The sequence below is a fragment of the Aythya marila genome, assembly GCF_965140915.1.
Source record: "Aythya marila genome assembly, chromosome: 12".
NCBI classification, from domain to species: domain Eukaryota; kingdom Metazoa; phylum Chordata; class Aves; order Anseriformes; family Anatidae; genus Aythya; species Aythya marila.
In genome coordinates this window covers 14,248,826-14,320,914 of record NC_139053.1, presented here as the reverse complement: position 1 = coordinate 14,320,914, position 72,089 = coordinate 14,248,826, and the positions used below count along the sequence as shown (strand labels likewise).

The 72,089-nt window shown below is 36.7% G+C and overlaps 1 long non-coding RNA gene across 1 annotated transcript; it reads right to left on the bottom strand.

Moving 5' to 3' along the window:
• Positions 1-38,737: 38,737 nt before the first annotated feature.
• LOC309882535 lies at positions 38,738-68,399 on the bottom strand. Its single transcript, XR_014318311.1, has 3 exons — positions 68,203-68,399; positions 43,661-43,732; positions 38,738-38,949 (listed from the first exon to the last, which is right to left on the bottom strand). It is a non-coding gene; the product is annotated as an uncharacterized lncRNA (long non-coding RNA).
• Positions 68,400-72,089: the final 3,690 nt, after the last annotated feature.

Below are 72,089 nucleotides of genomic sequence, written 5' to 3'. Positions count from 1 at the left end.
CTCATTTTTTTTGTATTTCTTTCTCTGTTTCTAGTCCTAATAAAGTGAATCCTCAGTTTATGCCTCCCGATGACTTTATTAACATGGGCAAAAAGAAGGTTGACGAAAGTTCTAACATATAGCTTTTTACTATTGTGTAGCAGATATATTTAGTTGGATACCACTAAAAAAATAAAAATCAATGCTGGGTTTCTAAACATTATACCTCTTCTAAAAGGCTCCAAGTGAGAAATTCTTTATCTGAAGTTTTCCTATTCTAAAGTGCAGTATTTTTTACAGCTCTTTTAGAACATAAACATGGTGCTCAATTTAACTACGTTTCAGGCAGTGAGTTTTAAGTAAAGCATTTCATTTTCTCAAGGTCATTCTTTATGCTTCAGGTGTTAATTTGTGTTGTTCTTGAAGTATTCTTATTATTGATAGTAGAGTCCTTGGTATATGTTATATTGAAGTATTGCTAATGTATGAACTGTAATGTTAAATTTTTAATCTAATCAATCAAATGGCATGCATATGCAGTAGATGCTTGGCTTTTACTAAGATTAATTACCATGTGCTGTGAAAACCAACTCTGTAAGGTGAAATATCACATGCACACAGACACACACAATAAGACAAAAAGAAAAGAAAGCAAATTGTGCAAAGGGATGAACACTGTAATAAGTTAATGACTACTTCTGTCATTCAAAACATATGCATAGCCTTTAAGACAACACAAAACAAAGATTAAACGCATGTTAAATCAACTATCTATTAAAGCATTTAGAGCTCTTCTCCAGATTCTACATGAAAATTATGCAATCTGTTGCAAAACTAAACACTTGTCTCCCAGATGGTGCTCAGAGTCTGTCTGAGCAAACACTCCTTCCATGCTCTGCGTAACAAATTGTGCATATTTTTGTTCAGTGTGCTTCATTTTATGCATTTGAGGACTTTTACACTGCACACGCTACATAGAGATTACTAAATTTGCATTGTAAAATCCAGTAATGTTGTATTTATATAACTGATTGCATTCATGAAGTGGAAGATAAGATACTTCATCATGGAAAATGGCAGCATCTCCCTTTTTCCTGGGTTGAAGTTTCAAACTTACTCTGTTTACTGCACATACTGATCTGGGTTATAATTCTCAGAGGTCATTGACAGCTAATTGCTAATAATAAGTAGCTAATTGCTTTTTTTGACCCGTCTTGCAAAGTTAAGTTTCTACAATAGTGTTTGAGAGGTTGTTTTACCATGCCAAAAATGGTTATGATTGAAGTGGGAATAGCATTAAAGCTGCACTAATGCTTATATAACTTTATTAGAAGGTACATTTAGTAGTGGACTTGGTGGTGTTAGGTTGATGGTTGGACCTGATGATCTCAAGGGTCTTTTCCAACCTAAATGATTCTATAATTATTCATGCACTAGCAACATAGCATGTACCCTTCTGGCTGGGACTCTGGTTCATCTAGAAACCTAAGAAAACACACTGAAGTCTGAGAAAGACAACTGCAATTGATTAGGCTTCAATTTTTTTATTTATTTTTTAATCTTGCTGCATTTCTTAAGTATTTCCTCTGCTTTGATTTCTGCCTGTAAAATGTGAGTTCCCTGTTTCACATGAGTTAAGATAAATATGCTGCTGTTAGTGAATTACTTCAATATGTGTTATGGGACTAAAGATGCACCTGAAATTAACGGATGTACCTTTTGTGGAGAAGTCCATCCTGATAACCATTTTGTAATAGTTTTTCCAACCTTACCCTGAAGGCAAAGCAAATCCTTTTGAGATTTAGTCAGCTCTCTGGTTTAAAAGGAAACAAAAATGCAGGGGTATCCAGTATCATTAGTTGTGACATGCAAGTCTTCATGTTTGAAAAGGCAAAGGTGCTCACATGCATAAACTGAATATAAAACTTAAACAATGAGGGAACTTGAAACATATTACACTGATGCTCTGCAGTATGTCTTTATTTTGCCTTGTTCATTGTTTTAGTTCCTGTCACAGAAGAAGCATGTGTATTAAATGAAAGCAGAACTAATAAATAAATAAATAATCTCTTTGTAGACTATTTCTGTACATTTTTGAAGTAATTGTTTTGACTCATCAGCATAATTTTTGTTAAATCCAGAAGGCTTTAGAGGTATTTTTATATAACTTCAAATATTTTACTTATATGAAACATGAAATTTTTGAAGGATGAAAATAGTGAAGTTCAAAGTTTGGGTGCATGGAAATTATATATAATGCAGCAACACTGCAGGAGAAGATTTAACTGGCAAGTCCTCCAAAGCATACTTCTTCCTTGCCTTCAAAATGTCAAGGAAGACAACTGGCGTACCAGACAGTTATACTTGTATTATGCAAGAGAACAGGGTCAGCTTGATAATTTAGATCTGGGCTCAGTCCAGTCAGATCTGAGTATTGTCAAATACACTATTTCACAACAACTCTTGATGATCTGGTCTAATGTTTTAACCACCTGCACTGTAGATAAATTTTCCTTAGAAATTTAGGATTTCTTTTACTACAACAGGTAGCTGTTGCTTTGTGCTTTTTTGCTGTAAAATATGACAAGAATCTGGACTAATTGTCTAGTTCCCCTTTAGCTTGTTGGACTGATACCAATCACCCTCTTGTTCTTTATGTACCTGGAAATGCTTTCCAGGAGTCTGTGCTAGGGACTGAATTGAAGCTTTACAGCCAACACATCCTCAGACCCTCCTCATGGGTCTCATGGGCATAACATTTCCCTTTTCTAGTCCCTGACTGTCATGACACCAACCTTCCAATGTCATCAGGTAACTCTTTCAGCATCTTTGGATGGTCCTCATTCAGCAACATGGACTTTGAGACATTTAAAACCAGACTGGACAAGGCCCTGAGCAAGCTGCTCTTGTTGACCTGGCTTTGAGCAGGGAGAGGTCAGACTCGATCTCCAGAGGCTCCCTTCAATCTCAGCTAGTCTCTGATTCTGTGTATTTGTCCACCTTATTTAAGTAGTCCCTAACTTTCTACTAAATCCACACTGTGCTTGTATAAGTACATTTTGCATTGCAAAGCAGATTGTCCAGCTTCCTGAATAGAGCAGTCTAACACTCCATAATCTGTGCAATATGATATGCCTGTTTTAAATTTATGAAGCTGTAAACCAATTTCCTGTACTAATAAACACCTCTTTTTTCATTCCCAGTTATCCTCCTCTTAAAATTACTGTACTGCCTTGCTCTGTTTCTCTCTCTCTTTTCCTTGTCTTGTAAGAAAGAAATGGGGTGAGGAGGGAGAAAGGGGGGAGAAAGGGGGGAGGGAGAGGGGGGGGAGAGAAAGAAAAGAAACAGCAACACACAGAAATAAATGATATTTGGGGAGAATCCAAGATCAACAGACCAGCAAGCCCACTCATTGTTCTTTATCGTTTTGGCTTTCTTCCAGCCCCTCTAGGTTTCTCTCTCTTTCCAAACTGCTTTCTGCATTCTCACATATGTTATAGAAAGTATTATGATTTCAGAGAAGTGCTTTAATTTTAATTTTATAACAGCTTGATCTGTAAAGGAACTTGTCCAGTTTTTAACGGAGTAGAGGAGGAGAGCTTGTTGCTCTGTCACTCCTTAATGTAAGCGCAAACTTGATTATTCTTAACAGAAGATCCATATGTGTATAGTATCACTGGAGGAGAAATGGATGCTTTTTGCATATAGTTAGTGGGCATAATTATCTGTGAAATTGTTTGGGTTTGGTTTACTCTGGCACTACAATAAATATTTCAAATCCAGCATGCATCAGGCCTGCTGCCATTTTTACAGTGAGAAGCACAATAATGTAGCTTTACATTTTGTCACAAAAATGATCCGTTTTTCTAATGCAGCAAAGAGCAGGTAGGGAACTGGTATAAAAAGACATGGATGTGGATGAATGTATCTGTATTTTTAATAGATACCTTCTAAATGTAATAAATTTTGAAAATTACTGATAGAATCTGCATAGTTACTAGAATACTTCAGCCCTTCTGATCTGTCAGGCAATAGGTTGGAAGGAAGTTCATAACTTAAAAGACTACGACATAGGAGCTCAATTAATGTAATAATTATTGGAATAATTCTCCAAGTTTAACACAAAAAAAGCCCAGCTCTTTCTTTCACACTACAGCTATCCAAGCATCTACCTAACATACACCTTTGCACAGCAGCGCTTGCTGTGTGTCCAGTAGAAACAAGATGCTATCTGGTTTGGCACAGGCAGTGCTCTGCCAGGGCCTCCCTTCATGCCACTGTGGCCTGAATGTTCAAGGACATTTTCGAGGGGAAGCTCCAGTCATCTCCATCTCCTCAGGTCCACTAGCCAAGCTAGAGTGATAGGGACATCACAGGAATCATTAGGACAGCATGAGACCATCTTCATCCGATTTAGAGGGAGCCTGAAAAGGACCTGCTCTTGCTGCTGCTGCTTTACCTGCTCCTGACCGATTCCTACAGAATTTCCACAATTCAAGTAAGAGTTTGCAGAAATCAGAGTTGGAAAAGAGCCTGGGCAGCACAGACTTACACCCGCACGTCTCTCATTATCATAGAACTGTAAGCAGCCGATGCATGCAGGCCCAGGTCTCTGAGTGAACTGGGTGTTTGTTCATCCATGGCTTTGTAGGCTGTTACAGTCTTGCCAAAAGAGAGAAAGCCAGTAAATTCCATGGTGCCATGGGGAGCAGCCTTACAGCAGTGTTGCCTGGGAAAGCCTGTGCATTTTTGGGTTATTCGGGGACATTCATTTAGCTTCAAGTCTGGGATCAGGCTCTGGAAGAATGCAGACATACTACAGTGTGACTACATGAAAGTATAGATTTTTCAAGACTAACTGTTCTTTTCCTTTTGGCTTTCATAGTTAAAACTGAAGCAAGCTGATCATTCAAATGAAAATGACATAGTCCAAGAGATCACCTGTGTGCTTAAAGATGGATGGAAATGGGTACATTCATAAACATTTGAAAAATTTAAGTCTTTAAACTTTTCTGCATTTTGTACTTCGAATTATTAAACATATTTTTTCTCACTGATAACATTGTTTAAACATGTAAATGTGAGAGGCAAGCCGTAGTTACTGTTAAATTTGTTGCAAGACATGCATCTTCAAGCAAAGAAGGAAAGTTGTCAGCAAATGCTGATTCTGGGCTGTGAATGCAGCTCTGAATGCCAGGGACTATGAATGGGGAAGAAAAAAAAAATCAGTCTGAGACTCTGAGCCAGGCTGACTCAGACCAGCTCCAAGCTGAGACAAACCAGCTCAGCTGAGCATATCACTACAACAGGTACCTAAATAAATTATGTTTAAAGCTCCTGTATATCCCAGCTATCCCCATGCTTGCTCTTTTAGGACTTTTCCATCTGTAGATGCAAGAAGCTTTCAGAGACGTATATTTAAATTCTCACTTTGACTCCTACTTTTCATTGCTTTCACTGCATCCCTAATAACAACAACAATCAGATAAAGCTGCTCATTTGACTTTCAGAGGCAGTGCTCAGTAGGGCTGGAAATGTACAGTTTTGGGATGCAGTCTGCCTTTCAATGCTAGGAAGTGCTTGTCACCATTATTAATTAAGTATGACATTTACTCTCTTCATTGGTTCTAACCATGCACACCATGATCTCTGTAGCATATAAATATTGTAATTTACAGATGGGTGAAGAAAAGATTTGCAGTTTTAGGATTTATGTGGGTTGGGGTTGCTCAGTGAAAATTCTGGCTTTTGGGGGATTTATTTTGGGGTTGCTTAACTGTTCTGTGGAAAAGAAAATCTGCCTGCTGACCAGTTCTGATATACAGTTACAGAGCTGTGCAAATGCATCTAGCAAAACTGAGATGCAGTCAAGCTGGCAAATTCTACAAGCTGTGGTCAGGGACTTGTGTAGCATGGCTAAAGAAAGTGTCCTCTGTTGTGAGTCTTTGTTTCTGACTAATTCTAAATAAAGAAGTGGTTACAGAAATCTGTGGAGTTATATAGATACACATATAAAATATGGTGGAAGGAAAAGATATTTGTACGAGTAAGCCATCAATATGCTGTCTTGCTAGTTAGCCAAGTGAATCATAATTTGCCATGCTTTTCAATATGTGTGAATTGCAAACAGGCCACAGTGTGCTTGGAATTTTGCTGGCAGTTTGGTAGCTAAAGTCATAGAAAATAAAAAGTGTAGCAAACAGCTTGAGGGACATTCAAAGGGGAGAGATTTGTAAGAACTGATTTCTGGTACAGATAGCCACATGCCATAAACCTAGTTTTATGTCTCTATTTACATATTAATTGTAATTCATCTATGGCATAATTAAAGAGGCTTAATACAGGGTTTTATACAAAAATACATGTTTGCCAGACATCAGTGGCATCAGCAACAAGCTGACATCTTTTGAGGACTGGCACTGTGTTCACTTAAGATGCTGTGATGGTCCCAATTGCTTGATTTTCATGATGTGTAATTGTCTTTTTAAAGGACTCTCTCACTACAGCTTTTCAGAATCATTTACAGGCATTTATTAAATAGAAATGAGCATAAAATGAACAACCTAGAATACCGCATTGTTAGTACTATTCTTACTACTTCTGCAATTACTATCAAGTGTATGCAATGCCACAAATACATCTGAAGAGCTAGCTGTGTAAAAGGAGACGAGCGTATAATAAAACGGGAGGGTGGCAAAGAGAGACAGACCGTCACTCATAAAAGCTATTAAGTATGTGTTGTATTTCAGGCATGCAGCTAATTTCATTGGCTTCAGTCAGATTTTTGGAGTAGATCCACAGAGGACAACCACATAAATACTATTTCTTACCTCCTCGTTAATAATTGCAAGGAAAACAGGTAATACTTGAAGAAGAACAAAACAAAACTATGCAAATAGGACAACACAGAAGACAAAAAAAGCATTTAAGGGAGAGATGAATGGTGAGATCCATGGGGCAGACAATAGACATGGGACATGAGTCAGTTGGTGAGGGCACACTGAGACATCAAAAAGGACAAAAAAAAAAAAAAAAAAAAAAAAAATTGACCTTACCATAACAACTGGATGCAAATGACAAATAATAGCAACCTTCTCCATGATGTGAGGAACACAGTACACCCTAAGTCTACTAGATCCTACACGTATTTGTGCATGCTCAAGCCTTTTTACATTTCATATGGAATTTATTTTGGCTATTTCTAAATTAACTCTTAAAAAAAAAAAGTCACTTAGACAAATGTCTACCCTCCTTCTGTGGAGGTTTTGTCTATTTTATGTCTATTTTAGTAACAGATGAGGGTATCTTTTCTTTCTATCAATTTGAGAGGCTGATACAGCTTATAATAGTCAACATGAACTCCCTTGATTAACGTTCCAAAAATATACTTAGAAACAATTCAACATGTAAAATCAAACCTGAACACACTGTGGAGGGAGAAGGTACGCAGAACTAAAGTATCCCTGAACTATCCAGTACCCTTTAAACCCCTAAGTTCCAGACAGTAGACATAGTATATAATCTGGGCCACTACATGTTGGGCTTTTTTTTCTTCTCACTCTCATATCATTATGTTTCTATAGATGTGCACATTCTGAACTCTTTCTTGGTTCTTTAGTCAATGAAACATTAAGTGTTTCTGCATATTAATCTCTCTCACACACACTCACCAAGTTTTGTTCTCAGTTCTTGGTTCAGCTATAATGAATATAAATTACAAATTCTGTACAAAAAATATGTACAAAATCAGAAATATGTATAGAAGATTCTCTGTGTGAACAGATGGATGCATGTTACATCCAGAGGTAGTATAATTCAGTTTCCTTACCTGTTTGTTTTTTTTTCTTAGCAAATAAAATTGAACCAGATATAATAAAATTAAGAAAGGTTCAATAATTTATATAAAAATCTATTCACATGAATATAATGACTTACATCAAAACCTGAATATTTAAAATTTAATATAAAATATTAGCATATGAATAATTGGAATCAGAGGAATGTATAATGAGGTTACAGTTACTACAGTATATTGACCATTTTCTGCAGCTTGATAGGAAAATGTTTAACCTCAAGATAAATAGGATGTGCATTCTGTAAGCCCCTAAAGCTGTGTTACTATTAAGCCAATGTGCTCCTTGAGCACACATACATGTGCACATCTTGTGGAATCAGAAGTACAACATAAATTCCCACAGCAAGTTTCTTTGCCAGAAAATAGTCCTTTTATCAGTAAAACTGGGAGGGAAAAAAAGAAAGCAATGAGGAGTGACTTTACTACAAAAGAATAAAATTAGCACTACATATATGCCACTTTTTTTCTGATTTTTTCACGTACTGTTTCGTTTACCTCTGAAGAATATTTGGTGCATCAGTTCAGCCAGCTGGCAACAGAAACATAATTAATTTTTTTGGTCAGATGGTTTCCGTCTTCACACCTATACTGAAAGTTTTAACTTCCATCCATATTTATATTTGTCATCTATTTCTTCAATTCAAATGTTCTTTCAGAGAAGATTGGTTTCATGCAGAGAGAAGATAAAAATCAGAATGCTTACCTCACATGCAATAAATTCATCATATTTATTTATCCCCAATACACAGAGAAAAAAAAGTTAGAGAAAAAGAAATCTCAGATGCTAGTATCTAACATTTAATTTTTATTCTTTCTTTGTCTGAAACTATAAAAAGGAGCTGGGGGGCTGGGGAGAAAGGGGAAAATGAGCTTTTTTATTTTGTTTTGTTTTGTTATTCCAGTGTGTGTTATTCAGAGCTACAAACATTGAAATATTCATAATAGAAAGGTTACTAAATTGCTGTGTCCCAGAATCATGAGAAAATGTCTGACAGCATAATTATAAAGGGCCTGTTACAACGGCACAGGTTGCACCAATTGGTGCTACTGTTGTTTAAACAGGGAATGTAGGAAAAAAAAAGAAAAAAAAAAAAAAGAAGGAGGAAGAAAAAGGGGAAAAAAAAAGAAAAAGGAAAGAAAGAAAAGAAAGAAAGTAACCCACATTCTTAGGTATAGGCACTCCTCAGTTAGAAGCAAGACAGGTTTGGAGCTTTTGTTTATTGCTGCATACTGAAATGCGGCAAGGTGGACTGCAGCGAAACCTTCTGAACAATTGGTAAAGATGCATAAATTACTGTGAAATGCAAGTCAAAAGAAATTGGCATTCAGGAAGGCCAGACAGCACAGGCAGTCCATTATCCCTTTAACCACATAACTGACTCAGACACAACTGCCTGATCAATCTGAAGGCAGATGCTATAGCTAGAAAACTATTTTAACAGCTTGGCATCTGGGTGCCATGATTGCTCAAAGAAAGAGGACGGGTACAATCCGATGAGGTGAACTGCAGCCTGCTGTGGACTCCAGTTTATAATTGCATATGCTTTCTTCATAGGAAACAAAGCAGGTAAAGGAACAAAGTGATTAGAAAAACGCAACTTATGCTTTTGATTTAAAAATCAGCTGTACAGCTTGAGTTTCACCTGTTAACCCCTAGCAGAAGTTTTAATAGAAAACTGTGCTAACACCAGTTTACAAATGAGTTTAGCACTAGGCCCTGATTCAGCCAAGAACTTCTCAAGCACATGAGCTCTCAGAAGGCTGACAGCTGAAGATAGCCCCATATGCCTCTCTGCGTCACTGACTACAGCTCTATCTCCCATTATGAACATTAAGCAATGATAACGTTGTCTGGTTTATTTTAGTAATTTGTTACATCTTTCCCATGGATATCAATGTCTCTACACATTTTCTGAGTTCTGAGCAAGTTATATACGTGCAAACATGGGACAAAATCAGTCCACAGACCAGTGGTTCACAGTGGGACCACAAGTTCAGTAAGGATTTACTCTAGTTGAAGATCTGATCCTGTTAGGAAATATTTCCATGGAGAAGTCACTTATTTGGAATTATATAGAATGTGTAAAATACCTGTTTACTGCTTTGATTATGCTTATGTGAGAGAAATAAGAGATTTTTTTTCTTGAAATATAAACATGGAACAATATAAAGGGGCCAAAATAGCTCTGTTCCATGTGGTTGTCTGTTAAAACTAAATGCTGCACAAAATGCCAGTGTCCAGTATTTTTGTCAGTGCCAGAAATGAAATACTGCTGCCCTTTCTTCGCCTCCCAATCTCAACAAGACTGTGGATTTTGGTGTAATAATACAAGGTCATCATTACATGAAGTTCAGTATTCTGGCTCCTGAAAGGACTGAGGAATTCTTGGTGTTGTAGAGTATCTTAAACCTCCTGTATGTGAATCCCTCTTAAGTTCTGATAAATGCTGCTGGAATTAACACACTTCTAAACTGTGTTGACTGCTATATTTCTCTGTTGTGCTAAATTCATTTTTCCTACTTTTAGATGAAAGCAGACCAGATTTTGCTGTCATTAGACATCAATGGCATTACACAAGACTTAGAGACTTGTCTTCTATCCTGTTACACCTAATATGCTTCAGTGCGGATGTGACCAGAGGAAAAAAAAACACAAGTTGAAGTTGTTTAAAGAACTTGCTTGTGTAAGAAAAAGAGTAACTGATGGTCTTCAGTTGCTGCACTTCAATAAAAGTGACATGCTGTCAAATCATAAAATGGCCAAGCTCTGCCATTTAGTTCACCAAAGGTGCATATTCTTTTTTTCTTTCCCTCTGTCAAATGACTAAAGCTACCTACTAGTTGTAAGTATTTTCTCTGTTACTAACCCCTGACTTTGTCTTTTCACTGTCTTTTATTTACTGAGATGTTTTTCTTGAAAAACAAACAAACAAACAGACAAAAAAACAAAACAAAACAAAACATTAGCCTAAAAGGGTTTAAAATAAACCCATAAAGAGGGTAAAATCTGACCAGTTTCAGGTTAAAATATTAGGCAAAAAAGAAACTAATATACAGCAAACATGCAATATCCTCTGCACCTATGTGATACAAGGTGGCTGGGAAACCCCTAGAAAGATATCAGGGACCTGGGAGAGAGATATGAATAGTTAAGGCTATTTGAATCTGGAAACAAAATGCTATATGGGTAACTGAGGACAGGTACTAAAGATCTATACTTAGCTGTATGCTAACTAGAATAACTGAAGATAATTGGATATGTATGACTTGTTTAATCTGATACAATCATATCAGAGATGTATTTTCAAGTGACACAGCACAAGCACAGGAACATTTGATTCTTAAATACCATACATTCAAGAATTGAAAAGAAAATTAACTGGAATCAGCTGTTAGCCAGAATAACTATTGTGGAGAAGTAAATGATAAAGGGCACGTGCTAAAGAATCACTTGAGATCTTAATGCTAGTAGTAAACCTGAAACTAGTGTGATTATTAATCGTCAGAAAAGTAAAAACAGATATATAAACTGTAAAGATAGATTGCTGGTTATGTGATTTTTATAAGTTTAATCATGTGGACAAAATTATTAGGGAGAATAGCATCAGAAAGTCAAGCAGTTTCAGATATCCATAGCAAGAGCTGAGAGAATTGTGTAAAATATTTGTACACAGTAGGACAATATGATGGGGATAAAGGTGAAGGAAAATTAGTCATGACCGTATAATGCAAAGGACCTGTCCAGGTCCCTCTGCAGGGCCTTCCTACCCTCTGGAAGATTGACATTTCCCCCCAGGTTGGTGTTGTCTGCAAACTTCCTTCTTCCACCAGTCATAAACTCTTTTTCTCTTGAATACACAGCAAAAGTTCCCTGTTCAGCCACGCCTCTGCACTGAAAATTAACTTTTATTCGATTGCCTGCATCAAACTTACAGAAACTGTTAGGTACTTCTGAAAATGGCAGCCTTCCTCTTGTGCCTGAAATGCTGTATTTCTATTGATAATCACATTCACCAGCCAGCACATATGCCAGCAATAACAGTTCAGTATTAATGAAGTGTCTTTTTTTTTTCTGCAAGTAATGAAATTCATTCTTGGCATTAGAACTCTCCCTTACATTGTGAAAGTAAATAGAAAGATGAACAGAAATGGCATATATTCATTAAAATTGCAAAATAGCAATTAAACCTCCTCTTTCTGAATAAATTGTTCCAAAGTATCCAAATAAGAGGTAGTGTGAAACAGTTGTGGGATAAGGTTGATCAGAGGATAATAATTCCATTTTGTGGCAACCTCTGAGATTTTGAAACTTTTTTGTATTCAAGCATGTTCATTTGCACTCACAGAACACCCTTCAAATATATCCGTAGGAAGGAATAATCTGGAGAATGCTAGGAGTGAGAACCCTGTCACACAACAGGAAGATGAAGGCTCTGTTTCTCAGCAGTGAAATCGGGACCCCCACAGCACCCAACACAAGTATAAACAGCTATTCTGTCAGAGAGGAAGATGCTTTTCATCTGTCATTAGAAACCAAGACAGATACTGAGTTAGTGCTTTATCTGCCTTGGCAATGGATCTGTTGCCAACCCAAACTATTTCTTAATAGAAATTTTAAGGAAACCAGAAGGTCTCCAGGAAACATTTCGACCACTCAGTAATCAACATGTTCTCTGACCATCTGTGGGCTGATAAAGTTGAATACTTTGCTAACAGTCATCATCCATCCACTATTCAATGTTACAGTAACACTTCAGCTAAAAGTGCTTGTCAATGGGAGTTAAGTGTCATCATCCCCCTAACACAATATGTAACACAAGTGTGAAAAAGGAAAGGCAGTTTTTGAGATGACTCAGCTCCTGCATAGCTCAGCCACCAAAGACTCATTGCAGTGTATGTTTCATTAGCAACATCTGCTCTTTTTGACATGCTATTTTCTATACTTTCACTTTTCTCGTAGTGAAACAGATCTGGCAGAGCCACTGGTCTGCAATTTAAATTTTCCCTGGACTAATGTCCTTTTATATTTCCTAATGGATGCTCAGATGCTAAGAGGGGCATATGGAGGGACAACAATGACGTGGTTCTCATAAGCAACCACTGGTACCCTACAGTGATTCTGACTGAGCTGGATGAATTAAAAAGCCCAAGGTGATATTCCTCTCTCTCTTCCCCCACCATCGCTTGCCATCATTCCATATGTTCCATCCTCTTCAGAAAAAGGTAAATGTCACCCTAGAGTAAGTAAGAATTTATCTCCTTTCTGGGAAAGACAAACACACCTGAAGATGGGGAGCTCAAGATGTGACAAGCGTTATTTATCTCATTACTCATGTATCAATAATACAACAGGTTAAAGCAAAAGCATGAAGGACAGATCACACAGACGAGTAAGCAGGATACCAATAAAATTAAATATATTACCTATTAATACAAAGCCAGCTTCTACTGAAGTTGCATGGGCAACAATAATTAAAAGAAACAAAACAAAAACCAAACAGCATTACTGAATCATTTCTGCCTAGTGAACCATTATAAACTAGACTAGTCATACGGTGGGACTTGATCCTCACAGTCTTGCTGTCATTTGGTATTTTACCTAAATATTGACTCCAAAACTGGTTTAAAAGTTTATTTCTGAAAGAGAAATTTAATTAAATATTCTAGGAACTGTAGTGTAGTAATACTGTGTGGATTTATATCTAAATTCTGCCTGGGGTCTCTGTGAAATTGCATCAGACTTACCATGTGTGTGTGGCAATCTAAATCTAGTAAATTTAAATGATGGATAAGAAATGCTGAAGCTACTTGCTTCAATAATTTTCATCAGATCAATCAAAATAACGCATGATAGCATCAGCCTTCTGAAATGGGAGATCTGAACATTTCAATTTTGCTTTTAAAACAGGAAATCTGTCAAGATACACTGATCCTTAGACCACGCTTTGATTTTGATGCCTTCTTCCTTTTGTTTCTTTCTTTTTCTAGTTAAATAAATTTTACAGACAAATTGCCAATCAGGCATAGACCAATGTCTGCTGACTAATGTCCATTCTCTTAGTGTTGAAACGTATGGAAACACACTGCAGTTGTGTACTGAAGGTATACGACAGCAGGGAATTAGCAGTTTCAATGAAGAGCACTACAACATCAGACACCCATGAGAAAGCCATTACAGTGCTTAAATGGGGGCCAGGGGGACTGTTTTTCTAAAGACACAGATGGATGCTGAACGTAGACTTCAGAAGACGAGTCTATGAGGAGCTACCTGAAAATCCTGCCTCTGTGCCATTAATACTAGTGGGTGTTAAGTGGTGGTACGGCAAGGAGGAGCTATCTTTGCCTCTCCTGGCACCAGTAAAGTCTCAGCAGCAGCTCTCATCTGTCTTAGTGACCAACACAAAACCTGTGAATTGGACCCTGGAATTAAAAGTGCTTTATATTTTTGAAATCGCTAGTTAATAAATAAGGGGCCAGCAGATTCTACAAAAAACAAAGCAGTATAGTTCTGGGATTTATTGACCAATAAAACTTGTTATTGTGAACTGCAAATGGCTTCCTCTGTGCAGCTTTTTACATCAGTTTGGTGGTTTGTTTATTTATTTATTTATTTATTTATTTTTTTTTTTTTTTTTTTTTTTTTTAACAACTCCTATAGGGAAGAAATCCTTTTTCATTACATTATTAGTGTACCTGGGCCCAGATAAATGGACAGAGAAATGTGGTACAATCAGGGAACATTTAAAACAATAAGCCCCAGACAGCAAAAGAAAGAGTGCATGAGGAAGTGCAAACAAACAAAAGACAGTCAACAGTGTGATCAGAATAGGAAATTTGGCACTTGTTACAGAAACAAATCTCAAAAGCTTTTTCAGCCTTATATTTGGCTGCTAGTGAATAAGATAAACAGGCTGGTAGGAGGTGAGCTGAGGGAATACAATGTGAATCAAAGCAGGCGGTGTTATTGCTTTGCAAGGCAATGGTTAGGCTTCATGTGGAGTAGTATATCTAGCATTTGTCATTCGTTTTTAGATAAGATATAATTTCTCTTGAAGGAATGTAGAACTGAGTAACTTAAGTGATGCCAAACTTCAAAGATTTAAAATGTGAAGTAGGAGTGAGAAAAGTTATGCATACCCAGCCTGATAAAAATAAAGATGACAAATTTCTCTGCAGATTGAAAGAGATTTAGGAATTAGAATTAAGGCACTCAGTCATTTTTCCTACTTTGCTTTTATCATTCCTCTTATTATCACAGTAAATGCTGCCACTCTGGGCAAATGGCACAGGGGCAGAAGTTCTGGAAAGGTGATCTCCTTTAGTAGAACTACAGAAAACAGTCATCATACATTCATGGGTTATTTTGGTCTGTGAAATATTCTTACCCAAAATTGGGATTAAGAGGGGAAGTTGGGTTTCTTGAACATCTAAAAAATGTCAGATGAAGAAAAGTGAAACATTATTTCAGTTGGATTGTTTTGTCTTTTAAATATTTCACCAATATATCATTTATATTTTGAAACAAAGTGTATTTTGTTTTCATTTAGAAAACACTGACACATCAGCAGTTTGAAACCTTTCAGCATTTTTCCTGAAGCAAGAAGTTCACCAAAAGCTGTTTGTTTCCTAAGCGTTAACATTTTCCAAGGAAGAAAAAAATTCTCAATAGATCTATTTCAGAACCACCCTATGCAGCCTGACACAGCTTGATCCAAAGGCCACTGAAGTTAATGAAATGACTTTTGTTGTTTTCAGGAGGCTCTGGGTCAAGCCATTTAATGACCAGAAAGGGACCAGAAGTCCTAATGCAGTACCCAGCACCAAAACCTGACTACTGGCAAAAAAGGAGTGGAGCTGCTCCGTAACTCAGAACATAACAGTTAGCAAAGTGAAAAAAACAGGTTTGCAAAATTAAAGTGTGGATGTTAGGAGTTCAGCAATTGCTTCTGAGCTGCATGTTCCAGTCTAACAAAACCCACATAAGAAGAGAGTCATTGCAATTCTGCTGATGTGCAGGGGCAGCGGTCACAGCCTCTAGGCAGATTACCAGTGGGCTGCTGAGCAGCACCTAGGCACGGAAAGGCGTGGGGGGGGGGGGGGACGACAAAAGATGAGGGTTACGATTAGAGTATATGTAAGTGGGAAGACAGAAATCTTGACTAATTAAGCACTTCGCATCTCTCAAGTGCCACTTTTAAATTAAGGCATGAAAATGTTTTGAACTAGTAACTTTTTAACCCATTCTTGCTGTGACCAGCCCTTCTAAAGAAGCTCCCTTTGCACAGGCTATTGCTACTTGTCATCTCAGCCCTGCTAACAACATTTTTTCTGATGAAAAGCCCAAAATCATTTGCAAAATGAGGAATTAAACTTATTCTCCCTCCCTTCCTGACATGGCAAAGCAGCCCCTGCAGCCTGCAGACCACTACAAAACAAGGGGCTCTGTCCCGCTGGGTCTGCCTTTGTGCAAGGTTCATTCTACCAAGGAGACAAATCGACTCCTCATACTTAAAAACACAGGGAACACACAAATCAATTAGCAGCTAAACATGTTTTCATATCCCTGCATGTTCTGAGATAAAAATCCCACTGAATAAACTCAACAAGTACACAACTCCTAGGGAATTAGACTAAAACTATGACCTAGTAAAAAAACAGTATCTGGTGAAAACTGACCAGTTTCTAGTTCTGCTACAACTCTTACACTTAGGCCAGACTCACCTCTCTGTGAAGCTTACATCAGTTTTTGGCTTTGCATGGAAACCAAACAAAATCAAGAAAATACAGTGTGGTGATTTTCGGGGCTTTGTTGTTTGTAAATCCATGTATTAGATTGTCAGCTTGTACAAGACTGGATAGCTTCAATAAGCCTGGTGAAGTGATCCTGATTTACACCAGATGAAAGCCCAGCACAGAAAGTATAAGCCTACATGAGCAAAAACAAAAGGGTTTTATAATCTGGAGTTTGCAAAACAAACAGAAGACCTCCTGCCCTGCACAAAGAACTTTAGACTTGAATTATCACATGCAAAGTAAATATCGCTGGCTGCACAGCAACTGAAGCTTGTAATTTTGGCTTGCCAAACTGCAAAGGCTTAAAGACCTGTGAAAGGAATCAATCCTAATAATTCTTAGAACAGGTCCAACTCATTTTATATTTAGAGTAAAACTAGCACTGGGAGAAAGGCAAGAACACAACGTCTGCAGCTCATTCATTACTGGTATTCATAGAATTATTAAAGCATAAAAAGGGGGAAAAAACTCTCAGCCATCAACAGGCCAATGGGGAATTATCATCATCTTACTAGAGGCCGATACCTCGAGAATAGCAGGATTTAGGGAATAATGAGGGCTTTTTAAAATTGAAAATCACATTTCTGGTAAGCAGACGGTTTTCAAGACAATGAATAAAGGCAACTGGAGGATGTTACGAGACTGTACTATCTCTGCTACAAAGCAAAAATAATAAAATGAAAGGCGATAGCCAGAGAAGTATATGTGAGGGCCAGCTACATGTAGCTGGTTCCTCTACACAGGGTCAGAAAAAGGCACAGACATTTCCTCCTTTCTGTTGCCTTCACCTTCCAGATCCAATTGATTTCAGAATGCTTTACTGTCAATCTCACTCAATGTGCCATTTTCCAAGAGAGAGAGAAAAGGATCTGTCCAGCTACAGGAAGCAAGAACCCAGCTATGCTGCTGGCCGTGGGGGAAGTTTGAAGCACACCTCCCCACAAGGCCAGGAAGAGGAGAGCTCCTGACTCGCTCAGAATACCCCTCCGGTGCTGCTGCTGCTCCGCATTGTCTCTGATACAAACTTCACTTCTGATGGCACTGTATGACTTAAACTGAGGATTTCAGAATATGTGATAGAAATTGACTCTGCTCACTTTTTAGTTTTCGTGTTAGCAAAATTCATGCACAAAACTGTTTTGTGTTAGACCCTCAGTCACAGACTACACGAGATGATTTTCATGCATGCACTCGCATGGGGAATTGCTTGTATTATGAAAATCAAAGCCCCAGGTGGCAGATTCTCAACAGCCTGTGCAATGAGTGGAATGCATAAAAAATACATGTAATAGGAACTATCTATATTGGAGTGATATGCCATATATGTAGGTCTCTTGAAAATCTGGTTTCATGTGTCAAAATTCAATCTCTTTTAATCTACCTTTAAAAAATGGTTGAATTCCTAAAATTAGACTTAGAAGCTCGTGATTTCTAGCTGGAGAGGCAGCAGTATTGCACCAGCAATTGAGTCAATTCTCATTAAGAGTCATGACTGTTTGCATAAACAGAAATGACAGTTTATAGGTAAATCCTACCCAGTGTGGAGTCCATTCATTTTAAATGTTATGCTCAAAAGGCCACAGCAGCATAATAATGTGAAGGCAGGCATGAAGACTCCAATAAAACTGCACCCACTGGGTCAGTGCCACTGCATAGCATGCTCTGGATATTTACAGAATGATTATACACTAGGTGGTCAATCAAAGCTCAGTCTGTCTGTCATAAATATTAGACCTAAAGGCCACAGGTGTGGATTTTACAGAACTGTTTCTTGTCTCCACTCTCATAGGGTATAATACCTATGTACCTTTATAAAGAATTTGCTTTCATTCATTCAAGCCTTTCTTAAAGTGACTCTTCTGTACACTGCATCTATTATGTTAGTTTAATAAGGATACTCCCCTGATGCTCATACCTCCTGGCAGAACTGTGCTGTCATTTTTTTCATCTCTCCTGTGGTCATGCAGACAATGAAACTAGGAACTCTGCTGCTTACATTTTTCAACTTACACTGTCTTATCAGTTGATGGCAGATGGTTTGGGGGAATCTTAGTGGGAAAAGAGCCACTGCTAATGTCACCTCCATATCTTGAACTTTAGTCTTTCCCACTGCATGGTATTTGTTAGCAAAACATGGACACCAGAGCAACAGAGCAGCCTGTATGAATTGTGAGAGGAAATCCTCTCACCAAGAGAGACAAAGCACAAATATCTCTGTTCTGTATATCAGATGGGGGAAAAAAACAACAACCCAGAAACACTCTATTAGGGTAGTTCTGCAAATGTCAGATTTTAAATGCTTTGTGGTATGCAAAAAGCAGTAACAGACTTTCAGCATAAAATAATGGTTTTACAGAAAGGGCTCAAAAAAAAAAAAAAAAAAGAAAAAAAAGTGGGGTAAAAAATTGGGGGGATAAGGAAATAGGGAGCGGAGCATGCACAGGATCTCCACACAAGCGAAAGACCTGCTGCCTCTTTATAGAGGCAGCATTCCTAGGGGGAAATAACCCTTAGAGACAACTGTAACACAGGATGGCTGCAAAGGTGGACAGCACTGAGGAATCATAAGGAAGCATCATCCTGTGCTGGTCCATACACTGCTCTGCCTCCACACTGGAACAGCACACTGAGCTTCTCAACTGTGTTAGTGCAGAGCTCTCCCAGGCTGATTAAACCCTCCTAAGAATTAACATCAGATACATTCAACAACACAGGCATAGTGTCAGGTGGATGCTGCTACAGTTTTCCAGGGCATGAGCTGTACCACCTACACACGATGAAACCCATACAGGCACAGCAGTTCAGCACTTGGCAGGGGATTATGGTAACACAGCCTTGCAGCCTGTGGACATGTCTAGGTGCTTTTGTTGTAGTTTAGTTTTTGTTTGCTTGATGGTTGGTTTTAGTGCTTTGTTTTGTTTTGTTTTGTTTTTTTTGACACAGCAACAACCAACAACTTAAGCAGAAATACATTAATGGCAAGAAACTGCCTCAAACAATATATCTAATCTATTCTACAAAAACTTCTGAACTCGATTACAACATTTTTGTGTTCCCCTGTGATTCCAGTTCTATCTTAATGGCTTAAGAATCATGCTGAAGGCATTGCAAACCTAGGGGTTTTGCATTATTCTTAAAGCATATTTATATCACATCTTTAAAGCAAGCAATGTTTAAATATGTTGGAGCACAACTGAATTGCACTGGGATCCCAGCAGAGAACTTGAAAAAGACACCAGCAACATCACCATTAAGCTAAAGATCTCTGCTGTATATTTAATTCACTTTTATAAACTCAGACTGCTCCTCACAGGATTATTTTAGCCCAGAAAAAATCAACACTATTCACAACAGCTGATGGTTTCATATCTGAAATGGACTCACTACTTTTGGTGTTACTCTGCATTATGTAGGGCTTTGAATCATTTCCTGTGGATCTTGGGAGAATTTGTCCTTACTGGAGTTGAATGAACTGCATTATAATCTGTCCTAAGCAGAAAGCACTTGCGTAGCAAAACAATTAATATTAGTTTTTAAATTCTCTTGATCTGACCCTCCCCCCCCCAAAAAAAAAAAAAAAAAAGTTGTAGCTTGTGGTTCAGGCAGGAGTAGATTTAACAATGTTTGGACTGATTGAAGAGCCTTCCAAAAAACATGCCCAGGCAATCCAAACCATTTTCTAGGTGTCACTGAAAGGCTGCAGGGACTCTTTGCAGCCTTGATACCAGCACCAATTTTGTATGCTTGTTTTCATATTTGAGGACTGCAATTGAGTTTTACCCTGTGACATTCAGGAAGCGAATCAGAGCCTATATGTTTTTTTAATGGAACAAAGAATTATTTTCATGTAGACTTAGCCAATTGTTGATTTTTAGCTAGAGGCTCAGAGGAGACTTTTTACATGACCAGGAGGAGATGGTTATTGCAGTCAAATTTTTCAAGAAACTGTGAAACATGCATCATCAATTTTTAATATGAATAAAAATATAGATGGTTTATACTAAAATTCACATATACAAATTAGCATTAAAGGAGACTCTTCTGCCTCCTGAAGGATTTTAAAAATGCAATATCAGAGTACTAGTCACTTCTGCTGAGGGTTTTAGAATTGGAAGTAAATATTTATTGCAGAATACTAATAATCTGTTTACACATGGAAAATGTTTCAAAGGACTGTCAGATACTTCTCTTTCTCTCTAGAGAAGAAGGCATTTTCTCTCCATATATAAAGATGCAAAAGGTATTGCCAAAATTAGGTGTGCATAGCTATGACTTAAGGATAAGCATATTATTGTTAAAAATGGGACAAATCTTATGTTCCTTATTAAAGTAAAACTTCTCATGGAAGTGAAAGCATGACCATTTGCCAGATCTTATATGTTATCCAGGACACAAGAGGCACTACAAACAGTACTGGAGACAGCAAAAGCTTGCAGTAGTCACTGACAATCAACTGGGCAAGACACTGACACCTGCATAAAAAAGACAGCTAAAGCCAGAGATGATAGGAGATGAATGAGTTCATCTTGTGTGATGATGTGTTTGAGATCTTCTAGATACAGAAAATTCACTGTCAGTCAAAAGGGTCAACTATTTTGCAATAGCGCAAGACAAAAAGGATGGCATTATGAATTTGTTCTTTTGTGACAGGATCAGTGTATGATCTTCTCTCCCGTTTCTTGTTTTTCCATTAGTTCAGGAGATAGCAAGGAAGATAAAACAAGGCTGGAATAAATGTAATTTTAGTTTTTCTGGTGGAGCCAAGACAACATGGTACAAAGCCCTACTTTAGCTGTCAAAGACAGTGTGTAAGAGGCTACTGTTGCTATTACATCCTTTGTCAGCAGCAAGGAAAAGTTTTTCAATCCAGGCACTTCCTGACACCACCTGACATGAATTTCAGATTTTTGATAGAAATAGAAAGATCCTATCATGGCCATTCTCCTAGGGAATTTGCCCCTAGAAGTTCCCAGATCCTTGGTTTTTACTGTAAACTTGTGTGTGCTGCCATTTATATCACAGTGAAATACAGCACATATGCAAAAACTAGGTTTCTCCATTTCCGTGATACATATTGTAGCCTCTTTCAATTTCCCCCCAAATTAAGAGTAGTCCCAAAATTAAAAGAATAGTTCATCTTGTCCTATTGACATTCAGCAGCTATTGATTCATTTGAGAAGGAAAAATTTTACCAGAAAATGCTACCCACTTACCTGGCTGACACTCACAATGAAACTTAGAGCTCAGAAAAAGGTTTTGTCAATGTATTTATGAACATATACATTGGCAGAGCATATCCTTAATGCTTTACAATGCATTGACTTAGTGGCAGTTATAGCTTTTATTGGCTAACCTTTAATTAAGCTATTCTTACAACCTACACACAGGAACAAGGTGAAAATCAGATCCTAAACATTAAACATACTTTTAAAAATAGGACTCAGTCTTGACTAGCTGGACACAAGGCTCATAACTGAAGTTTATCCAGTTAATATTTGCTATAGTTTATGATGTTGAATTAAAGGTTGTGGGAGGTAATTATTCCCCTCTCTTTGACACTAGTGAGACCACATCTGGAGTCCAGTGATGGGCTTCACAGTAAAAGACAAACATGAACATACCTGAGCAAGTCCAGTGTAGGTTCACAAAGATGATTAAGGGCTTGGAGCACCTTCCATACAAGGAGAGCTGGAAACTGGGATTGCTGAGCCTGGAGAAGAGACAGTTCAGGGAGATCTTATCGAGGTGTAAAGATACTCGATGTGAGAGAATGAGGAAGATGGAATCAGACTCTTCCCAGTTGTCCCCAGTGACAGACAGGATGATGCCATGGCACAAACTGAAACACAGGAAATGCCATTTAAACAAGAAAAAAATTCTTTGTTAGGGTGGTTGAACACCAGAACAGGTTGTCCACAGAGGTTGCAATGTCTTGGAACTGTGCAGAATAAAACTAGCCACAGCCTGAGAAACCTGCCGCTAGTAGTTAACCCTGCTTCAGCATGGGAGGGCTGGGCAAGTGATCTCTAGAGCTCCCTTCCAAATTCAACTGCTTGGTGGTTTTGTGATTAAGAGGAAAAGAGACTCCTATACTTTCCGGAAAACTAAAATATGGTTTCTACTCCACATGTTCATGTTTGTAATTTTTTGTCACCTCAAATAGAACGAAAACAAAATTATGAAATGTTTCATGTTGATCATCAAAATGTTTCACACCCTAACAATTATGTTGTATTGCATTTTTACAAAACACGATATATTGATTTTACTAAATTTTTCAGTGCATCTTCACTCTGATGTAAACTTCAGTGGAAGTAGTATGTCCCATGCAACATTTTTGTTTAATATCTTCTTATATAAAAACTTCCAGTTGGAAATTGTTCAGCCTGTTCTTAAAGCCTGGTTTAGGCCACTTATTTTCAAACTTGATTTCCTAGCATGCCAGGGATCTCTCTGAGTACTTGTGCCTTCAAACTCACAACACATCACTAATATATAGACATGTTACAATATACACAAAAGGCCTGATCTGAAGCATGAGAAGATTGCTATACACAGCAATGGACTTCAAAGCATCTCCACAGTTTGCAAGTAGTTTTGTTTGTTTTCTCTTTTTGCTGTTGCTTTGGGGATTTTTATGTGTTTTTTCTTCTTGTTTTTACCTAGGAGATACTTACATACTTCCTATTTCAAACAAGAAAATAAACAATAAAAGAAGAGGAGAAATTGCTAGCAGAAGCAAAATAAAATGGATAGCAAAGCACGTAGCATAGGTCTCATAGGTAAGTATGCTTTCTTAACTGAATCTTTTTTTCTCTGCAGCTGCCAGTACCAAGGGAAGGAACTCTGAGCCGGTTTAGCAACAGAATTTCTGAGTATTGTCTGACTGCAGCACTATGACAGAAAGGTTTATTGCAAGCTGCCAAATTAGGGACCACAATAATTACCTGAACCAAAGACTCTGAAGAATAGCTTCTGGGTAATGGAATTTGATAATACATGCTGTTCCTTTCATGCCATGTGATATAGTATTGTCCTAGAACTGCTGGAACAATGGTAACAGCCCCATGAAGCCTTCCTTCCATGTGCAGATCAGCCATGTCAGCATGCAGAGCAGTGCCCATTCAGCGCAGACTTTCCTTTCCTCTTCTGATACAAAATTTCTTGCTTCAAATAGCCTGCAGCTGGTTTTATTTGCCTTGGTTTTATTTGTCTTTCTCAATTATCAGAGACCACTGCATGTAATAATCCTTTTATACATTCTTTTAATTAGGTTGTAAAATGTGACCAGTTCCTTTCTGAGATGTATATTTATACAATTAAGAAATATATAACTACTAGTATTTATAATTAATTATTATTTCGCAGATACAATGTAGGCATTTGCATTTTATCACATGCCATCAATAAGTCAAGAAAACGCAGAGTCAAGTTCATCTCCCTGCAATTTCTAAAGTTGCATCTAGCCTACAATTTGACTCACTCATGCTAGACACCCACAATTAAATAAATGTATTCTGGCCGTGTTTAATGATACCAGGTGAGGGTATGACAAATACTTCAGTACATCTTTAGGTTGCTAGACTGCTATAGAAAAAAATCATCAAATACATCATACACAGTGTTATTGTGACAGTGATGACCGTATACAGCAGTGCTTATTTCCCATTTCAACTTGTATCTCTTATTTCTAGGATCAGAGTTACACCAAAGCTAGATACACACATTTTTCTATTGAACAATGTCAGCTAGGTGTATTTTTGTAGTATCAAAAATCCTGGGGTAGACACAGTCACACTGTGAAAAAATAAATAAATAAATAAAAATTGCTTCTTTCATTCAGCAGGGAAGTGGCATATGCAGTTATGACAAAGCCTTCTTTTACTGTCATTAGGTGCCCCCACTCCAGGAGGATTTCCACATAGAGTAGCCTGTCTCTTTGGTGCATGTCTGAGTGACTGGGATCCAATGCTTGTTTAATCATCAGTTTTCCCCATAAAGACCAGATACTGACAGGGCACATGATAAGAACGCTGATTTATTGCTCCCCTCCACAGCTCTACCAATACAGCAGCAAACCTCTGCTATAAGGCCTAGGCAAAAGGACTGAATAAATCCAAAGTTACTAAGTAAGACCTTGTCTAGACACATGTTAATTTTTTTCTAATCATATTGTAAGTGTAAGTAATAAAAACCTTTCTTTGATGCTACAGTATACATATTGAATATGCTCGACAGCTGGTCTAAGGCACATTCACAGTGATATAACTGAAAGTATACAAACTGGAAAACTACATAGTCACATCTTGGTCCTTGGAAAGTAAAGAGCAATTCAGCAGCACACTGTTTAGGCTCAGATACTAGGCTGTGTCACTCAGGGCTGTCTCAGCTTCTTAATAGATACAGACAAGGAGAGAAAAAGAGGATTGGTAGGGTAAACTATGTCTGCCAAAGATTGAAAGATTATTTAAAAGAAGATGGAATATGTAATATAAGTCTTCTCTTAGTGCAATTTAGCAAAACAGAGTATGCAGTTAGCAGAACTCAGTCAAGAGCCAGCTGATGATAATGTAATTTTAACATGGTCAGTAAAAAACTTTTTTCTCTTCCCAAATTGCTCATTAAAAATACTTTATTTTAAGAGCATTGTTGATCAACCTCTTTCAGAAGAAATGCAGTCAAAACCACAGGGCAAACAGAGTTTCACCAAACATGAGCCTGTATATGTAGATCTGGACACAGTCCTCCTGTTGAGGCAAGGAATCACAAGATTTCCTTCCAATACTCAGTACTTGGATGCATGGATTCAGGGAAATCAGAAGTAGCACCCTACACTGCCCCTTTCTCCCTAACTATGACACCTACTGTATCATAAAATAACATGACATTAATAGAAGCAATATTCGATATTATGACTGTTTACCACAAACATTAATCACAGACAAGAGTCTGAAGACAAGAAATTTGGTTGGTGTAAGCATCCTAATTTATACTGGATAAGACTCTGAACCTCTCAGATATTTGCTCTTAGAGTGTTATTAACAGTGCTCTTGCAAAACAAAGTGATACATGAATAGGAATGTATTTGATAATGTGTCCCTAGAGAATATAACATGATAAAATTCTCAGCTGGCAGAACCCCTTTTACACCAATTTAGGATATGGCTTATTACTAAATTTTTACCTTAGGCAATGAAATGTGTGTTTTGCAATGTGTCACCTACACTTCAGATGCAAGCAAGGATCCACAATCATTAGTGAACAGCAGTTAATTTTGCCTGTACACACTGGCAGAAATGATTACTGGGTAAACTAATAAACAAAACTCTACACCAGCACCCAGACAACTGTGGTGGGCTCTCACATTATTGCATGTGAACTTCTGACTTCAGTGGCTGTTCAGCAATGCTCAGATTAGGAACAGTTACCTGAGTCACAACAGGATCCTGCTGCACTAGTGAACAATATTCACAGACTATTCAGTATCATGCTTTCAAATGAATTATTGGACACTTCATTTTTATTATTTACCCAGTGCTAATCGCATCACTATGACTTGGCATTAGAACTAGTGTTTAACAACATGGATTCAATAAAAGAACTGTATCCAACCTGGATGACAGGTTAAATCAATGCAGTACTAAGAAAATATGTCACTATGACAATGCAGCAAACATACAGGAAAGCTTTGAGGGTAGAAATGAATCTTCAAAGGCTATAAACTAGCAGAAGTGAATGACAGGATTTGGTTAGAAATAAGAAAAAAAATACATGAAAAGTGACCAAAATAAAACAATATAAATATTGTCCAAAAACTTTGGAAAATGCGGTTTAGAGCTTAATGGTGATAAATACAGAAGAGAAGGATAAAGAGGAGGCATTTACTATGGTAGCTTCTAAGAACAGTATCAGCACGTGTAGTTTACTTCTGAAGAAAACTACATGCACGTTTTTCAGCCACTTTCCACTTAAGTTTCCATTTCCTGCATGCAACTCAGACGAAGTTTTAGACTCTTTGCAAAACACATAATTTACTCCTTTGAGTTCATTTCTTTTTGAAAGAAACCAAAAACCACTCACCTCTTTCTAAGGGCGTATCTGGGGAAAAGAAATACTGCCAAGACACAGTACACCTCTATACACCTTTTCATTTTCAATAAATCTTGAAAACAAAAAATATGTCTCAGGAGAACAAAGAGGTTTGTTCCCTTTCTCTCTTCTCCCTGAACAGTAAGGGAGTTACTCTCTCCTGTGGTGTCAGGCTTTAGGTGCTGTGTCTGAGGTTCAGATTTCTACCTTGACTCCTACAATGGGAAATAAGCAGATTTAAGCACTAAAAACAAACAAACAAACAAACAAACAAACAACAAACCAACAAAAAAACACACAGTAGGAACAGCAACAGCCACATATATAAAACACAGTAGGTAGCCTTCTGGCCCCCGGACCTTAGCCCTTCTAGCTGAGCCATGTACAGGCCATAGTGTCCCAATATGGGAAATAGAGTACCTAACAGCCTTAGCAACTCTGGGAATTAAGCATTCACTTCTGCCTGTGTTTTTGGAAACCCCAATTAAGTAAGCATAGCATATGCACGCTTAGCATGCAGAGACTGCACTTCCTGAAGAAGGGAGCTGCCAAGCAGGAAGAATTGAATAACACAAGGTCTCATAAAAAGCATTACTATACTGTTCATTGGCCAAGGTACTGGGAAGTGTTGGTATTCTTTTATCCAGACCGTTTTATTGATTATAATAAATTCAAATACTCCATATTACTGACTAGCTTAATATCTTTTGATTTTCTGGCTGCATTGTGGTCGACATTCAAAAGCAGTGTTTCAGATTCTGGCAGTTAGTGTCTCCTAGGTATGTTACTTCCTTTATTCTTTCACTCCCTTCTCCAGTCCCCCTAACTCAACCATTTCCCAGTGCTCCTAAGTGCACAACTGACTCTCAGGACCTGCAGCTTAGATGTAGGTGTTCAAGGAGTAAGAGCAAAGTTAGAAAGAATACACAAGAGAAGCACCTCTTTGAGCTAGTTTTCAGAGCTTTCCCTTGTCTTAGCATAGCATGTCTGAAATGCATTCCTAGGCATCAACCCTTTTTCTCCTGATACAGAATTAAATCACTTGAATTTATCTATAAATTTTACTCCTAATTTATAGGTGATCTAGCCTATGCATCACAATGAAGTCTCCTTTCTTGGTCAGATGGTGCCTAAAACATAAGCCTAAGAGTGCATAGGCCATGGATGTCCATCCTTCACCTGACTCATGATGTTCTCAGATGGTTCAGCATAGGGTTGGTAGCATTCCAACAAAACCAAAAGTAAGAAACAATAAAGGCCTGTGAAGATTTGGACCTTGGACTACTCGGTGCTGAATGGAGCCTAACTAAACCCAATAATGTGTATCTCAGTCCACATTCTACCACATGTAATACTGCTACCTCAACAGCTATCAGAGATGTGCACAATAAAATGGTGAAAGACTGTAAACTGCTTTGGTACATCACAAAGAAGACATTATCATACATAGTTTGTGGATATATTTATTTTCTTTTTCTTTGCCATTTTAAGAATAGCAATAAAACTGTTAATATTTGCTCTCTTCTATACCAGAAGTAAAAAATTGCAAGTGACTTTCTACCTTTCATTAATTTTTTACTATTATTTTTAACCTATTATAGTGGTAGCTAATGACTAAGTTTCCATGAATAAATGATGGTGCAGACTGAAATGTTGGTACATCTCTGATGAGACTAGTGAGGCCAAACTTACTCTTATAAGCAAAATACTTGCAGAGCTTTCTATTTGCAACTTTATCCCACAAACACTGCTGTTTACTTCACCGTTCACACTGAATTTAACTCTATTCCACTTTGAACTAAACTTTTCTTTTAAGTTTTAATGTCCTGTCAGTACTTATTATCAATCAAGTAAAATCTTTCAAGAAGAGCAGGCACAACAGTAAGAATTTTACAGAGGAAAGGATGTTAAAACATAACACAAGTATTCCTGAATATACTCATCCACTAGTGAGGACCACGACCTCACTAGTTCAAAAAGCAACACCTTAGGTCTGTTCATACTGAGAAATCTCTGAGTTATCTCCAATAACACAGTCTGATGTTCTGAAAATCATAGCATTGCTGGTACACTAAATAGTGATCTTCCTTTTCAGCCATATCTAAATCAGTGTTCTACAGGTCTTAACATAGGTATCAGAAGCAAAGTGGTTTAGGGAAGCAATCCTTTAGCTGACAGCCCAAAACTTCTAAGTGCTATTCTTAGAAACACATTATATCAATATGTGCTTTTAGGCAAATCACTAAACCAAACCACATCACTTTCCTTATTTGCAAAACTGGGAAATAACAACACTCATATTTTTGCAGAGTTCTTTGAAATCCATGTCTTGAAAGGTTCGTAAGAGCATTTGATATTAATTATTACTATCGTTACTTACGTCGTAGGAAAACTGAGAACAGTCACTAGTTAATATTTAAAAGGCAGTGTAAATTGTATTAATCTTCAGGGCATGAGTTAAAGGGTGTCTTTGACCTCTTCTCATCACTTTCTATGGAGGAGAATATCACAAATAAAATATAGCAGATAGTAGTTGTGTCCTGGCCATTTTCCAACAGAAATGCTTGCATTTTGCTGACTTAAAATTCAGTGAATTGGGTATACTGCTGTTTGCTAGGTGCTCCATATTATTGTGGGATGCTATTAAAAATGCCTACAATTGTTATTCTTAAGTTCTGTTATTTACATTTGATGATGGTGCATGGTCAAATTTTACTTTTGGTGTCCATGCAAACACAGGAACATCAGTGGAGTTTCCTGGTTGTAGTCAAAGGCACAATTTGTTAAATTGAAATTGAACTTTGTAATTTTCCCAGGTGGAAAAAAGACACAAGAGGGGTGGGAGTACCAACCTGAAGCATGACAAACAGCATGTTCCGACGGCTAAACTGTTACTGAGGCCCCTTTGATGTGTCCCTCTCAAAACACTGGAAAACTGAAACACTTCTGAAAATTTCTTTCTCACAAGCTGATATTAGAATTAGCTGCAGGCAGACAGAGCTTAGAGTAGAAATTTGCTAAACAACCATAGAGCAGCCTTAGGTTTATGACATCAGTCATATGTATAGCATAAAACTTCCTATGAGTTCACCTCACAGGTGATGGGTACTACTTATGGGGCTGCCACAAAGATTTTTTTTTTTTTGTTGTTCTGGCTTATTGTGACTAGCATACAGACATGTAGTTATGTACTGGACCAGCCTTATTAAATTAGCTTGTAACATGCTGACAGTTTAGCTTAAACAGGTAGGGACAATACGTAGTACTAGTGTGGATATGACTGTATCACAACTCTTCTTAAAAGAAGAAGTATTGTCTCATCATCTCTGAAAACTATAGTTTTAGTAATAACATCATATATTGCCTTTAAAAGGGAATGTTCCAGAAATAAGCAGGGATTACTGACTTATTTTGCCCTTGCAGCATGGAGGATGCAATGGAAGCAATATAAGGTGCAGAGCGATGTGTTTTATCACACGGGAATCCATCAAGGAACTCTTCTAGAAGAAGAGACCATATGCGGACTAAGACAGCGTGATGTATGAGTCACATTGCCGAAATCAACTCTTGGATTCAGTAGTGCCATTTGAAGGGACAAAACCATTATTTTCTTTAGCCGTTCAAGCAAGGGAAACATACTAACTCAATTGCCAGCACAGCTACCAGAAGGAAATTGTGTATTCCTTTTAGTATTCAAGACATTGCTCTATTGCCTTATTCATAAGAAATTCAGCATCTCTTTTGAAAACAGCAAAACAATGACTTTGTCTCCATTTTAATTTGGAAGGAGTCCAAATTAAGCTATTATGAGAGATAAATGATATAATGAGAGCTGCATGCAATTTACTGAAAAAAAAAGAACAAGCAAAATGACCTCTCAAATGTTTTGCGTTTTTCTTTTTTGAACTTACTGAAATTTTAATGTTCTAGGTAGCGAAGTCAAGTTTCATATTCAGCTTTTCTGTTAATGTTAACATGCACATGACAGGTTCCAACTAAGCAGAAAAATAGGACATTAGGTTGCCAACCTAGCATTCCGTTATTATCAAGAATAAATGAACTCAACTTATATGGAGTTTATATATTAACTATTTCCAATATACACTCCTATGTACAGTACTGTCTCATAGGAATTTGACTGGCAAATATTAGATGTTCCAGTACTAAAAAGAAACTGAGAGCCCTTATTATTTTGAGGCTGTAATTGTGAACAAAAATATACTGCAAGCACTGATGAAAACACAAGCTCCAGGACCTCATGATCACAAACCTTTTGAGCAATAAAGTCTGCCAGCTCATAGCAAAGGTCATCTTCGGTTTTACAGCTCCAGGCTTTTAATCCTAAGTGAGCCAATCAGATCTGTATTAAGTGATGAACGTATTATGTTAATGAGCATAATTATGCTAATGAACTTCCTTCAAGGAATCTTCATTCTTGATTCATTAGTTAGATGTTATCATCTGAGACCAATGGAAAATGTTTTGAAAAACTCAATTAACCCCTTTGGGGCAATCACAGACTTTAACAGCCCTCTGTCTTTTTCAACATCTTAACTTTCCTTCCTACAGTGATTTCAACCCTGCCTGAAAAAAAAATAAAAAAAAATATCCTGTCTAATTTCTGTGGTGCTGGTTCTTTCTGCTGACTATCCCAGCAGTTATCACCTCCTGAACACGCATGGGAAAATGCTAAAACAGTAGAAAGGTTGTCGGAACCTGCCCACACAGGACTGAAATAGCACGACTAGCCAGGGATTAGTTTGGGGCTGGCACTATCCTGGCCAGTAAATAGGCTGTTTTCTGTCATACAATGAGTATTTTTTACAGATGGCACTTAGTGTTTCGTACCATACTGCTCCTCTTTCACATTCTCAATCCCACATGATTACATGCATATCTAAGCTTGTGCTTACACTCCAATGCATCAAGGCACACACAGTATCATGATAAGCTATTAACAGCACAAGTTTTTACAGGCCAGCAAGCTATTTGTTCAGATGAATTTGAGGCATTTAAATGTTATTCTATCCATGTGCTAGTATTAATAGCATCCACATGTATAAAATTTATATCAGCAGACATAAATCAGCATCACTCCAGTAAATTCAAGGCCACATCATTTCAGCTCAGCAACTGACACTACGGGCTTACAAAAGATACTCTTAAGATATACTTTTTAATGATGAAACATGGGAATATCTCTATTGATGGTTATATGTTCTCCACGAGAAGCCTCTCTGTGCTGTAAGGTTAGGCTAGTTTATGTTCCATAATCAGCAGTGCTCCCCCAGTGGGTTTTTAATATGCTTTATTAGCTTAATATGCCTGAACGTTGCACTTGCATGTGGGAAGGCTGGGGAATTGTCATTCCTGGTTGCAGTTGCAGTGAGAGCACAGCTTTGTAGTCCCGAAGCCCCGACTGTATCTGGGAGTGCACACATGGCACCTGATTGAAGTTACAGGTCTTGTGACTCTCCTCTTGCCACTGTGCCATTACTTCACTCCATCAAAACAGAAAAATAAAACGTGTGAAGCACTCTGAGTGACCTGCTTAATCCCACAGAGGTCATGGCAGAGACTGATTTATGATGATTGACAACTGCCTATGATTATGAAAATTGGTAGCCAGTATAACATATATTACTCATGTCTGCAGAACAGGGCAGAGAGAATTAATTTTCCCTTTTAGTATTCCTAAAGGTTTACTGTTCTTAGCTTTATTCAAAGAAACTTGAGGCCCAAGGAAAACAATGCAGCATACATAAAAAGGGCAAACATTATGTCAAGCTATTTTTAAAAATGTCAGTCTGTTACTTGATGTAACGTTCTGACTTAATATGTAAGGTAAAACAAATGAGTTTGAAAATCTCTGTTTAGTAGTTTAGAAAATGGGATCTGAGATTGCTTTAAACAAGGTCATAAAGACCTCTCAACCTCTCCTTTTATTTATTTTTTCGCTAATATATTGACTGGCTTGATGGTGCACCGCAGACAAATATCTACATGCTTCACATAATGAAACAGTGTCATTACTTTATCTGGACAAACTCCCAGTGTAATTGCAACCAAAGTAAAACAGCTCTGAGACTGCAAAGAAGTGTCAAAACAGGAAATAGAATAGCATAGACCTGAGATGTTTTCCATTTGCAGACCTTCATATAGGTGTCTTTTTTCATACTTTTAGCTCTATATTGGAAAGCATAATTTGATGATAGACGTGAAACTGTGTATTAGTTTTTATTTTGACAAATTCATTAAACATCACATAGCTTGAAAAATGAACCAGGAGGCACTAAGCCAGCCTGAGAAGATTGTACTTCATAAACTGAATTGCTCACATGGGCAACATTTTGGTGGAAGTTATAGATTTTCTAGCATATCCCTGATAGATAGCACTAATATAACTTCAATAAAAACTCCGGATATGTCAATATAAAATTTTTTCAAGCATCGAAAGATGTAAGATACTTCAGCTAATAAATTGGAAGACTCCCTATTCCTCAAGGTACACTAACTTACACATCAGATTATAACAAGTATTGAAACCGCATAGGGTACAACAGGCAGCTGTAGGTTTTCTGCTTTTAAAAGTTGCACTAAATTAAATTATCAATGTACTGAAAGTAATACTTGGAAATTAAAGTCTAGAACAAGCTTTTTTTTTTTTTAATATAAAAATGTTAGCATTCTTCTATTTTCAATTGTTAGATAACACACAATTTTTCAAAACTGTCAGATGAATGAAAAAGATAAACAGTATTTGCTGCATACAATTGATGTTCCTTCTCTTTGTTCCCAACATATGACCTTTCACTTACTTCCCTAAGATTTACTGACTTTTTTTAAATTGCTACCACTTTGAGATTGATTTGGTACGAGAAGTGCAAATGGTTATCTGAAAAAAAGCCCAGATACAGGACTTCATAGGCTGTGAGTGCATGAGACAGGCTAGTGTATAAAGAGATGTATGTCTTTTCATGTGTGCATACGTGTATGCACACAAACATAAATATACAGCATTCGATTTACTTAAAGTTTAAATCATACTATTATTTCTGCATCTCACAATGATCTGCACTCACCAAATGTGACAGGAAAAGCTGCTTGATTGTTTTTACATAGCAACTTCCAGCAACTGCATGTAGAAGACAACAGGGAAGCGCACAGACGTGAATAATGACAGATGTTAAAACTGAAAGAAGTTGTTTCAGATAGGATGCTGGCAGGAATCTAAGACACTACTTGGACTTGACTAAGAAACTTCTCAACTTTTAGTACAAAAAATTATTTTGGGCAAGATGAAATCAATAGCTTGTACCACACTTAGATGGTCATAGGTGGCTTCCTCTGGCAAAGTAACTATCTGATACTTTCACAAGCTTCAAGAGAGACTTTCTAGCCAATGTTACAAATAGATTATATAGACTTTGTGATTATATACTGTTTTCAAAACAATTACTGCATTATAAACTAAAAACGATGTTCAGATGTATCTAAACATGAGCATATTAATGCTCTATTAACACCACAGAGGCAAGCATTCAAAAGTTAGGGCATCTGAACACTGCATGATACAGTATGATGAGCTTCTTTAATGGTAAGAGTTCAGATTAATCAAAAGTACTTTAAAAGTATTTCAAAGGCCTAAAACTGAGAGAAATCAGTGTTCATTTCTGGCTTTCAGATTCTTGACTTGTAGCTTCCTATATTTTAATTATTAGCACTAACACAAGTTAGGGATTTTTTTTCCTAACTATCACGGGCACTTTTTTGTACTTTACTGGGTATTTGTCTCTATGCCAACAAACTAACAGAAGAATATATCATGAGAGATTTTTTCATCTGAATTAGGAATGGAGACAAATACATTATATCTCTTCAATGGGTGAAAATAGCAGATTTTCATTGATCTGCAGGCAGTTGTTCTGCATCAGTGAAGAAGGATGCTCCATATCTATATGAAAAAATATTTCTTGGAATACTTCTTATCCATATTGAGGAGCCTTAATATAACATTAAACTGGTCTATGGGATCTGAAGGCATACAAACACCTAATATGGATACACAGTTCTGTCATTCCTGTATGCAACTTTTGACATACAATTTTGTTCACTAAGAAGGACCTGCTATTGGCAGTGTTAAACTTCAGCCACACTTTTAAGTGCAGAGTACTAGGAAGAAAACAGGTGCAGCTTTGTAGTGGTCTGACTGCCAGGGAAATCAAGATATGCTTTCAGTAGCATTTCATTAGAAGAATGCATTGTGACTCCCTGTACGCTTGTACTGCAGCACAAAGGGATGAAGCTTTCTTTACTTTTGTTTCTGACACCTTGGCAAAGAAATTGTTTTACTTCTTCCCCAGTCTATGCAGGAAGCTACATACATTTCCCATTAGGCTGTGCTGTTCCAGAGTAGTGAAGTAGCCCATTACATAATCCACATTACCCTCCCTATTAGCCAATTCCTAAGTAGAAAATAAATAAATAAATAAATAAACAGAATACGTGTATGTTTGGATGCTTTTTAAATTATTATTATTGGTATACCCTCCTTTCTTCCAAATAACCAAATAATGGCATGACTCAAAATTCAATTTCTTCACTTACTTTCAAAAACTACATTGGATAATTCAGAAAAGCTATTTTTTCTTTCAATTAGGACAATGGGTGATTTTATTTTTCCTGTGAAATATCTCCCCACACACCTTCCCTTACTGTTGTCTGGCCCAACAAAATGAAGAGATGCACAAAACCTTTTGGTTTGGTTGTTGGTGAAGTACAACAGAGGGGGAAGGAGGCATTATATCTACAACATGGTTGAATAAAGTACTTGTAAATGCTTGAGTAAGATTTTCTCTTCTGTGAACACATGCAATTGTTTCCATAATTTATTCATTAAATGTAGAAATATACAGGGCATATATTTCTTTATGTTTTCTCTCTTGACAAATACATAACTGATTAATCTAATATCCATACTGCATAGTCTTCCAGAATGATTGTTTCACTTTGGGTGAACTCAGAAGACAAAAATCAGCAGATGATACTGATACTATACTGGTTTCCAGACAAATATCTGTGGTTACAGTATAATTTTCATACTGTGGATCGAGAGAAAAATTTAAACTCAGTAACTGAAATAACTATAGAAATGTTCTATGTGAGAAGGTTAGATTGGAACAAATGCTATCCTGTATAGAAATACAAACTTGCACACTAAGTTAGTGCTACAGAGGTCTCACCAGAAGTTGGAAAGTTGAAGCCATTTGAGTCCTAAACTTTTTAATGCCTAAAACATGTATTTACATACTCTGTATGTTTTCTGTTTGTTTTCAAGAAAATACTTCATTTTGAAGCTAACAGCCCTTTTGCAGCTGAAGCATTTGTCAATATTGGGGGACTGCAGTCAGGTATGTTTAGAAGGAAATTCTGGTAGCAAAGTTGCCAAGGACATGAGTCAGGTTGCCTTATTTTGTCCTTTTGACCAGAGAAGAAAGTCAGATCTCTCTTTTTTTTATGTCAGTCTTGCTTTGTTTCTAATAGCAGGGCCATTTATTGATAGTCCAACCACATTGCTTGTGTGATATTATGCACTAGAATAATAAAACAGATAATAGAAGAGGTTAATAAAATTTGAAATGCTTGGAGATCAGACTAGGCAGGAAAAAGCTCTTTAAGTTCATGAATCTACTTCCTTTACTGTCATATTCTGGCAAAGCATTCCCCACCTGTTAAGAGGAAGCAATTATGGTAGCTGAACAGACTGCATGGATGACCTGAACCTTGTTCACAACAAATGAGAAAATATGACATATTCCTCTACCATCTGAAAGACTTTTATAGCTGATGGAGAGGAAACATCAAGGAAAGTGGGGAGATTGAAGACTGGTCTGGTATATATGTGAAGTACAGATTGGTAGGTATGTATGTGAGACCATAAAAGCACTAATAGGACTTACTGTATCAACACACTTGAAATGGCATTCCTCAAGAATGACAACTTCAAATGAAAAACATGTGTTATACTAAATATGTGTATGTACATATATTATTAGTATATATATATATATGAAATATATCTTGTATCACCAGTGATGACAAAAAGAAGGTAGGTGTAGTAAGTTGTAGGTGTGAGTGCACATGTGCTGGCAAAGGTGTATCTGACAAAAGAGGCAGAGGTTTTCTGGGGCATCTTTTAGTAGGCCAAAACTTAACTAACTTCTTATATTGTGAAGGAAGATAGTACAAATATAAAATTTAATTTCTGATTCATTCAAAAATAGTCCAATACAGGCTTTATGGGCAGTACTCAGAAACTATATCTATTGGACTGACTGGCTAAGGTGTATTATGAATGAACACATTTCCTAGCTTTAAAACTTATACAAATTATTTTGGACATCACAACTGTTAAAAATTTATGCAGACATAGAAAAGGAATAATGTTGCTGAATGTTTAATGCTACTCATTTTCTAGCACTGCCTAGGAGTAAACAGGAATGACACGTTCCTTTCTGATTATGGGCTGTGAGAAAGATCAGCCGGCTTCTTCATGCTAATTTCTCTTTCCTGTGTGTTCCTCTCACAAACCTTCACATCTGACTTAGTCTTGCTGCCCACTAGCATATGGTGCACTTATGTGTAATTGTACGTAAGCAATACAAGAATAAAGTGCTTTTGCTTTTTTTTTTTCTTTGATACATTTCCTTTACCAGAAATGGAAGCTGTTGCTTTTCTAATGTACTACACACATGATGATCTCTGAATGCACTCATTGCCTTAAAATTTTTCCTTCTTGATTTTATTTACGTTGCAATTTCCTTCTTATCATATCTCCTATTCTCATCACACTAAAAATATCTAGGAACAATACGTAAAAAAGAAATATTTCAGTTTTCATCTATACTAAAATGTATTTCTTGGGCTATGTGAATCAGTCTTGTGAGTATCCTCCTTGGTTTGCTTTACCGGTATGTCTTTACTTACATGGTTAGGTAAATGGTATTTGATTTTCAAAGCAGATACTTCTGAGAGTCATTCCTATCTTTAACTATTTAGGTCTATAGAAAAAAAAAAAAAAAAGGCTGAATATATGAATAGGGTCTTACTGGTGTGTTTTAATGTCTGCTCAGACGTTCCTCAGAATGATGGTTAACACGTTGATCCTGACGAAAAGAAGCTGAAAATCAGGTTTTACCAATATATCACATCAGCATACATGTCTGTCAATCAGTGTTAATTAGTCCTGCATTTTGCAATTTGTAATCTGTGGATGTTTTATGGGTATGTAAATAGTAACACATTAGCATATATAATCTGTCTTTGGAAAGCTTCTGCTGAGCAAGTGACCAATAAATTGCAGTTAATGTAAACATTAATCAAATTGAATGCCAGTATGGAAAGGGTCTCAAGTTTAGAGGGAAAATCAACTTTCTACCATGTATCTTATTATTGAACTGTATGTAAGATCATGATCTTTTCTGAATATTCAATGACAAATAAATATATGTGTTTTAGCATCCTTTATGCCACCCTAAAGAGCTAATCATTTGACCATTAGAGTGAATGCATGCCACTCAGTCTACAATAGTGAATTAAAATTCCATCAGTTAAATGAAGGAATAAAAGGGGGGGGGGGGGAAGTAGGGAAAAAGAAAGAGAGAGAAAGGGAAAATTTGCATATGTTAGTATGAAATAATTTAAGCCAAGAGAGGAGAGGTCAGCATATAAAGCCACAAAGTGTTGAGTACTTCACAGAAATGTAATGACCTATATTTGGCCTAAACAAGCTATTGCATGACCATAAATATACCATCATTGTGAACAAATGAGGATTGCAGTTATAGTAGGTAAATGGTAATAATACATAATATGCAATCCGTTGTCATGAGCAGAGAAAGCATTTAAATTATATTTCTGCTGTGTACTGTTAATAACATTCTTTATATAATCTACCCTTCAAAATTTCCTTTGTTCTTCTGGCAGTTACCTTTCCTCAAAAAAACAAACAAACAAACAAACAAAAAACAAACAAACAAAAAAAAAAAACAGCTACTGAAAGAAGTGAAGCTGAATATGCATATGTACAGACTGGACCGAACATTTCTACAGAAGGAATGTTTACCTTTTAAGTTTGGCTGAGAAAATGAAGGATCTGTGAATGGTCCATGGAGAGGCTGGTTGGAACACTGGAATTTCTTTGACTCAGTGCAAATGAAGATAGAATAGGTTACCTAAAATAAGAAAAACCATTAAGTCAAAGTATGCTAAAGAAATGAGATGACTTAAAATTCAATTACCTGTAATCTTACATGTATTTCTTTTTAAACTATACCTAACAATGGAACTACGATGAAGTGTATAGAAATCTACTCATTCAAAAACATTCTCCTAAAGCTAACTGAAATAGAAATACTTTCAATAGAGTGCTTCTACATAATAATTTGAGGGACACAGACCACAAAATAGAAGTGATCATCCTGAGGAAGCCTAGGGGATTGCGATGATGTGCCAAAGGGGATAGGAAGCTAATTGCTGAAATGAAGAAAGGCAGGAAGGATTTCTAGACAAGACAAGGTAGGGAGCATGCTGGCTGCTGAGGGGACAAACCCTGGCAATCTGCCGCTAAGTGCTGACAACCATCAAGACACTTTCACGTCAACAGGAATGGTACAATGTTTCATAGCAACCTGACTTTGGAGAACAAGAACAAGAAGGTAAAAAGGATGGAAATAGTGACTGAATTTATGCAGACTTGAAGCTGAAAGCAAAACAGCAGATTTGGGGACTTACAAAAAGGTGGATTATTTGTCAGAGCCTGGAAGTCTCAGCCCTATAAGCAGTAAACAAAGAGGAATGCAAAATGAGAGCTTTGGGGTTTGTTTTACTTCCTTTTCTTTTCTTGTATCCTTTCTAGATAAAATTGACATTTCTAGAAAATTGAAAGCCAGGGAGACTGGTTAGTGAGAAGTATTTTGCTGTGTTACATTTATTTGCTTTATTAAAAAGTACTGTTGTTCAGGCAGATCCTACACTACAAAAAATGTGCAAAGTTTTTGCAAGAATATGCAAAGGTATGTGGCAGCTTTTCTCCCCATTAATGACTGAGGGAAGTACTTTCTGAGGGTACTGAATCCCAATAAAGGATGGCTGCCTTTTGGAAAAAAAAAAAAAAAAAAAAAGGTGTTTCATTTCTTGACTGGGTTTTTAAGTAGGATGGCCTCCTGATTAGAATAACCATTTAAAAAAAATATTATTTCTTAGTATTTCCTTTTAACCTTTTTTTTTTTTGTGAAGTTTATTTTACTGATATCAGTTCAACTGCGGTAATAACCACCAAAAGAATAAAATACAATGATCTTTTAAATTAGCACTATATACTGTAAAGAAAGAAGGAACACTATTTCTGTCTGCAGTAAAAACAGTAAAAGCTCAGGAGTTTTTATACTGTTTTAGTACAATTGCAAAGATTTCATGGGAAGGTAACTATAATTACCATCAAGTACAGCTTTGACCTTAACACATACCTCAAAGGACAATTAGGTTCAGCTCTGAAGGGTTTTATCTTTAAACCTCTAACTGAATAAAAACACTTTCTTTCTACAGTCCAGACTTCTTACATGCCAAACATAGTATTTGTGGCTGCAATAGAGCTACAGATATTTAATGTTCTGGCTGTTGTAGCATATGCATAATAATACACAACTCATGCAACTTTCATAGGTTTTTCTCTTCTGACTACCTTCTAATATCTCTCAAAAGACATTTGTGGTTTTATTCTTTATTTATTTTACATAGTACTTGCACTCATCATGGATAAACATTAATAAAACTTTTGGAGGTTATCAGGACAGTTATTTGTTTGGAGACCTGGTTAGCTTTAAACACTAGACACAAAACATGCAAGTCATGGAGCTTGGATGAGGTAACAACACGATTTTTATTATACAAGTATGATGAGAGAGCTAAGTTCCAACCTGCTACAATGCAGTCGAGTACTGATTTTGTAACAAGAGATTAGGCCTGACCTGCAAACATCTTTCTAAAAAAGAAACTGTTAGCTCAAGCTGTGAATTTAAATGCAACATCTGAAAAAAAAAATAAATATAGGAAACATTTTGCAAACCGTAAAGACCATCCTCTCAAAAGAAAAAAGTATGAAATTAAAATTGCCCTGTATTCCCTATTAACAAATTTATCTTCAACTTATCTTAAGTAAAAGAGCTTGAGGTATGTCCTGTGGATGCAGCAAAGAATACGTTCAACACTGTGGGTGTTCATGAATAGTAAGGGGTTCCACACAATTTTCTCAATGTTTTGGAAATGGACCTAAATTAAAATTGTTTTTTAAATAGAAAACTATGTTCTCCTTATCAGAGAAAACAGCAACTAGCATTGTAACAGGAAGTTCATGTATCTTGTTCTGACTGTCTGGATGGACAGTAAGAACATGCATAGAAGCAATTTTGCAGTCTACAACACCTAAAAAGATTTAAAAGATATACAAAAATATTTATTGAAATTTATAATATTGTTGATAAAAGGAATGCTTTTAAACTTTTTAGAGCAATGACTAGTGACATTTTATCCTTTAAGGATGGAAAGGTAATGAGAATTTTTTTCCCCAAATGTGGAGCACGCTCAGGTGAAGCTGAAACTGAATTTCCACCTAGATCTCTCCTGCAGCTTGCAAAGCTACCTAAATCAAAGTGACAGTCCAGCCAGGAACTGAGAAATATGCCACAACAAATTCTTTTTAAATATAAAGTAATTTCACGTGCTCTCCAGACCATTACCATTTCGTAATTTTAAGGAGAAATGAAGACAATCCTTGCACAAGGATATTTCAGGTATTCTTTACTGTTACACAAATCCACATTTTTAGTGATTGCATCTCTTTTATTCTATTGCTATATTTATTAAAAAGGTACTTTATGTAGTACATCGTAAGGAAATCTTCCTTTACATTGTATCATTTGTATTTTTCATTTTTTTTTTTTTTTTTTTTTACTATGACTAACCTCTGTAATTCACTCCATGAAAAGATTTTTTTTTTCTTTAAAGAAATTAGACCTACTTTTTGGATCATTAAGTAGTGCACAATCTTCAAATGGGACATTAAAAACTGTAATCAGTGACATCACCATGACAACCGATTAAGAAATGTCTAGAGAAGCTTCTGAAAATGTAATTTTTTAATATAATACATTTAAATGAGTTCATCAGAACAAAGCACCCTAAGTAGATTTATTGTGAACTGAACATCTAGTAATAATTTGGCTATATAATGAACACTAAAATCTTTTCACTATGACTTCAGTAGATTGGAGGGTGGCATCGAAATTCTTACTTGACTTCGATAGACTTATTGGAGGTGAAAGGTGTAAGTCTTCAAAGAAAAATTAGTTTTTCTTGCACTAACAGACTGTATTTCATTAATTGTTTTTTGGAGCATACTTCTTCCTATATTATTTAGTCTCTGAACTTGTTATGAACAGATTATACCAGGTGCGGGCTTCAAAGAATTTAGACATTGCTTAAATCCCCTTTGTGATTTAACCTATAGTTATTTCAAGATACTTTGCCCATTGTTTTGTCTGCTCTGATGAGCAAAACTGGAAGCAACAGAAACACCATTCTGGCACACATCAACAGTAAAATATAAATAAAACATGCCATAAAATGCCTACCTGCAGTATACTGTGTTACAGGGTTATATAAATTATACGCTCAGTAGTTGAGGAAAAGGCACTCATGAGATTAAAGGCCAATCAAAATAATATTTTTAAGTGTATCAAAGAAGATTAAAGAGAAAAAAAATGCTTTTACAGATAATCTGTTAGAAGGGATTAGCTATATTTAACAAGAGTAAACTACCCAGCATGCCTGCCATCAAACTCCTGGCTGATCCTCAAAATAGCTAAAACAATATCGGAATTTCTTCCTCATAACTTCCAGTTTCTAATGCATCCATTCAAGTTATGGCTTGTTCTTGTCTTTTATGGTTTTGTCTCCTGCTTCTGCCAGCTGTATTTATTGTGCCCTTTTCCAGAATAGATCTTGCATTAGTTACATCTGTTGCAAGCAGAATGCATGTTTAGAATAAAGCCTTTCCAAAATACCGTATTGTGTAAGTGCTGTTGCTGCAGAGTGGAGAGGAGATTTAACTTTCCGTATAACATATAACTTTCGCTTAGAATGATGCAGCCTTTTTCTACTGCAGAGAGTTCACAACAGGGCTGTATGTCAGCTACTGTAATCTGGCACTGTTCTATCTATTTTGTCTGGGTACAAGATATTTTATATTAGCTGCAAATCTGCCTCTTAAAACCACGCTGTTGCCTCCTAAAATACTGTGAAACTAAGTGTTTTAGTCAAGAATTTTCTCTCAGACTGATACAACAGTTTGATTTGGAGATGATCACCCTCAAAAAACTTTAAAGTGGCTGCAGAAAAATGTTCTCAATGCCTTCTAAAATGTGGGTGTTTTGAACTGGTATCAAATCTACAGGCATTCCCAAATCACCAATCCCTTTTGAAAACCCAGGCCATTATACTTACAAAACACTGACTCTCCATTAAACTCCTTGTTATTCTTTTACTAATGAGACACTTTACCAGCCTGTCATCACCCGCTGTGATTAATTCTCTACTTGTAAAATTTTAGCTCTCTCTCTGCTGCTGCTGTTAATGTGCTTTGTACCAAATAAAAATGAAGTTGATGTTTACAAATCCTGTCTGGAGGTTGCTTTAAAAAAGCTCTTCTTTGGCTTACATTAATGAGGCCAAGTATACTGATTTTTGTTCAAAATTATTCTGGATAATTAAATACTATAACAGACTACCATAGAAGGTGTGAAGCTCCTTGGAAACATTCCTCCCTCCCCTCATTGCTTAAACGGTTTTAATATTTAGTATCTTTTAAAATATATGCTTTGCTATTACCTGCCCATGGTCCGCATACAGAGGAGCTCAGATTTGAAGACTGTAGGTATTCTTCTCTTAACATTTCTGAATCTGGGAATAAGCATGAGAAAAAGAAAAAAACTTAAAAACAACCAGACAACAACACAGGATCTAGTCATACAGTCATCCTGAAGAAAAACTGATACAAAAAAACTACAGCACAAAATCCTGAACTGTAGAGTGCACATTGCCTTGCTAAGAACAGTGTGAAATTTATCTCAGATTAGACCCATTGCGATAGAAACCTATAATTCTCTGCTGCAAAGACTTCCCCTAAATTGTTATCTAAAAATACAAGTCAACTTATAGATGTTGACTGGTATACATATAATGAGGAGTACAGAAACATAACACATGCTCCTTGACTCTGCCTTTACCCTCTCCAGTTCTGCACACTCTGAGCCCAGTCCAACTCACAATCCAAGATTGTGCAATATTTTTCATCATGCATGCAAGGTGAGGGAGACATTTGTACTGTTAAGTAACTCTATGTTGAAGATATTTTTGAATTGAAAATAGATCTTTGGGATTGTCTAAGACAATGTGAAGGTGAAAGATTGCTTGTATCAGGAACAGCGTGACCAGCAGGGCTAGGGAGGTGATCGTCCCCCTGTACTCAGCTCTGGTGAGGCCGCACCTCGAGTACTGTGTTCAGTTTTGGGCCCCTCGCTACAAGAAGGACATGGAGGTGCTTGAGCAGGTGCAGAGAAGGGCGACAAAGCTGGTGAGGGGCCTGGAGAACAAGTCCTATGAGGAGCGGCTGAGGGAGCTGGGCTAGTTCAGCCTGGAGAAGAGGAGGCTCAGGGGTGACCTTATCGCTCTTTTTAGGTACCTCAAGGGAGGCTGTAGCGAGGTGGGGGTTGGCCTGTTCTCCCACGTGCCTGGTGACAGGACGAGGGGGAATGGGCTTAAGTTGAGCCAGGGGAGTTTTAGGTTAGACGTTAGGAAGAACTTCTTTACTGAAAGGGTTGTGAGGCATTGGAACAGGCTGCCCAGGGAAGTGGTGGAGTCACCATCCCTGGAAGTCTTCAAAAGACGTTTAGATGTAGAGCTTAGGGATATGGTTTAGTGGAGGGCTGTTAGCGTTAGGTTGGAGGTTGGACTCGATGACCTTGAGGTCTCTTCCAACCTAGAAAATTCTGTGATTCTGTGATTCTGTGAAAGATAGGTCTGAATTGCACTTTCACTGTTAAATAGTAACTTTCCTGCAATACAAGGCTGCATACCTGTGCACCCTTCTGTATTAAAAGAACTTCAGAAGTTATTCTGCCTCACCATTTATAAAGAATGAAAGAAGACAACATCTAATTCATCTAAAAAGCAAAGTGGCAGCGTTCGAATTGCAGGCTTCTCAGGAGCTAATGTATTTACAGAGCTTTTATGCTGGAGACAGTTAGCCTTCTCCCTTCTCCATACTAAATAACTTTAATTAAATTAAATAAGATGAGGCCATCTGTTTTCTTCAAATGTTCTAATCTTAAAATCTTCTAATGCCTTGCAAATCTCAAATGTCCAAATTTCATACAGAAGATATGTCTTGCAAGAATGCAGATTTTGAATCGTATTCAATCTTTAGTTTATATACTCATATTTACTAAGATACACACAGAACGTTGTATTCTAGTGCTGTAATTTTACATGTTTGTGTCTACTGTTTTCTCAGAGCCTGCAGAGGATTCCCACTGCCATCTTGGGAAAATGCTTCACTGTCAAAAAATTAAAGAAAACAGTAAAAAGGAACAGCGAGATGAAACTGTTTTATAATAAACTAAAGAAAATGTGGCAGAAAAAAAAAAAAAGAAAAAGAAAAAGAAAAAGAAAACAACAACAACCACCAAAAAAACCTTGAGCATACAATGAACAGGCATGTATAAATTACCATCATTCCACTGCGAGAGAGACAGTGGAAACAAGATCATGATGAAAGATGAATACATGCACACAAAAAAAGGAAGCCACAATAAGAGAAAAATAGACTACTAAATCTCAAGGCCTTCATTTTTCTCCCCTTGAGAACAGAATTAAAGCCAGCAAAATCTCAAACTATCTCCTTCCACTTGAAATCTGACACAATCCTCAAAACCAGAGAACTGCAAAGCAGTGTTTTAAAAGCTATGTTGTTAGAACATTTATTGATCAAAAGCATAATGAGAACTAATTGAAAGACACACACACACTTTTTACAGCAGTGAGCTCTTAAAAAACATTATTTCACCCACAATTTTAAGAATACTTAGTGTAGTTTTTTAATATAGTCTGAAATGCCTAAATATGATTTAGATATGACAATGAAATATATACTTAAAAAGTAAATGATTTATGTCATAACTACTTCTTCATACTGCTGTGTCAGTTTGGGTACAAGAAGAGACAGTTGAGGCATCGATGGACACCTATCCATGGGAAATTAAACTGAACTCAACAGAGTATTTCTCAGAAACCCACACATAGTAGATCTACCAAGAAAGAAAGAAGGGGAAACTCCAAACTGAAAATATAAGGTACAGACAAACATGGGCTCTCTCTGCCAGCTCCTGGCTGTATGAATTCAAATAATTTCCACTCAATGTAGGTTTGTTAGTGCTTAGACAAGCTAATAACAGCCTAACATGTGGCATGATACAGATAAACCTTCAGAAGTGCAAACTCCTGAGTCAAACTGTGCTGTTACCTTGGTACCTCATTTTAGAAGTCCCATTTTAGGGTTGCATCATTTTGAGACATATTTTGAAAGTGTTTAAAAGTATGCCTTTATGTATTATTGCTGTTACAAACTACAGCCCAGATCTGAAACAAGTACAGAGAAGCATCATTACGTATCATCACTGAATATAGTACTGCAAGCCCAGAATACCACACACTGTCAGTCATGGGGTTACCTAAGTTGTCTGCAATTGTACTGAGTACATCAGCAGAAGGCAGTTATTGGACTGACCATATTCCACATGAAGTCAGCTTAAAAGTGCCTATGAAGTGCCATAAGAAAATATAGTCATTAAAATATCAAGTGTTCAATTCTGTTTATTTTTCTGCCACTGCATTTTCATTAAAAGTATTTATCTTTCCTTACTAGGAACCTGCCACATAGATACTAATGAATAATCAATAGGAATACTCTACCAGTGGCTTTTAAAGGTGCATTTTAAAAAGGAAGCCAAATGGTTCTATGTTATTTTGGTACTTAACAAACCAAAAAATATATGTATTATTTACTACAAGGGGCACAGCTTAAATAATTTGGTGTACTCGACAAACTGTTACAGACTTACAATAAATAAGCAAGTGCTCTGGGAAAGCTTTGAACTTTGAGATTTTATTCCTTTTAATGCATTTAGAGCCATGCATTTTATGATGAAAAAAAAAAAAAAGGAGGGAGATAACAGCATGGCAATCCAATTCATAAAGCAGAGCTATCTGTTTGGTTGCGTTCACTGTGAAATGCTAGAAGTTGAGCTTTGTATCCGAGTCCCTGTTGGATTGGTTACACTACATCCTCTCAGTTCTCTGCAGGCCAGCCTCCAGCAGTGCAACCAGCCCGTGAGGGTCCTGCACATCTGTGAGCTCCCACTGGCATTGGTGGGGCTCCACACAGGCACAGGGAGCCCGCCTACTGCCTGCACTGCAGGATTCGGGCAGAGCTACTCTCTTTCTCTATTACACTGGTCCAGACAGTGATGAAGTAAACAGCATTAATGTTTTAAAAAGGTAAATAGCAAATACCAGCATAACTATAAACTAAGATGACAATTTTGGACACGTGCATAATGAGTATAGGCATTGCTTTCTCAAGTAAAATTATTGCAAGGAGCTCTACTGTATAACATATGAGAGAGGCATGTATAAATAATATTAAAATACGTTACTAGAGGATACTATCCATTATTTTGTAGCACTTAGACATTATAACATGCATTAGTTCTTACCATACTACTCAACACTGCCCAAAATAACTAAGGGAAAAATGTCTGCTAATCATTTACTGATTAGTAATAAATAATTTATAAGTGGCCATAAATTAAATGTGTGATTTTTACAATAAAAAAGTATTATTTAGGGCACAGACCTGATTATATTAATGTCAATTCTATACATTTGTTTAACAAAATTTATATATAGCTTAAGGTTAAGAATGGGGGAGAACTTTTAAGAGTGGAAATGAGATACACTAAGTGCTACTTCCCTAGAAAGAACTGTACAACATATTGCAGCATGCAACCCATATACACAGCTATAACCACAACTTTCCCTGTTGCCTCTGCTTCAATTGAGATCAGATCTTACACAGAAGTCAATAAGACTTTTAACACTGCGTTCATGGGAGCAGAACCAGGTCGTTGGGGCAGGGATCCTCAGCTGGCACGAAGCATCCCATCTCAATCTGGAGTGCGCAGAGCCAGGGGTGGTTATTCCAGTGGTGCCTACCAGGACAACAAGGTGTAAGCACTGCACGTATCCAGGAAGAGACTAGCCCCCAAACCAACAGAAGCAAAGCTCTCTAATTGCTTAACCAATTTAATGAGCTTCTGTTGGGGAAGAAACTGTATCAATTTATTCATTCATTAGCACAGTGTCAGTGTTGCTTGCCTCCAAGTAGCCCACAACTTTGCAGAGAACAGCTTCAAATCAGAACTTCTGCTAGACTCTGTTTTAAATACAATGATGCCTTAATGGAAGGGTCCCAGTAACAGAGACTAACTACATTGAAAATTTTATGAACTAGCAGCCAAATTTGGCTTTGATCCCTGATGAATTATTTCCATGCTGGTAGTACTCAGTTTACTGTTACAAGATAGTTGAGTTTTAAAACATCTGAAGCTAAAGGTGTGGCCGGCAGCAGCTTATGATCAATGCTGTCTCATGCTGCATGCCAGTGTCCCCAGCTCCGTCCCTGAAGCTTGACATGACCAGCTGCATGTACACTCCCAAAATGTGTCACAGTTAATCAAAAGTTAATTTCAAAGAATTAAAAAGTCTTTCACTGACAGTGAAGAGACTGTGCATATAAACCATTAACACTCAGCTTAAATATGGAAGTCTTGGGATGGCAGCAAAGTCTTTTATTTTAGGCTGAATATGTGTTTCTTTTTCACAGGTAACTTTCCTACATTTTTTCTTCATTTTGTTTTTCTCCATGCTCAAAATGATTGTTAGACAAAAGCACCCTTTTGTGACCAGCATCTGTTCAGCATACTAGTTCAGTTAAATATTGCCTGATAACTAATGAAGCTTATATGTTTTCTACAGGGTTTTCTTGAAGCAAGCTTTGCTCTTCCTTGTACTTTGAATTTTCTAAGGATATTTCTCTTTCAAGGAAGCATTCTGGAACAAAACAAGACAGCATACTGTCTACACTGCCTTCTAGTGGCTTATCACAGCTAAAAATCTAGATGTCCCTTTTATTTTTAATCTACTAGTAGATAGCTAAATTAGGTGGCAGCGATACTGAATATGCTCAATAAAACTCACAAGTATAAACCCATTTTTAAAAATCCATTTTTAAAATCTTCTTACTAAGCATTGCTCTCCCCAGTTTCTAGTAAGGGAAACTGAGGCAGGAAGCAAGAAGACTTTGCTGAGTGCTACCCAAATCCATAATGCTCTCCTTACATTTTGTTATGCTTTTGCAACCCCCTGTTGGTGACAGAAGCAGGGTCAGAACTCAGTATAAAGACAGGTACCTGCACCTTGCTTACCAGTACAAAACAAATGCATGCAAGTAGTAGCAGATGGTATGCAGCTTTTTACATTCAAGTAAATCTTTCAGTAGTCTTATTCACATGGCCCACAGATCCTATCTCCTACTGATAGAAAGCTACTGAAAACAATGAAGACCTCATACATGAAAAGGAACCTCTTAAAAAACATGAACAAGTTTCTTGAGTAAGTGAAAGGACTGTGTGGCTCAGGGGAATGGTTATTGAATTTTAGAAAGCTTTAAATCTAAGAGGCCTTTTTAAATCCATCCCAGATTCACTGAGAATGAAAGCCATTACCATTGTATATGTGTTGAAGTATGTGAGATGAATTTGGCGTCTCAATCTAGTGTCTTTTGAGCAGTCATTCGGATCACAAAGTCACTATGACATCTTTCAGTAACTGGCATCCTTATTGATGGAATCAACAGGATTTAATGGCCATGGAGACTGAACTACCTTCGCTCACACTTCAGGCATATTGATGAGGCAGAAGGGATGTTTGTGCTGTCATTGACTATCCTGTTGCAGCCTGAAGATAAACAGTGGGATTTCAGTTTTCAAGGCTGTCAATCTGGCATTTTCCACAGGAAAGAAATTCACTGAAAACAAAGGGGAGGAACAGTCCAGCTTCAAACAATGTTAATAATGATGAATGGCTCATAAGACCATTGTGAATATAATTCATGCTTATTTAAAATAAAAGGCTCATGCGAAGTTTTGAGTGTCCTGATTCTCAGTCCTTTTTAAAGGAAGTGGATATATGAGGGGAATGAGACAGCACAAGAGTATACCATAGCACTGTTTTGAAAAGATACTGTACTGAAGCGATACAAATTCTGCATATAGCAGTTGGAAACACAAGTGTAACATATTTTGGTATGTCAGGCAGCTCAGGCAAAACAAGAAAGTAACCAGAATGCATGATGACTAAAATTACTTCCATATAGTGATGGCTTCAGTAAAATTAGTCATTATGGATGGGAAACACATTAATTTTTTATTTTTTTTTCTTGACAACTAGATTTCTAACTTGACAAGTTTATCTGGAAACTTGGTGAGATTTATTGTGACATTTCATAGTAACTCCATTTTACTTCATAGGAAAAATTCAAATGGCTGCCAAGATTTTGTGAAAAAAATGTATTTTTATAGGAAAAACTGCTGAGTGAATCTCAAAGTCTCAAAAGAGTCTTCTACTCTTTTACTGAGTAAGCATGTGAAAGTCAGGGGTTTCATTTGAAAGGGTTAGAACTTAGGTAGACTCCTCTAATAGTCGAAATGGAAATGGAATAGTATTCTTTAAGTGCTTGCTTTTGAGCAAGAAAATATTTAAGACTTTTCTCTTGAAACAAATGAAGAGGAGATTAACCACTGAATATATATATATACAAATAAATATTTTTGATAAAATACTTGGAAGAAAATATCCACAGCCCCAGCTATCAAGTTGATATACATGCTAGGAATTCCACAGACAGTTAGGAGATGGAAAAGGAAATACCTACCCACCATTTCATTTTCTTTGTAGCTTTCTGGGACAGACAGTTTCAAAATATTTTTCTTTGCAATGCTGGGACCACCATTGCAAACAACAATGCCAAAGACTTCCAAAGGAATCTTTCCTTTCATGGGTACTTGCCTGGTCAAAAGACAATATACCAGAGATCTCAAAGAAGGACATTTTGCAAGATGAGTGTTACAATCCTATCCCACAGGCTGAGGAAGTTTCTCTCATTTGTATGAGTTTCAAGCAGCCTTTACAATTCCGTGTGCTACACTGAATGAATTGCTGAACCTTTTGGTATGTTCCCGACATTCCAAATGAAGCCCTACTTCGTTCAGTCATTTCATCTCTGGGCTTGTGATGCTACGGATAACTATATATGTCACCTGCACCTGATGAATCCATAGCCTGAAGTAAGTAAGAAGACATACGGTTTCTATCACAACTAATAACTATTTTAGCAGTCAATCAATGTGTTACATATCTGTAAAGATATATAGGACAGTTTGTCAGTTGGATGACCTTTCTGTCACCCACTCATTGAGCTGCTGAATTTATCAGCCTGGAGGCTACACACTGGAGACTGCAACAATTCTTTCCTTGCATAAAGGTAGCCTAAGAGAAGAAGTCGCCTTTCATAAGCTAAATGATAAAATACCATTTTAACAGAAGCACATGTGAACACATTTGCTTGCCAGTCTCATCTTTTGCAATGCTCACATTTGAGATTGTGTTTTTCCCCCCTTTGTTTATTTTCATTGTTTTATTGTTGCTGTTGCTACTGTTTTTTTAACCTCTAACATTAACTTCAGTCACTAGTTGTGGCTTATCAAATTGTATCTGGAGGAAACACTAATTAATTATAAAACAGAATATTCTCAAATTTAGCACGTTTTAATCAAAGTTTCAACACAGTTAACAAATTTATTCCCTCTCTGCATTTGGTTCCACAATAACCAGCATATTTTCTCAGTAAGTAAAGACAGAAGTTTTGCCCTTATTAATTGGAATTATTAGAACACCTGCATGAATTACAGGATTAAATTCCACAGAGTTTTCATTGTGCTATAAAGGATAAAAATACATTAGTAGAAATCAATGGATAGTAGAGCTCCAAATGATGAACTTTTTCAAAGGTCACTTTACGGTAGAGAGTAAAACCTGGATTTCATCACTTTGTTATCCTCTGATGTATGTCCTCCTTCTGGAGCAGCTAAGATACACAGGTCTGTTATCAGAGGAAAACAAACAGGAACACGCTTACAGATGCCACTGACCATAAGACACAGTACAGGTCAAAAGTTCAGGTTTTGGTTCAATCTCACTCCCCAAAGAAAGTCAAAACATTCACCGTAACTTTGACCTTAATCTTTGATCCACACTAGTGAGGAAACTCTCCCCTTAACTGGAAGTTATTTTATAAGGCATTATGTTTATCTGTAGTAATTGCATGTTATAAATAAGTACATATACAAATACAGAAATATACACTATATATACAGGTGTATGTGTATATATATATATATACACACACACACACTCCTCACTGCTCCACTGCTGCTTTGCTGCTTGCTGGTCATTGATATGAGACAGCCTTCATCCGAAATCCTTACTTCTAAACAGAGCATCATACCAATTTATCTTCTCTCTAATAACCTTAATCTCTCAAATGTTCCTTAAATCCTGTATGTAGTTTGATACTGGATTGACCGGTGTATGGCTGATAATGTACAATTAAAATATTGACAAAGAGGCTTACAAGCAATCCTGTTTTGTTTTTCAGAGACAAATTAGTAATATTTGAAGCAAGAACAGAAATCCTGTATTTCAGTTGGCTGCCTTCAGAAACTGCTACAGTAATTGCACATAAGTAAATTAGGGCTTATATTGTAAACATTAATAAAGTCTATACCATATTTGTGCTGACGAAGTGCAGTAACAGAGAACAATATCTACCTTTCCAGATTGCCAGTATTAAAAAAATGATAACAATATGTTTCCCTGGTAGGTTGTTCTCTGGAGATAAAGTTAAGAAATTATTCTTGTAATACTGCATAGGGCAGACAATATTTCTGTTTAACGATAAATATCTATATACTCTTGTCTGAATAAAGTAAAACAACACAAGCCAATACACATGTATGTACAATATCCATGAAGATGAGGGAATGTCATTTACATCAGTAAAATTTTGGTGGCATTGCCAGGCTTTAAATGGGTGCGTAATTAATAATCACATTAATTAATAGAGGGCTGTCTACATGGACATATGTAGCAAGGTTCAAAGTCTTGGACCCATGCTCCAAGATGATGAACCACAGCCCAAAGCAGTATTGTGTCAAATAAATAAGTCCAGTAATGCAGTAGGCAGCTAAAAAACAAGGCATGGTCTTCTCACACAACGCTACATAAGACCGGATGCCTGGTTTCTTTCTTACAGCTGTCTTACATTAGACTAGACAAAAGACAAGGAGATAGAAGCTTCTGCACACATTTCTATGACTACCATGACTGCAAACTATCACAACACAGTAACCGAGACAATGTTCACATACAGAACATTGTAGTTGCACAGATCTTCAAAAGGATCATATTGAAGGAAAGAATAGGTCAAAATAAAATTATAAAATTATAAATAAATAAATAAAAGTTAGGTAATCTTATATGTTCAAAGATGTTTAGCTGAAAAAAAAAAAATAAATAAAAGACATCATTTTTGTTTAAAAAGGCATCATTTAAGTTACCATACCCTATTTGCTTAACTTTAAATAACGGTTAACTTTAAGTAACGGTATTACTTAAACTTTGCATGAATAAACACACAAGCTTGTACTTAATGAAGATTATATATTTTTCTGTAAGAGAATTCATTCTTATACATGTATATCCTCTGTCTAAAGCTCTATATGCATACTTGTGCACAGGTAGAAGCAGTGCTGCACAGGATTCCGGGAGCACTATCTATTTCAATGTAGTTTATTAGCACATCCCACAGTACTTGTGAAACCTGAATTCTGAATTTAAGTGACCAAAACAATACACGGTGTAGTTTCATAGTTACACTTCCTACTTGGGAATCACGAAGGATATTCTATCTAAAGATACCCAACAGAGATTAACTGAAATGATTGAGCTCCTTATTGGTTGAAAAGTTCCACCCTTGCACTTTCTGCCTTCATACTTGTTCAGCTCATAGAAGAGATCAATTAAGCATGGGACATGGCAGAATACCATCCTAATATAGTTGTTCTCTTTTATAGGAAGTCCAGCAAACACACACACCGTGATGAAACTTGAGCTGATATTAAATGAACTGCTTAGAGACTTTGGGATTAAAGATCCAGAAACGGGGCCTTTAGTTCATGCCTGCTTTGTTACAGACAGTATTGGATCTGTGAGAAAAATCCATTGCAAAGCATTCAGTGCTAGCAAGCATAACATAAGGAATGAAAGGTTGACACTGTAGCTGCTTCACTACTACCATCACCATTGCTACAGATGTCTATGTTCACAAAATGACCTTCATCTTAAAAACACATCAATTTCCTAAGCATTTAAAGGCATTTCATTAGCTCATTTTATGCAGTATCATTCAATAATCTTCTTCATATCTCCCCCACAAACTACGTTACATATTGCTTACTGGAGCAACCTGGTTTAAGCTCATTCCATAGGCTTTAAACCTGACCATTCCCATCTGTGCTTACAACAGTTACATAACTTGAAAAGTATTTGTTTCTTGCTTCCTACATACACACACCTACAGATAGAGAGTGTGGGAGAGAGTTCAATGGTCTGTTCTAGGTTTTAGATTCATAGTCTATGGAACAATGAAGGGTAACAGGTGAAAAATAAGAAGCTACAGTTTTGAAAGGATAAATAAAACAGAAAAAAAAAAAAGTGCATTACATACATCAGTATGGAGATATATGGTAGAACAGTCATTTGGCATGCACCCTCAGTGTGCTGGATTTTATAGCTCCCACCTAGCCACTGCTCCTCATTGCTCTCAAACCAGACATCAGACTGGCAGAAGGTCTAAAACAACACAACAAAACAGTCCTAAATGGATGTGAAATAATATAGGTCACCTGGGATCTGACACTGAATCCAGACTGAATTTAACTACTTGGGAGGACTTACTGATGGCAGTGCCACACAAAGCTAAGCCTAGCACATTTTGCAAGATTGGGCCTGTTGCCCTGAGTTTGGTGTTAAATACACATCTCAGTATTTTTGTTTGCTTGTTTTCATGCAATAAAGAACTGAAAATTGGAATCTTGAGGGGAAAAAAATGCAAGCCTTTCATTTATGTAAATTGGAAAATGATCTGAATTAAACAGACGTGTTCTTCCTTTATAGTTGCTAACATTCTACATGCCTGAAAACTTTATGCTTGAAGGTGTTTATCATAAATAGACATTTCTGAAGGTCCCTCAAGGCAGACAAGTGCACTTCTAGAGAATTAACATAGCTTTGTTTGAAAGTGTCCTAAATTTCTTTAATTTCAATGAGAAAAATTGTCAACTAACATGTAACGTCAATTTTCCACCAATCATACATAATGTAGTCTGTCAGTAATATCCATTCTTAATTCAAACTCATTTTATTTTCCTTTTTTAAAACAGAATTTCCGTTGCTATTTTCTGCTTCCAGAGACTATAAAATAAATAGAAAACAGGTAGAATCTGTTTAACCATAGGCAATCAAATGGCCTTGGATGATGTTTTTGATAACTGTCTCTGTAGACAGCTGGCTCAGATACAAACTCAAATTGTAGTCTCTAAGGTTAAAGGTTAGAAGATTTCTTCACCTACAAGTCGATCTCCTCTAACCTGGACATTAGCTTTTCCTGGTATGGTTTAAGTGCTACATTTAAAACCTTTGTTTAATTAATTACCTCTGAAAAGAAATAAATTGATTTAAAGTTTGTAAACTATTTATATAGATACTTGAAGGTAGCTCCCAGTGAAATTTGTGCTCTCACACCACTATATACTGCAGTAGCTGTACTGACATCAGTGAAGGTACTCTAGAAATTCATCAGTGTAACATAGGTCAGATGGTGGTCCCTGGGCTCTGTAAGCTGTTGACCTATTCAGAGAAAGGTCAGTTTGTTGTAGAAGACAGTTTATAAGTGGAAAAGAACCTAACACATTCTGATGCTAAGCGTTTTTGATCTGACCAGGGTATGGAATCAATCACACACACATGAGCTAACAGAAACAGAGACATCTTGAAGTACATAGAAGTTGATCTGGTGTGAGCGATTTTGAAACCTCAGACACACATCATTAAAAGAATTTAATTTAGCCTCCTCTTCGTGATGCTTGAACAGAAACTTTATCAGTCTCTTAAAGCAGAAATTTCCACTCCCTAACATGTATGTTCTTACATATTTACCTCAGCTGATGGAGTTCAAGTGAATTTTGCAAGCACGTACATGTAAATGGACTCTCTTAACATGCGGATCTGAATTCTAAAACAACAACAACAACAAATAAAACACAAAACAACCGTGATCGGAAACGAGCAAAATTATAATGCTCACTAACTTTTCTACATCAAATCCTATCCACAAAGAATTGTCCAAGGATTGTCCGAGCTATGTTCTTTTCATCATTCCTTCAACAATTCTGTACACAAAATTAGTCACTGGGATTTTTTTCTGCTTTGGACAAGCTATTGTAAAATTTGGATATTTATTCCACATTTTTATAAAGCTGAACTGAACAAGCTGCCAGCATAACTCACACTATATTGATTCAATGCCAGTGCTAGTTAATGGAGAAGCCGATTCTCACTGAATCTATGACCTACTGATATCCCAAGGCAGTTTTTGTTTCAAATATCTCCAAACACACTGAATTATTTAGAGTGCAAAAATGTTACAAATGCTTGGTACATCTGCAATATCTATACCTGTATACAGGTATAAATGTCTTTTGGTGCTTTCCTAAATACACGTATACATTGAAATCTGTCTGAGTGCACCACAGCTATATAGCTTTAATAAATTTATAGATTGAAGCTAGAATGAACTATGTAAGAATACAGAAATACTGAGATAATTTTGGTTATTTAGCAATGTGCAGTCTTTAAGGAAGACACAGACATGTAAGCACATATTTCTGCTGTGGAAGGTCCATTTGATTTCACACAATAAAGATTACAACTCAGAAACTTGTCACAGAACATCATTGTTAAATACACAGTAACCATATGTCCTTCGGTCTCTGTTTCAGATGAAATTACTTGCAGACTCATTGGGCCAAATCACTTCAAGTGTTATTTGATTAACTGTAATAGAGTTACACCAGTGACAAATTTGGTCTTTGTTACTCTATTGCCCTAAGGTTGCAATTTACCGATCCTTTTTGTGTCATTAAACACTATTTTCAGAGTACACTATGGTATAGAGTATTTGTTTGCAGATAAGCAGCCTAATTTTTTGTGTGTTATGTATAAAATCCAAGTCTTCCTTAGATATTCAATTTTTATAAATATTTTCCAGCTGCCCCATGGATATCGACACGCATATGTTCCAACATTAAGAAATGATAAGAGACTTAAGAACAGATATACTGTGAGAAGGTATCTTCTTAAATTCTTTATTCAATCAGGTGTGAAACAGTATAATATCTTAAAAGGACACATTTGGTAGCATGAAAGACAAGTGCAGTGAGGCTTGAGCTTACTAAATGCATTGCATTCTTCAACCTTAGAGCTGCAAATAGATTATTTTTTAACCTCTCAAGAGGATGGCAGGTATTCTGTAAGCAACTGGCATTGTGAAGCAATTTAAATCTTCTCTATTTGTTAGCTGGTTTAGGGATTGCTAAATTGTATGGGTTAAATTTCTTATAGGCTTTTTGTTTTTTGTTAATTCACCCAGTAGTTTTTAAGCTAACAGTTTGAGTTTCCAAACCCAATACAGACAATGCTACACTCCTAAAAACGGTTTTGAAAGCACAGCTTTAGGAAAGCCACAAGCTTCATTTTTGAAGCAGAGTTTCTGGAGTAAGCTAAAATGTCTGTGGTAAAATACAGACAACTGTTGCTTTGTGAACTTCAGACCTGCCAAACTACTATGAAATTAGTTGCTTCGTCTCTGGGAAATTACTGCAGTTATCTAACAAAGTCCATCCTAGGCTAGTATGACAACAAAAAATATTTTGTGTATCTCCTGTGTTTTTCCTGATCGCATGGAACAAGAAGAGCTAGAAGTATTGTTCAGAGTCATAGGCTTCTATTAATTACCTTTATGAAACAGACTCCATTTATTTTGAAAATTGTATAAACCTTTTATCATTTCAATCTCACAACACTTTAATAGTAAAGTTACTAAATTTCCTGAAGTCCTAAACTTTGCCTGCATTATTAATTGATGTATATCACTTATCTTCCTTTGAAACTTGCACTTAGTACACAGACAGATGGATGCACTGAAGCGTGATATTAATCAAAAAGAAATCCAAAAATATGCTGAAGCATACAGGCATCTTAGGCCAACCACATACTTGAGTGCGCATTTCCAATCTGGGCAGAGAGTTAGGAATCCCCTCAGTTTTGCATAGAAAACTACACACATTTTCATGCTGATAGAACGCTTGACATGGTATTTATCAGCAAGGAAGCATCCTTCATCTAGTCTACTAATGTGGCTTGTTCTGATGCTGCCGGTTTTGATGCCCAAAAGGCTGTTGCCTCCATATGCCCACTTGTAACTGCCACAACAAAATCTCTGCTATGAAGATACAGAAAGAGAGAGCACAATACAAAGCTTCACACATGAAGAGAAACGAAGTTGTCGCTGTGCGAAGCATGGAAACACTGGTTCAGAAGGTTGCTATTTCACACTGTAACCAGTCTTAGGCTCTGGTAAAACACATGGGAATTATAAAAATGTAAACGTATGCTGGCGCATGTTCTGTGGCGTGCTATTCTGCACATAGTATTTTCTCAAAATATTAGGAAGTATGTTGCATTGTTTAGAATGAGATTCTCCTCCTAGTTTCTTTCTACTACATGACCAAGGATTTTTAAATGCATATTTCTCTGACAGTATAAATTGTGATAGATTTCAGAATTCACTTCTTACAGTCTAGCTCCAAGCTTTTCTTGCACTTGATTTGTATTTTGTGTCTTAGTGGATAACACAAAAATGCAAGCTATGAGTTTTATGCAGATTCTTTTTACACAGAACTCCATATTCAAAATCAAAATTACATATAAACAGTATTTGCCAGAGCAGTCAAATCACTGTCCAAATAATAACTAAAAGAATGATATTTTCAAGAGTATAGGACAAATTAATATAAAGAGCATTACGAATCCTTTGAAGCACAACAAAAGGAGCCATGGTTAAAATTTTAACAAGTTAGAATCATTAGCTAAACAAATTCTGACAGCGCAGCCTTGCTCTTCCAGTCACACATGCTCAGAACAAAGGCTTGATATGTGAGGCAACTTTAATAGGTCCCTCTGCACATGACTAATTTTTCCTCAAACAGTCATTTTTTATTTCATATTTTACTCTGGATCCTGGAATGCCATATTCTATTAATCTGTGTCACTCATAAGTATTGTTAAAAGAACAGACTAGCATTGAGAGAAGTGCATCTCATCATTATCATACGTATGTGGGATGACAAAGGAATGTGTTAAAAAGCAACAATTATTAGAAGTAGAACAAGCTATTTTATAACCTGTTTTCCACTAAACTACATTCCAAAGCTGCACATGGACAAATGGCAATGGCATGAATTTGTCCAAAAAACGTCCTGGTTTGCATTCACACCCTCGGTAACATGGAAACATTTCCCCAAGGAACAGACAGTCCAAATTCAGTTATATACAGTGTCCCACGGAGGAAATAAAACCAAACAGACAATTTAAGTAATTATATCTCACCTGTTAACCAACCTACCCCAAGCAAAACAAAACATTATCACAAAAATAAAATACCCTCATTTGGCAAAGAGAATGAGTGGGAAGGAGGGTATCTGATCTAACAGAAAGGTACTTCACAGCTTACAACCACTGGATGTAAATATTTTTTAATTTCGTACTTATCTGATAATGACCTCAGTGAACAACCTCATACTGCAGCTTTTCTTGTCTGTACTTTGCAGAATTATCTGTTCCTAATTTCCAGCTTTACTTCTTGACTTTTGAGAACCAGTTTTAGTCTGAAGAGTGGCCAGATTTCTCTCACTAATTGTAAAGGTGTAGATAGGCACTGAAAATGCCACTGACAACTTTCCTTTTAATTGATTTAAATTAGGAGTTTCCAACTTTTAAACTGTTTACTAATTAAGTGCTATACAAATGATGGCCCTGAATGAAGATGTTTGAAAGCTGAATGTTTCCAAATAGTAATGTAGCAGAAAATTATCTGATTTTAAGACATCAAAATAGTGATGAGATGATAATCCAAACAGGTCAGAGACATACTTGCAATGAAAATAAACTAGCCTAAATTGTGCTGCATGATAACATATGGTTGTCTTTTACATTGCAGTTGCTTCTCATGATGCATTTATCAAACTCATTTTTAAGTGTCTGTGGGCAAGACATGCTGGAGGACTCTGAGCTCACACGTACTCTATTATATAGAGACCCCATGAATTCCTATTCCTCCCTCCACCAATTTATTCAGCTCAATCTGTGGTCAAGAAAGGGATAAACTGTTACCTATGAACTACTACAGAACCAGACAGAACTTGAACCACCTGTTCTTTTTTCCATCATCTAAGTAAACAGATCTGAAAGCCACTGAAAATACCCAGTGGAGTCTATCCTACCCTCTGAGAAAGGTGGCAACAAGCAGTGAGAAACAAAGAAGACCATCAGATACTGCTAAATTATTATAGAGATTTTAGTCCCCTCATAGTCAATGATAAAAGCAAGGGGAAAAAAAAAAATGTTCTTAAAGTTTGACACACTTCTACTGACAAAATTTGCACAAATCAAACAGCTCAATTATTCTTAAGTGATCCTTACAAGCGATCCATTACTCTATCAATCTGATTTTGGAAGAATGATTTCCCAGACCCAAATCTGCCAAACAATACAGTGCTGAGCTTGTGAGTAGAATATATAAACCAGGCCTCTCAGAAATGCGGTATTGTGACAGATATAAAGGCTATAAAGTCAATCAAAGTCCAATTCTTTGACACTTGTGACTTCTAACCTAGAATTAGAAATGAACAAATATTTTAAGCTCAAGCTGTATTTGGATCTGGCAGGCATTCAGTTCTGGTCCACTATCTGTTTATTACTTTCAGGTCGGAAGATGGGAGAATTAATTTCAAATAAGAATGTATTGTTTACATCACAGTCTTCCATTTTTTAAGAAATAGCATTTTGTGTTGTGTGTGTGTGTGTGAAATGCAAGATTTTAAAATAAATTTCAGTCTTCCTGCCATCACCTCAGAGGCTCTACATAACTCTGCTCCTCCCTTTTCATTTGATTTAGTCTATTCTCCCATCACCTTTCACCTATATCACTTCAAAAACAATGATCAAATGTCCACTTCTCCCAAAGCCACCTCCACATTCTTACCTTCCTTTTCTTTCAAAGAATACATTTCAGGAGCCAGTGTTGTGGTTTAACCCGGCAGGCAGCTCAGCACTACCCAGCCGCTTGCTCGCTCTCCCCAGGTGAGATGGGAGAGAGAATAGGAAAGGTAAAAGTGTAAGAACTCATGGGCTGAGAGAAAGACAGATTACTAGATAAAGCACAAGCTGTGTGCACAAGCAAAGCAAACCAAGGAATTAATTCACTGCTTCCCATCAGCAGGCAGGTGTTCAGCCATGTCCAGGAAAGCAGGGCTCATCATGTGCTATGGTTTCTTGGGAAGAAAAATGCCATCTCTCCAAACGTTCCTCCCTTCTGCTTTTTACCCCAGCTTTTATTGCTGAGCATGACACTACATGGCATGAGACATCCCTTTGGCCAGCCTGGGTCACCCATCCCAGCTGTGTCCCCCCCCAGCTGCCAGGGCACCCCCAACACTTCCTGCTGGCAGGGCAGCACGAGAGGCAGGGAAGTCCTTGGCTCTGTGCAAGCACTGCTCTTCAACTAAAAACATCACTGTGTTATCGCCACTATTTTCACCAGAAATACAAAACACAGTATCATATGAGCCTCGATGAAGAAAATGAACTCTATCCCAGCCAAAACCATGACAGCTAGTTTACCGGTACTACTGTCACACTTACATTCAAACTGAAGGGTCATTTTTTCTTGCATTCACCCTGAAGTTATTGCACAAATTGTTCAGAATCCTTCATTTCATCCATTTATCTCATCAGTTCTTTCAAATTTCATTAAGCTAGGCATTGTTTTCACTCATGCACAGTCAAGTTGCTTTGATTGGAATAACATTTCCTGAGGGAAGTGATTCCTATTTCACTTAATATTATATATTACCTTTAAAAACAACAAGAAGACAGATTGGAGCTTAAGATAAATGATAGAGCTGCTCATATTTACAGAAGCTAGCTTACTTAGTCCTAACAGCATAGATGTGTTGACAATATAGGCAGCAGTTTGTAAAAGTAAGACTGGAATGAAATCACTGTGATTTATTCTAGTACTGTTCTCTGTTCTGTGTCCATATGTCTGGAAGTTACAGGTACAAATTCTTTTATCAGAGAAATGGAAAACACAACACGAATTCGTTAGCATTTACATGACTGAAAGACTGTTCTCAGACCTACTGTTATCTGGAGATAATAGGGTACCACTGTGATTGAAAGAGAGTCCCACAGATACTGCTAAATGTAAGTAGACATAACTTCCCTACCCAGGGTTCAGTAAGTAACCAATACAACTTAAAACTTCACAGGAGTACCTGAAACATCTCTAGTTGAAGTTTCTTTAAGGAACTCCAAAGCATGGATTCTAGGTGTTTTAAGGAAGCTTGACAATCAAAACCTAATGTTTACCATCTTACTCTCAATGAAACACTCCTCCACTGTTTGATGAAAAATCTTTTCAAGCTGTTGCACCAAATAGCTGACAGTAATTACATTTACACCATTTTCTTTATCCCATTTTCTCACTCTAGGCATCTGTGTGCCATGCAGCTTCAAGAGGCAAACAGAAAAAAGCTCTGCAACCTCTTTGACAAAGAATATTTTTGGCAAACACGCTGCACTAACATGAAGTGTCAGGATATCAAAGACTCCCTGAGGAGTTCAGCAAACATATCTAAAGAAATCCAAAGGAGCGATTATGAGTCCTTTTCAAGACCGCTAGACCTTTCTTCAGAAAACTGAAGCCTGAATAAAGAGTCAGTTGCTTATCCTGAATGACCTTCTTGATAAGGAAATAAAGTGGAATGAGGATTAAAAGATGTTGAAGTTAAAAATAATTCTGTACAATCTGTGATAATATTTCCATGTGTAATTAGTATTTAAAAATACAGCAGTCGGTTAAGATATTTAACTATTTCATATATATATATATATATATTTTATTTTATTTTTTTTAAGAAACATTAATGTTTCTTCATCATCCAGGCATATGCATAGTAGTAAAATGTTGATCAAATTAATTCCTTAAGATTTATCTATCGAGACAAATCTGAATGTTTTCAAAATCATATATAATTATATGGAATCCTTAACAATCACTAATCTGAACATGTCTAAGAGCCATAGGTTGTCTGTTAATAAACTCCTTCTGCCATTTCTTAAGTCAAGTAGAATATGAATTGGTTTTGCTTAACTGGTATTAATTAGCACTCAGTGGACGTTTTCATAGTTATATGGAGTGCCATCACCTGATACTTTTTCTTAATGCTTTCTACTCTAGCACAGAAATGGAAAGTTAAAAAAAAAAAAAAAAAAAAACTTTCAAATTAATTTAACGAACACAGAATTTCACAGCAATTAGCAGATACTTTCAAAATATTTATGCTTTCAGGAGCATTTATGTCTTCACTGGTGACTGTTTTTGTGTATCATTTACACTCATGAGTTCTTTTTAAAACTTTCGATTCAATAAAACCCAATACTAAGCATTGCCAGAAAGACCAGAAGGTAGCATCTATTTGGACACCAGAAGTGGTAGAGCATTTTCCATCAAGTATTTATTGCAAAAACATGGTTTCCACAAAACGTATAATAATAATAATAACAACAACAACAATAATAAATTGCTTGAGAATGTGTTAGTTCCATTACATTTCTCTCCAAAACCACTTTGCTCTAATTAACTGAATTATAGATCATCAGGGATGAAACCTGGCTATGTGCTGAATGTCAGCTACTCAGTTCCACGGGACAATTACTGCATGACAGTCACATAAGAACCTCAAACCTGAATGCAGTTTACTACTTAGACATATAAGAATGCTTTGTTGTGACCTTAAATATTGAAAACAAACATCCATTGAGGAATTATTTTCATCATACTTCATCGGTGAAAAGCTGTGGCATAAATCATAGTCTCAGTCTGGGTTTAAAAGAACATCGAAATACTGAAAGTAAGCAAACCCTCTAAGTCCACATCCACAAATCTTGCCAGCACTCTGACTTCTCCCTCCACGTTCAGAATATCCTCCTGACAAAATCTAATTCTTTGCAAATTTTGGCATTCCTATTTTTACCTTTCATTCCATATGATTATTACTTCCCAGCTGATATGAGACTTTTCCTAAGAAGCCTAACATCTTTTAAGACCTTAAAAAAAGTTTGGTGGATTGTTTCCAATTTATCCAAAGACTGCCAATTTTCATAAAGGCTAATTTTAGGTATGGGAGTCAATCCAAATTCACTCACTAGAGAATTGAGAGTGCATATCTACAATGAACACAACTTCAGGAAGAAAAATGATATCATTCACTCCACACCGATGTAGTTATTAGAACCTCTCTGGGAATTAATTTCGCTAGCATCCTGGAACCTACAACCCTTTGCGTGGCTGGATTGGAAAACCCAGACACTGATATATTTTAACCTTACAAAGACCAACTTTAAAAAAAAATGATTTGAGAAAGCCATTTTCTTCTACTTTTCAATAACTAAAACTTTATTCAAACTACTACAATATAAAAAGTAAGCCTACCCACTTAGGAGGGACTACAAAAAAAAAAAAAAAAAAAAAAAAGTAGAAATATATTTAGAAAAAGAAAATGGTTAAACTAAGTAAAAATTCTCCTTTAAATTTGACCAATTACCAGTCAGTAAAAGACTCTGAGTACTTTAACTAATAAAGAATGTACCAATTAAATATACAAAAAAAAAAAAAAAAAAAAAAAGAGCTCATCAGTATATTCAGAGAGGAAAAGAACTGCTGCCATCTCATTTAGCAAGCACAAGGGCACATCCTCAGCCTTTTATAATTACACGTCACTCAGTGAGACTGTGCACATCCCAGCTTGTTCTTCTGTGACAGCAGTAAACATGGTTTGATGAAAACTGCTAATTTAGAAATTAGGCACCAAAAATAGAATGTTAATCTGCCACTCCAGTAAGTATGACAACATAAGGGATAGATTAATCTGAACTTTCCTACTGCCGACAATCTGGTCTCAACAAGGGGTGTGCGACAGGCAGGTTATGGATGATGATATTAATGAACCACTATTTCACCATGTAGTTCTAGTAACATCCTTCATTTCTATTCTGTTTAAACCAACTTAAGTAAAAGTAACAAAAAAATCCATTCAATCTGTCTGAGGCATTTAAATTGAATATTTCTCCTTTAGTGCAAATCTATTTCCTATCTCTCCTGAAATTCAGTGATAGCTAATACTATCATTAGTGATAACGTATCTTTGTATGGCACTTTGTATTGCTCTACCTCAGCAACAGAAAGAAAAAATAAATAAATACTGCCCTTTCATTAAAAAGATTTAATGCTGGAAGAGAGCTGCAATTTTGGACTTTCGCATTGCAATGATTTTGACAGGAGTCAGCTCCCTCCTATGGACAGGGCTGCATGAAGAATTGCCCTTCTGCTGTATCGGAGCCTTACTGCAGTAATTCCAGACAACAAAGAGACAGGAACAGAGTGTGGAGTGACGTTAAAGGTCAAACCCCTTTAACGAGGCTGCAAAAGTAAATCCAGGGAGAAAAGAGTAAGGTCAGCTGAGAGGATTGATGACTGAGGAGTGGAAGCTAGGTAAGAAAAACAAAATACATATGTCACTCAAACAACAGCATGTGTAGTTGATGAATGGAGAATGGGAGGTCACTCCGTGGGAGGGAACACTGGTAAAAGTGGAACTAAGGTGAGAGTGGAAGGACATAAAGAAAGCTATGAAACAGAGACCTCCCTCCCTCCTGCCAACTACCTAGAGGTGGACTGCATAATAAAAAGTTTTAAGTCATACAAGGACTCACCTGAGCAAAAGGAACACTATCGATCTTGTACTGCAACATGCCAAATGACACACAGACAGCAGTGTGTACATACCTTCTTTTGGTAAAACTGAGAACACCCTCCTATAAAAAGCAATCACTAACATATAAACTATATAAATTCTATTACTGAATTAATATAAAACTAGTTAACATTGAAGGCACTAGTATTTAAAAGTAAATACTTCCTTTCATGTTATTAATATAACATTGTATATAGTGTATATATATAAATTTACGTATCTGTGTCTTTATGTGTTATATATATGCATATAAAATACATAACAATGAGGAGTATTTCCAAGTGATGACAGTATTATCGTATTGCTCTCCTGATTCCTGAGGAAGCACAGAAAAGCACTCTTCCTCATCACCTGAGGATTAATAGTTCTCCTCTTACTCCTCTGTGGCTTCATATTGTTTCTTCTCTATAGCATGGTAAGGTTGCAAAGCAGTGATTCTTTGTGATATCTGAGAGATAGATTTCTAAGACACACAGAAAATTGATTCTCAAGAAGATGCATTCATATAACACAGGTGACAATATCTCATTTCAGTATACCCTGAGCCACAAACCACAACAACTGCAGATATCCGAAACAGGGATGAAACCCCATTTACTTTTATCCCTCTAGCATAGCCAAACATACTTATAAATGTTAGAACAGAATTAATTGCAACCCAATGCTATACATAGTGTTTTTCTTCCAACCTCTCTGCAAGTTTAGCCTAAATTCAATATGTTTCTACTGTAGGCTATGTTTACTGAAATAAAGCTACATTCAACTATGGGCAACCTGTCTTTGAACATATGCTGTAGGCAGCAATCTAGCAGAGAAATGGGCAACAAGCTGTGAGACTAAACTTTTATCATCGTCTCTATAAATCAAGATGAAAGCTGTAGACTTCCTCCTGTGGACCTCATACTGCCTTGAGGAAAAAAAAAAAAGTTAAAATATTTAGATTGAAAGAACCAAATAATATAAAGAGAAAAAGGATTGAAAACTAAATTTAGTGGAAGCATTTGTCCAGTAATAAGTGCAGATCCAGTTGCCAAGAATGACTACTTTTATTTCTTTTTAAAAGATATACTTGACAGCAATGACTAATTAGTAAGATTAATGATGGCTGTTCCATCCAGAAGTGTTTTTTCTTCAGTTCCATTCACGTTGCTAGCACAGACTACAATGAAGAATGAATCCCCACTAAACCAACTGTACAACAAGTTGCAATAGTACAGCTTTAGTATAGCAAGTGACAGAGACCACTTGGTAATTTTAATCTGACGACTAATTAAGCAATTTACAGCATTTCATGTAGGCAGGTAGTATCACCTGAAGTCCCTGAAATATGAAATCCATACAGATTTCATTAACATTCCAACATACAACACATTACTGCAGAGAACTTGTTTCATATTGATGTTTTTATAATAATAGTGAATTACAAAAACACTGTCTTTTGTGCTTGCTTTGGAGGATCTCAGAATTCTTCAATATATGCTTAAAAGAGACTTTGCAACTCCATTGTGATCCTGCTTGTATTTTTAAGTGAGAATATTAAGGTACAAATATGTTTACTGTATGTTTGCTACAGCCACTTCAACGACAAAAGTTCAGTGCCAGTCGGGGCACAGATAGGATGCAGAGACCCCAAAAGTTTGACAGACCTATGTCTCTTCCTTTATTCTGGTATTCTCTAAACACATCAATCACATGCCTGTGTGTCTACATTATGGGCTACATCTGGATACATTCACCTGTTTAAATACATGTATGTCCTACTGTTCCAGCTATATGCATTTTAGCACCACTTTTTGCTATCAGAGAGAGAACAGAAATAATCTTACACTGAGCACTAGCACCAAACGTAGAAGCTACATGTAAAGATACAGTCCACTTCTTTTTTTTTTTTCTATAATCGTTTTATCATTTTATACTTACGATGGAATTGTTCTCTGAAATCTACAGAGCAGAGCCCACCTCTAATACACTGTTCTTACGCTGTATGCAGAAGTCCCATTGATCTCACTGGGTGATCCACTCAAAGTGAGAGCTGCTTATTAGAGTTGAGCATCGATGTGTAGATCTCAGAAAGAAATTTTGTCCTTCAGACAAAATGATCAAAACATAAATTTAGGCCAAAAGGAAGCAGGAGCATGCGGACAACGACTGCACTGGCACGAGCAAAGTACTAATTGCACAACATAGTTAATGTGAGTGCTGTGAAATGACCTTTAAATTGCTGCATAGGGAAAATTTATCAGAGACACAAGGGCAAAAGATATTCCTTATGTACAAAAGACATACACCAAATTGTGCTGTTCATTGCAACCAAGAGGTAGAAAAAGAAATTACTGGAATAGTTTTCCTTTTTATTATTTGTCTACTAGTTACTATGTCCTCTTCTACTGCCTCCCTAGTATTCTACACACTCCAGTCTTTTCTTTAATCCTCTGCCTTGGGAATAATTAAACAGTAATAATCAACAGTAACTTTTATACTTATTACATCATTATGCATTGTTTTATAATGACAGGGAAAAAAAAAGAAAAGTGTAAGTCTTTTTATGACTTATATTCCTGTTAATGTGGCTCTGCTGGAAGATGCATTGCATAGACTTCCTACTCGTTATCTTTTTGAGTTAGAGCTTTCTAATTCAAAATTATTTGTCATAACCATGCCAGGCTAATAGGTAATATGCTGAAGAGCTAATCATGAAGTATCCAGTTTGCATCAGTGCCTATTTACTCCCTGAGACAAAGCCTGCTGAAGAAGCAATATTCTTGCTTTTGATTTTGTTGGACTTAAAAGTGGAGAAATACATTTGACACTATGTTAACAAAGATCAACTTACCTTTCAAAAATTTTAGAGGCAATCATTTCCAAAGCTCTCTTGATAATTTTTTATTTTTTTTTTTAAATCTGTCTTGAAATAAAACACTTAGGTGTCTTCTTAATTCCAGTGTGTCAGTGCAGAGTACATGGCTGAGGCCAAGACTGCAGAAATTTCAGGTGATGGGTGTTAGTGAGAGCAAAGACATCTAGAATCAGAATATTTGACACTAAAAAAAAAAAACACATTGGCATACACAGAACTTCAAAGTTCCATGTTCAAACAGTCATTCTCTAAATACTGGAAATTCAGTGACAGGATGCTTCATTGGACTGCCACTATGTCTGATCCTCCAGTGTGATGATTCTGTTATATAGTGGCTGCTACTATCATAACAAGTTAAGAGGTTTTGATATCAAGTGTCAGTGCCTGGCAGTGTTCATGACACTCTTCTATTTACTACAGAGACAGTCTCTACCTAACCTCAGAGAATGACTTTTGAGAAAATTTTATGGAAAAATAAAGGACGTAAAGAATAAGAGCAGGAGTGAGGTCACAAAGTTCTAGAGGAGGTTCTGCTGTTCTTTCTTTTATCACCTTGAAACTAACATCTAGGCAAGTACAGATCTATCCTATCTTTGCCAGCTGACATTGAAAAAAAAAAAAATGGATCTTAGCTCCTACTGATGTTTCCCAGCTGTCATGCAGCCTGAAAATCATGACTTCTCAAAATAAATTCAATAAAGAACTGCTTTTAGTGGCCTTGATAAAGTGCCTGGGGTTGCTCTCCTGTTTGGGCCATTGCTTCTGGGACATGGAAACTCAAGACTCTCTGATGCTCTCACAGGTACAGAATGTTGACCTATTTACCTTGGTATGGAAAAAAAATTGACGAGAGGACCAAACTATGGCCATGGACCGAACAGAAGAGACTGTTTCTGAGGTGTGTTACTCTAGAAAGTAAGAAAATAGGAAAGGAACATAGTAAATTCTGACACTTTATTTAGCTTGTATCATTCAGGCTGATACAGTCCAAATCCTCCAACAGAACTGGAAATATCTGATTTTCAGGGCAAATCTCAGCAAATCTCTGATATAGCACCATACATACCACCAGGAAATTTCAGACTTAGCTACACAGTTAAATGTAAATAGTAAATGAGATAATAAAATGTTATAATGAATTTTTTATTTATTTATTTATTTATTTATTGTGAAGAGAGGTATTTTTGGCTTGTAGTTTTAGGAAATTATAAACTTCAGCCCTGTGTGTTCAGTAGCATCTAAGGGAACAGAAATAAAGCCAGATTTAACTGTAGATAAGGCAAAGGTAACATCTGCTATTAGAGCCACAATTTCTCAAGAGAAGGATGATGTCTACATAAGGGACAAAGAAACATTGACTATTCAGGTATTTTAAGTGCTACAAATGCACAAGTATTACATAGCACAACTACAGCAGCAGAAGAAAGAGGGAAAAAAATATTTAAGCACATACCCCAAATTATTTTCTTTCTAGACTTACATTTGTATATTTCTCTAAAACTTTTGAAATGGATGATTTATGAAACCAGGAGTCCCATTGTGCATTGTATTTAACAAATCAAATTACTTTGCTGAAAACATGTTACTCTGGTGGATACAGAAAAAAGCCATGGGCCATACTGAGCTAGTTTCAGCAAGAGCATAAAACGTTTTTCTTTACCCTTTGTCTCCACCATGCTCACCTATGCACACCTACACCAACATCCACTGATGAACTACTCTCCCTATCCTAGTCTTGACTCTCTCACCCCAGCCAAAACGCATATCAGCACACAGACATTCTTTCACAAGTTCTGCTATTAAAGACCATGTTTTGGTTGCCACTGTGATTCTGAACAATTAGAGTAATTATTTTATATTGTGATATAGTAAGCTACTAGGTACCAAGTTTTTCTTGGTCTGACTTTTTACTCTGGCTTCTATCCCAGCTTGTTGGAATTGCAATCCATACGGTAGATGAAGGGTTTAACTCAGTCGTACTGTAACAACCTCACCAGAAGTTAAATCACCCAGGCCTGTGAGGAAGATGGTGTGGTGGAACTAGGCACTCAAACCTGCTTCCAACAACACTTCTTGCTCCCTCTGCTTCCCCAGCAACAGCCTCTGCACCCTCCCCAGGCCCTAGCAGCCTGTGCATTAGGGAGATGCCAACTATTCTCTCCAGTGCTTCTGGTGTAATTTGTCCTCTCCTGAGAAAAACCTGAGTTTAACTCTCTTACTATTTTGAAGTTTTATGATGGCAGCCATTAAATACAGTAAGCAGCAGTCAGTATGTTTATGAAATATATTCCTGGTATGCACTTCAAAGCACAAAGACAATGGCAGCCTCTCCTCCTGAACAAGGCACTGCAAGTGACAAATCTCTTTAAAAATTAACCTCTTCTCTGTAGAAAAAAAAAAAAAAAAAAAAAAAAAAAGCCAGAAAACCCAGACCGATGACAAATACTTTAAGATCATGCATGGAGGCAACTTGAATAATTCACTGTACACTGAAAAAATGAACCCAAGATAGGAAATAATACTACTTCTTTCATTAACCACAGAGAGGAAAAACATTTTTTTTTTTTTAATAATAGAAAAGTATGCATGTTAACTTTCTAGAGATGGTAAAAAGATGCAAGTTATGCAGAAAGGCTCTTCCTATCAGTAATATGAGTAAACAAGTATAGGTGTAAGATCTCTTGCAGAGTAAGGACTTGAAAAGGAGGCACTAGCAAACAGGAGAGAACAGCATGATAAATAATATCCACAGTATATGTGACAGTTTAAAGACAGCGGGCACTGCTGCTCTTCACAGCCACCTTCTTGCAGCACAGAGAAACGCAGATGTGCCTGCACTGCGGGCATTCCCTGGGTTAACTCATCTTTAAGAACAGTTAGTGAAGAATAAGGATCAAAGAAATGGACACAACAATCATCCACCCTACTGGGCATCATACCAGCTTGCAGT